The sequence below is a fragment of the Pongo pygmaeus genome, chromosome 13 (assembly GCF_028885625.2).
Source record: "Pongo pygmaeus isolate AG05252 chromosome 13, NHGRI_mPonPyg2-v2.0_pri, whole genome shotgun sequence".
NCBI lineage: Eukaryota > Metazoa > Chordata > Mammalia > Primates > Hominidae > Pongo > Pongo pygmaeus.
Genome location: NC_072386.2, coordinates 16,014,563 through 16,086,651, shown reverse-complemented (window position 1 = coordinate 16,086,651; position 72,089 = coordinate 16,014,563). Strand labels below are relative to the sequence as shown.

General features: G+C 41.8%; 1 protein-coding gene and 1 pseudogene across 2 annotated transcripts; both read right to left on the bottom strand.

Annotated features, from left to right (window-relative positions):
• Positions 1–27,821: 27,821 nt before the first annotated feature.
• Positions 27,822–31,045, bottom strand: LOC129044421 (uncharacterized protein C2orf27A-like; annotated as a pseudogene).
• Positions 31,046–46,921: 15,876 nt separating this feature from the next.
• On the bottom strand, positions 46,922–67,055 carry LOC134737993 (neurobeachin-like). 2 transcript variants are annotated; one of them, XM_063650441.1, is made up of 3 exons: positions 65,881–67,055; positions 49,827–50,024; positions 46,922–49,152 (listed from the first exon to the last, which is right to left on the bottom strand). In XM_063650441.1, exons 1-3 carry the CDS (start codon positions 65,992–65,994, stop codon positions 49,072–49,074), a joined length of 393 nt encoding a protein of 130 aa, XP_063506511.1. In that variant the 5' UTR covers positions 65,995–67,055; the 3' UTR covers positions 46,922–49,071. The 2 variants fall into 2 exon arrangements, 1 of the variants encoding a protein (XP_063506511.1); XR_010123465.1 differs by lacking the exons at positions 46,922–49,152; positions 49,827–50,024 and adding an exon at positions 63,250–63,305 and having other exon boundaries at positions 65,881–65,936.
• Positions 67,056–72,089: the final 5,034 nt, after the last annotated feature.

Here is a 72,089-nt window from a genome sequence, read left to right as displayed (position 1 = left end):
TACTAAAAACACAAAATTAGCCAGGCATGGTGGTGCATGCTTGTAGTCCTAACCACTTGGTAGGCTGAGGCAAGAGAATCACCTGAACCCGGGAGGCGAAGGTTGCTAGGTTGCTGTGAGCCGAGTTCGCACCGTTGCACTCCAGCCTGGGTGAAAAGAGCAAAACTCTGTCTCAAAAAAAAAAAAAAAAAAAAAACCCCACCAAAAACTGCTTTTGAATGGAGTTGTAAATACAATTTTTTATGAAAAAAATTATCAAGTGCATAAGTTCATAATAGAAAAACCAATAATATTCCAGGCACAAGTTAGTACTAAGAACAATTATGTTGAATATTCTCTAATACAACATGCTTTTTCCCTTCATGAACAATTTGTGTTTTACTGAGAAGACTCATTGTTTATGGTAGACATTAGACTACAGATGAATATGTACTTTAAACACTCTTAGTTGCTTTCTTAATTTTATATCTGCTGCTTTATGCTTCTGTTTATTTTCATTCTTTCCAATGTCCACATTCTAGTAAATTTGAATATTTTAATCCAAGTTTATATACTATTTTAATATTGCTTATATAGTTTAGTATTTTTAAGACTCAAAAAGGTTTACAGAAGGAAGAAAAAGAGATCAACATGTTGTTAATCATTTAAAGATCATTTTAAAATCTTTGACCTTTATATTTTAATGAATAAAATGTTAGTAGTTATTAGTTATAAAAAAATTTGTGTCTTTTGGACTTAGCATCCAGCATTTCTTTTTTAATAAAGAAAATAATTATTCTCTTGCAATATACTCTGTTTATCTGGGTTTTGAAAAATGATGTTTCCTAATATGAGAAAGCCATTTACATTTTTAAATCTACAAAGGCAAATGGAATGGTACTAAATTATTTACATAATAATGTTTAGATGGTGGCCCTTATAACATTGTTTCTATACTTCCTACAGAGTTGGGGATATGCAATGCTAGAATATTTCTGGGAGCTAATCCTTTAGCTTGATGAATGCAACAAGACTTTTAAATAAAATTAAACTTTTAAATTATCCAGGTAGTGGGCCTGTCTTTTAATTCAATGGATATGGAGCATAATGAATTATCCCCTGTTCATTGGGTAATAAGTTATCATTCTTAATTTAATACTGAAAATGCCCTTTAATTTTTAATTTTTGATAGTCATATCATTATCCCTAGGTATTTTGGCTTCTATCTTAAATTCTAAAATAATTTTGAAACAGGAGAAAGTATTCTTTATTACCATATGTATTAAATATCATGGTTTTCAAATTTAACTGCAAATGTATCTTTTCATTGCTTCTTGATGATGCCCTTCACCCTATCCATATTGTCACTACCAAGTGGTGATTACTTTTTAGGTTCACATACTTGTTCTTTAGAAAAATCTCTGTGCCTTACAAAGAATATGATTGTTGGCATTCAATAGCCAGTGAAGTATACATTATTAGCCTGTTGCCTAACTCATTTCTTTAAGAAACTACACTAATTACCCACATACTTATGTTTTTATTTCCTCATTATTTCTGGAGAAAACATACTGCTAAAATGATATTTGTAAGAGAGAAAAAAGTCTTTTCTTGAAAAGTGCTGTCATTGTAGTATTAACTTATAGTATCAACTTCTTTATAAACTCCTTATACACTTTTCATTCTGAGAGAAATAAAAAAGCTAAAAGTGAAATGACTTTTTTTACTTTCCATATTATAAGCACCCATCTTGGTAATTTAGAGTATAGTTAGGGTAAGTTGTGTCATACCGAGGTAACAAAATAAAAAGTATTTTGTCTCTTTGGGCCTTTCCTTATTCAGTAATACTGTCAGTTTGGCTTTTTTTGTAGGTCAATTTATTGATCTCAGTATTCTGAAATAATATGTTTACTATCTTTTAATAAGCATTTAAAATATTACATTTATTGTTACTCTTCTGCCATTATTGGGCTGGAAGAATAATTGTTTCACTCCACAAAAGCCAAGTTGCAGAGAAAAACATAAACATTCAACGGCAAAGCAGAGAAACTTGACTATTTTCTGCAATTTTAAAGTGTATATTGAATGAATTAAACCATCTTTTTATTTTCTTTTTTGCTCATTGGCAAATATTAACAACATCAAGTGTGTTATTATAATGTTATCTAGTTAAAAATCTCAAAAAGTTTTCATACTTACCATTTTAAAATATATAAATAGGTGACTTAATGTTAATTTTTATTGTCTGAGACCATGTCTGTTATTTCACTCTTTAAATTCAGTTAGTAATACAGAACCCAGCACTTAGTAGATACTCAAAAATTATTTGCTGAATAAAAAAAGGTTAAATATGTAATACATACAAAATATACTGGAAAAAATGCACCAAACAATTTTGTTATACCAGTTTAATGTAGAATATTGCCTTTAAAAGATAACATAGTTTTCAAGTGTCTACAGTGACTTTGTAATATTTGTGCACATATAAAATAATATTTCCAAAAATGTAATCCAGTGAGGAAATATACTTTCTAAATTCTAGATTTATAATTTAGGGTTTAAATTATAAAATCATTAAATAAGATGCAAGTGAAATATAGTCAAATATCCCCTTGGAAAAAAATTAAGTGGCTTCTAAAATAACGTATTCATATATGTAATTTTACAATCATCCTCAGGTTGCTTTTGCTCTAGCATTAGAACCTTTTAAGTTACCTTTTAAGCATTTTGTGGGGTGGTGGGGAATGCGGAGATCTGTGCAGGGGGAAGCATATTACAGAAGCGAGAAACAAAGACAGTTATTCAATTAATTGAGACATGCATTATATCATTTCTTACTTTTCAAGGAAAAACATGTTTTATGACTTGAGTTTATCTGTCTAGTGACCTTGCAGCTGCACAGCTAGAGAAACTGTCTTCACAATGCCTGGGAAAGGAGGAGAGATGAGGCTCACTAGCCACAGAAAAACAGGCAGTTAATTTTTAAAGGGCTCCAGCTCTTTCTCTTTCTCAGGGGGAATTGGGTTTTCTTACATACAACTGAGTTTCTGTTTACACATTCTTTAATTTCTTTTAATTCCTGTTCCACTTGGACCAGGGCCAGGGTACCACTGCCCTGTACCACCCCCAGGAGGGTGTTCTTTGCATCCTGGCCCTTCTAGCTCCAGCCTTGGTTCAAAAGGCTCCAGATAGAGCTCAGGCCATGGCTTCAGAGGGTGCAAACTGTAAGCCTTGGTGGCTTCCATGTGGTGTTAAGCCTGCAGGTGAGCAAAGTGCAAGAGTAAAGGAGGCTTGGCATTCTCTGCCTAAATTTCAGAGGATGTATGAGAAAGGCTGGATGCCCAGGGAGAAGCCTATGCACGGCTGGAGCCCTCAAAGAGGACCTCTTCTAGGACAGTGCCAAGTGGAAATGTGGGGTTGGAGGCCCTACACGGGGTCCTGACTTGGAAGGGGCTGCCTAGTGGAGCTGTGGGAGGGGGGCTGCTGCCCTCCAGATCCCAGAATGATAGAGCCACCAGCAGCTCATGTCTTCAGTGTAGAAAAGCTGTGGGAGCAGAGCTGCCCAAGGCCTTGGGAGCCCACCCTATGCATCCTGGGAATGCTCTGTGTTCCCAGGATGTGGGACATGGTTTCAAAGGAGATTATTTTGGAACTTCAAGATTTAATGACTGCCCTGCTGGGATTTGAACTTGTGTGGGGCCTGTAGCCCCTTTCTTTTGGCCAATTTCTCTCTTTTGTAATGGGAATGTTTACCCAATGCCTGTACCCAAATTTTATCTTAGAAGTAAATAACTTGTTTTGATTTTACAGGCTCATTGGTGGAAGGGACTTGCCTTGTCTGAGAAGAAACTGCACTTTCGAGTGATGCCGAAACGGGTTGAGACTTTTGGGGGACTATTAAGAAGGGATGATTGTATTTTGCAATGTGAGAAGGACATGAGATTTGAAGGGCCAGGGATGGAATGAAATAGTTGGGATGTTGTACCCTTTAAGTCTCATGTTGAATTGTAATTCCCAGTGTTGGAATTGGGGTCTGGTGGGAGGTGATGGGGTCTTGAGGGCTGATTTCTCGTGTTTATCACCATCCTCTTGGCACTGTCCTTCCAAGAGTGAGTGAGTTCTCATGACATCTGGCTGTTTAAAAGTGTGTGGCACTTCTCCCTGCTTGTTCCTGCTCTGGCCATGTGACATACCTTCTTTTGCTTCACCTTCTGCCATGTGTAAAAGCTCCCTGAAGACCCTTCTTGAAGCCAAGCAACTGCCAATGCAAAGCTTCCTGTACAGCCTGCAGAACCGTGAGCCAAGTCAACCTTTTTTTTCTGTATAAATTACGTAGTGCTTAGGTATTCCTTTATAGTAATGCAAGAATGTCATAATACAAGGCATAATGGTTTGCATTTTAAAAATGAAAATTAGATTTATGTAATTTATCATGAAAAGATGAAATGAGTTAATAATGAGGAATATCTACATGTTGTCTTAGAGGTGCTGACAATCTGTCAAGGAATTACATGCATTGATCAAGCAGTTTACCTTCAAGTTGAATAACAAGATATTCCTATCTAACATAACAAAATTTTGACATTATTTGGGAGACTGGAAATAATGCTAAATAATATCATATTGTCAAAGTCAAATAAATATAGAGACAAACATCTGAAATTAAAATGTTTTATTTGAGATACAAGTATTACAGTTTGACACATACATGCAGAATGGGTGTCTTTAGTATGTCCAAAACATAAAGAGAAAGTTAGAGGTTTTATAAAAAAGGGAGACAGAGAGAAAAACAGTATGTATTTCTCTTTGAGAAAGTTCACTGGCACCAGTAAGGTTTTTGAGAGCTGGCAGGCTCTGATAGGTGAGGGACAGTGGTGGGTAAAACTAGTCTTAGTGTTGCAAGAGGTTGTTTCAGAAACCATTCGATAAAACTGGTTTCAGCTTAAAGCAGGTAATTTCAGCAGCCAGGCATGCAGAGAATTACGTTTTTGGAGTGGTGTTTTTGCCCTGAATGCTTCCTCCCCCTGGCTTCTTGATGGTTTTATTTGGTGTGACAAGAATGACCCAATTCATATGATCAATTTTTACATTTACCCCTTTTCATCAAGATCTTTCTCTTAAAGCATCAACCATGTTTATAGTTGTACAACGACTACAAGTTAGGCTTAATCATCCCTTAGTGCTAGGATGGACCTGTCCCAGTTGCTCCCTCCCACATCTGGGAAAGGTATGGAGGTCTACATCAGGTCTATGTCAAGATTTATGGCTTAAAACATCTATCCAAGGAAAAAATAAAACTGACCAGTAATCCCAGGAGAGAAACATACCTTGGCAAATTCGAAGATATTTCTAACTTTATTTAACAATTTTAAAATTAATTAATGTATCAAAGATTCACCTAACTCATGTCAAATAAAATATGTTTGGGTTAATTAATATATATTTTATATGAACATTCCTTTATTTAAACCATCCTTTTTTCTTAGAATGATGGATTAGGTGCTTTCAGTGCCTCAGCCACTTGGAAGTAGAAAAATAAGCATAAAGATAAACTTTGTGAGCTTCAATTCAAGAAGAAAAATAGGAATTCACAGGAATAGAGAAGAACACTCCAGACCCTGTGGAGGGGAAGGTGGGGAAGCAGCCTCTGTGATAGCATTTGGTTCATAAAAGGGAGTGAAACTCCAGTACAAGAGAAGGGCAGCCAGTTTCCCTCTGCGACTCACCTTTCCACTGGGGATCCGTGCAACCCAGACTAAGGGAGAGCACTCTGTTTCTCCCAAGCCTTGGAGCTAGCACAAAAGTGGCTGAGAGATGGGGAAAGAGGAAAGGCACTCAGAAAAGCTGAAGGCATTTCCCCAGGCCTGGGACTGAGAGAAGGATGCCATTTTTAATCTGGGCTCATACAAAGTCAATCATTGTTTGCTGCCTGGCAATGGTGGCCACTGCAGACACTTTAATCTTGGGATAGGAATTGGAGTGCTTGCTCTGGAGCAGGGGAGCAGACTCCACAGCCAGAATTGAGTGTTGAGTGTGGAAAGTGCCCCAGCAGTAGGTGTTGGAATTAAGCTCTCTCCTCTTGCAGGACTGTAGTGGGAAGCGTGTTGCTAAAGCAGAGGTTTCTCATGGATGGTGAGACTTGCAGCCAAGAACAGCTTTGCAACATGGAACTGGTCTGTGTGTGTCACTGCTTGGTGTCCCAGCCTGCTCCCTTGGTCAGTTTAGAGAGTGCCCCATCAGCTCCAAGAAACAGGAGGGAGGTGAACCCCATTCCCCAGGAGACCTAACCTTTGGTGAGGACCAGCCCTAAGGGAAGGAGGAATACAGATTGCCAAACCCACCCCTTGGGTCAGAGGAAACACGATCATGACATCAGCTGCTGAAAGGGGCACACCAAAGCCTGGGAACAGATTTAGAGAGGTGGTCATCTCTTGCCCTCTGTCCCCTTCCTAGTGCACTGCTGCAGCTCCAGCAGTGGTCATCCTATTGGGGCCCAAGGAACGTGGGCTGAAAGAGGCTGCTTCTTAGGTTTCTCCAGCAGCTCTGCCCCTGCTGAAGACCAGTACACACTGGGACAGGGCACTTTTGACACTTTGTCACTTCTGCACCTGTCAAGGACAAGTACACAGAGGAGAAGACCCTGCAGCCAGCTGTTACTCTTAAGCACTGTCTACTGGACTGTAGCCTGAATTACACTACCAAACAAAAATACATCACCACACCAAGTCACCACAGGAGCCTATCTGCAACCAAGGAACTTGTACAGAGCCTTGGTCCTCTGAAAGTACCCAGAAATGAAGCAAATTGATCCTATACAACATACACCACAGTCATACTCTTAAGAGAAAGAAAGAATGGAAAATTTTTTAAAAACTCCTTCCAAATGATAGCAAATTCAACAAAAGAAGCATCAAGTCTCTCAGATGAGAAGAAACCAGCATGAGAACTCTGGCAATACAAAAAGCCAGAATGTTCCATCACCTCCAAAGGATTACTCCAGCAACCTAGCAATGAGTCCTAACCAAAATGAAACATCTGAAATGGCAGGTATAGTATTAAAGATATAAATGGCAAAAAAATTCACCAAAATCCAACAGAAAGTTGAAATCCAACAACAACCCCATAACAACGATCCTGGATTTGAATGACAACATAGCTATATTGAGAAAGAACCTAACAGAGCTTCCTGAATTGAAAAATTTACTATAGGAATTTCAAAAAACAGTTGGCAGCCTTAGCAACAGACTAGGCCAAGTAGAAGAAATAATTTAAGAGCTCAAAGACCAGACCTTTGAATCAACCCAGTCAGACAAAAATAAAAAAAGAATTTTAAAATAATGAACCAAACTTTTGACAAATACAGGATTATGTAAAGGAACAAAATCTATGACTTATTGGCATTTTTTTTTTTGGAGACAGAATCTCACTCTGTTACCCAGTCTGTAGTGCAGTGGCATGATCTTGGCCCATTGAAACCTTCACCTCCTGGGTTCAAGCAATTCTCATGCCTCAGCCTCCCAGGTATCTGAGATTACAGGCGTGTGCCACCATGCCTGGCTAATTTTTGTATTTTTAGTAGAGATTGGGTTTCACCATGCTGGCCAGGTAAGTCTCAAACTTCTGGCCTAGGGTGATCCTCCCACCTTGGCCTCCCAAAGTGCTGGTATTACTGGCATGAGCCACTGTGCCCGGCTGACTTATTGGCATTTCTAACAGAGAAGAAGAGAAAGTAAGCAACTTGGAAAATGTTTTTGAGGATATTATTCAGGAAAGTGTCCTCAATCTTGCTAGAGAGGTCCACATGCTGATACAAGAAATCCAGAGAACTCCTGTGAGACAGTACACAAGAAGACCATCCCCAAGGCACACAGGCATCAAACTATCCCAGGTCAATGCAATAGGAAAAAATCTTAAAGGGCAGCTAGGGAAAAGGGCCATATTACTATAAATGACAATCTGTTAGATTAACAGCAGACTTTTCAGCAGAAACCTTAAAAGACAGAAGAGATTGGGGGCCTATTTTTAGCCTCCTTAAAGAAAAGAAACGCCATCCAAGAATTTCATATTCTGCCAAACTAAGCTTCATAAATAAAGAAGAAATAAAGCTTTTCCCTTGCAAGCAATCACTAAGGGAATTTGTCAACACCAGACCTGCCCTACAATGCTTAAGGGAGTCATAAACATGGAAATGAAAGAACAATAGTCACTAACACAAAAGCACACATAAGCATATGGCCCATGAGCCTTATAACGCAACTACACAACCAAGACTATGAAGCAACTAGCTAACAACACTGCAACAGGAACGAAACCTCACAGATGATTATTAACTTTGAGTGTAAATGGTCTAACTACTCCACTTAAAATACATAGAGTGGCAAATTGGATTAAAACAAAACAATACCCATCCTTCTGCTATCTTCAAGAGACCCATCTCAGATGTAATAACACCTACAGGTTCAAAGTGAAGGGATGGAGAAAGGTTTATCACACAAGTGGAAAATGAAAAAGAGTGGGGGCTGGTATGTCAGATAAAACAGACTTTAAACCAACAACAGTAAAAACAAAGAAGGGCATTACATAATGTTAAAGGGTTCAACTCAACAAGATTTGAAAATATTAAATGTATATGTACCCAACACTGGAGCACTCAGATGGATAAAACAATTACTTCTAGACCTAAGAAAAGACTTAGGTCTAGATAGCCACACAATAAGAGTGGGGACTTCAACACCCCATTAGCAGCATTAGTCAGATCATTGAGGCAGGAAACTAAGAAAGAAATTCTGGGCTTAAATTGGACACTTGACCAACTTGGCTTAATGGACATCTACAAAATACTTCATAAAACAACCACAGAATATACTTTCTTCTCATCTACACATGGAACATACTCTAAGATTGACCATATGCTTGGTCATAAAGCAAGTCTCAGTAAATTAAAAAAAAAAAATTGAAATCATTCCAAGCATCCTCTCTTACCACAGTGTAATAAAATTAGAAACAATAAACAACTTGCTCCCAAATTGCTTTTGGGTGAACAATGAAATTAAGACAGAAATTTAAAAATTCATTGAAACAAATAGAAACAGAGACACAATATAGCAAAACCTCTTGAGTGCAGCAAAAGCAGAGTTAAGAGGATAGTTTACAGTGCCAAATGCCTACTTCAGGAAGACAGAAAGATTTCAAATTAACAACTTAATGTTTCACCTAAGGGAACTAGAAAAACAAGAACTAACTAGACCCAAAGTTAGCAGAAGAAAAATAACTAAAATCAGAGAAGAATGAAATAAAATTGAACCCCTCAAACCTTACAAAAGATCAATGAAATGAAATGCTTATTCTTCAAAAGGATAAACAAGATTGATAGACCACTAACCACATTCACAAATAAGAAAGAGAGAAATCTAAATAAGCATAATCAGAAATGACAAAAGGTGACAACACAACCAATCCCACAGAAATACAAAAGATCCTCAGAGACTACAATGATCATCCCTATGCACATGAACTAGAAAATCTAAAGGAAGTGGAGTAATTTCTGGAAACACACAACCTCCCAAGATTGAACCAGGAAGAAATTGAAACTCTAAACAGATCAATGACAAGATACAACTTTAAATCAGTAATCAAAAAAAAAAAAACCTACCAACAGCTGAATTCTACCAAATGTACAAAGAAGAGCCAGTACCAATTCTACTGAAGCTATTCCATAAAATCAGGGAGGAAGGATTCCTCCTCAACTCATTCTGTGAAACCAGCATCAGCCTGATGTGAAAATCTGGCAAAGAGACAACAACAAAGAAAACTACAGGCCAATATCACTGATGAACATAGATGCAAAAATCATCAATAAAATATTAGCAAACTGAATCCAGCAGCACACTAGAAAGATAATTCATCATGATCAGGTGGGTTTCATTCCAAGAATGCAAGGATAGTTCAACATATGCAAGTCCATAATTGTGATTCACCACATAAACAGAATTTAAAACAAAAATCATATGATGATCTCAATAGATATAGAAAAGTATTCAATAAAATTCAACATCTCTTTATGATAAAAACCCTTAAAAACCAGGCATGAAAGAAACATATCTCAAAATAATAAGAGCCATCTACAACAAACCCACAGCCTATGTCATACTGAATGAGCAAAAGTTGGAAGCATTCTTCCTAAGAACTGGAACAAGACAAGGATGTCCACTCTCACCACTCCTATTCAACATAGTACTAGAAGTCCTAGCCAGAGAAATTAGGCAGGAGAAAGAAATAAAAAGCATCCAGATAGGAAAACACAAGGTCAAATTATCTCTCTCCACTGATGATATAATTCTATTCCTAGAAAACTGCAAAGATTCTTCCAAAAGATTCCTAGACCTGACTTCAGTAAGTTTCAGAACACAAAATCGACATAGAAAAATCAGTTGCATTTCTATACACAAGCTGATAAATCAATGAAGAATGAAATACCATTTACAATAGCCACAAAAATTTAAATACCTAGGAATACATCTAACCAAGGAGGTGAAAGATCTTTTATCAGAAGAACTACAAAACACTGATGAAAGGAATAATAGAGGACATGAATGGAAAAACATTCCAGGCTCATGGATTGGAAGAATCAGTATCATTAAAATGTCCATACTGCCCAAAGTAATTTACAGATTTAACACAATTCCTATCAGACAAATTACCCATGTCATTTTCATAGAATTAAAAAAAAAATTCTAAAATTCATAGGGAACCAAAACAGAGGCTGAATAGCTAGAGCAATCCTAAGAAAAAAGAACAAAGCCAAAGACATCACATCGCCCAACTTCAAACTATGCTGCAAGGCCACAGTAACCAAAGTATCATGTTACCGGTACAAAATAGACACATAGACCATTGGGACAGAATAGAGAATCCAGAAATAAAGCCTCACACGTACAATCAACTGATCTTTGACAAAGCTGACAAAAATAAACAATGGAGAACGGACTCTCTATTCAATAAATGGTGCTGGGAAAACTGGCTAGCCACACCCAGAAGAATGAAATTGAACCTCTACCCCTCACCATATACAAAAATGAACTCAGGATGGATTAAAGACTTATATGTGAGACCTCCAGCTATAAAAATCCTCAAAGAAAACCTAGGAAATACTCTACTGGACATCAGCCTTGGGAAAAAATTTATGACTAAGTGCTCAAAAGCAGTTTCAACAGAAACAAAATGGACAATTGGGACCTGGTCAAATGGGAGGGTTTCTGCACAGCAAAAGACACTATCACCAGAGTAAGCAGACAACCTACAGAATGGGAGAAATTCTCAGCAAACTATGTATCTGACAAAGGACTAATATCCAGCATCTGTAAGTAACTTAAATCAATAAGCAAAAAGGAACCGCATTAAAAAGTGAACAAAGGACGTGAACAGATATTTCTCAAAGGAAGACATACAAGCAGCCAACAAACATGGAAAAATGTTCCACGTCACTAATCATCACAGAAATTCAAATCAAAACCACACTTAGATACCTTCTCACACCAGACAGAATAGCTATCATTAAAAAGTCAAAAAATAACAGATATTTATGAGATTGTGGGAAAAAAGGAATGCACTGTTGGTAGGAAAGTAAATTAGTCTGAACCCTGTGGAAAGCAGTTTGGAGATTTCTGAAAGAACTAAAAATAGAACTACAATTTGACCCAGCAATCCCATTACTGACTATATGCCCAAAAGAAAATTAATTTTTCTACCAAAAACACACATGCACTTGTATGTTTATCTCAGTGCTATTCACAATAGCAAAGAAATGGAATCAAACTCAGTGCCCATCATTGGTGGATTGGATAAGGAAAATATGGGCCATATACACCAGGGAATACCAGAACACTATGCAGCTATATAAAAGAATAAAAGCATGTCCTTTGCAGCAACATGGATGTAGCTGGAGGCCATTATCCTAAGTGAATTAACACAGAAACAGAAAACCAAATACCACACGTTCTGACTAATAAGTGGGAACTAAACATTGGGTAGACGTGGACATAAAGATGGAAGCAACAGACTCTGGGGACTTCAAAAGTGGGGGGGGGGAGGGAGGAGGGGAGGTAAGGATTGAAAATTACCTACTGTGTACTATGTTCACTATTTGGGTGATGGGATCAAGAGAAGCCCAAACCTCAGCATCACATAACATAGCCATGTAACAAACCTTCACATGTACTCCCAAATCTCAATTTTTTAACCGGATTGAGGAAGGTGTCTCAATTGATAGAGGTTTATTTAGCCAAGTTTGAGGATGTGCCTGAGTAAAACACAAGCCACAGGAGCATCTGTGACTTGTGGTTTCCAAAGAAGGTTTTGGGAACTCAATATTTAAAGGAGGAAGAACAAGCAGGGGGAAAAAGGAGGGCAGGTAGGCAGTGAAGCAAATGCTTGCATTCTTGTGTGGCCCTGATTAGCATCAGGATATCTACATTTTACATAGGAAAGGAGGGAGCAGAGGAAACAGTTAATTATGCGTTCATCTCGCATTCAGTAAATCTTCATTTTACATAAGGTAAAGTAAGCATGTGAATAGAGGGAGTGGAGTAGAGGAAAAGTCAATGATTCATTCATCTCAGGATAGGCAGAGGGATGATTTCTGGTCCTGACCTTGTCCCAGAACTATGAAAATAAGCTGGTAATTGAGATTGTCAGTGTGAAATTGAGCCCATTCACTTTTAGGGATAGTTTATAGGTGGGATGTGCATTCTGAAAGATTTAGGGGCTCACAGCAAATTGTGAGGGAGGACATCTGAGGAGACATGCAGCCTTCTGTCACTGTGGGAACCTGGCTTATGGATGAGGCTATGACACAGTGTTGTGAAGTTATAGCTCTATGTTTGAGAACAAGGAAGGCACTGTTGCATAACTCATTCCCAAGATTAATTTTCCCTTTGACACAGTGAGCTTGGGGTTGGGGTCTCTCTTCTCTTTTCTCTCACAAAATCATATGGGAACATTCCAGAAAATGTGAAGTTCTGCACTCACTGTTAAATAAAAATGACCAGGAGAGCCATGGGTAAGCTCCCTCCTCAGTCATCAGGACCGCAACAGAGAACTTTCCCCTGTGTGGACAGGGTCCTGAACTCTGCAGGATCCCGTGGGGACACAAGTGCCAAGATAGAGGCGCTCATTCAGCCAGGCACAGTGTCTCACCCCTGTAATGTCAGCTACACTGGAGGCTGAGGTCGCCCTGAGGCCAGGATTTCAAGACCAGCCTGGGCAACATAGCAAGATCCCATATCTAAAAATAAAATTAGCCAGGTGTGGTGGCATGCACCTGTAATCCTAGTTACTTGGGAAGGAGGCTGAGGTGGGAGGATTGCTTGAGCCTAGGGGTTGGAGGCTACAATGAGCTAGGATTACACCACTGCACTCCAGTCTGGGCAACAGTAAGACTACATAAGTAACAACAACCAACCACTTCTGTGTTTTGAGTGTAAATTACCATAGCCTTTGTAACAGAAATTAGGCAGCAACTTTTATCATTCAAAATGCATAAGCAATTTGGCCAAGCAATTGTACTTCTAGATTATTTATTTATTTATTTATTTATTTATTTATTCATTATTGGGACAGAGTCTCACTCTGTTCCCCAGACTGGAGTGCAGTGACATGATCTCAGCTCACTGCAACCTCTGCCTCATGGGTTCAGGCAATTGTCCTACCTCAGCCTCCTGAGTAGCTGGTGCCACAAGTGCGCATCACCATACCTAGCTAATTTTTGTATTTTTTATAGAAACAGGGTTTTGCCATGTTGGCCAGGCTGGTCTCAAACTTCTGACCTCAGGTGATCCACCCACCTCAACCTCCCAAAGTGCTGGGATTACAGGCACTAGGTCCCTAATTTAGAGCCATATTCTTTAATGTCTAAAAGCCCTCTTGCATATTTATTACTGCATTGTTTGAACTTAAATATCCACAACAGGATAACAGGAAAATTAAACAGTTAATTGCACTATGGCACATCCATCTGTTAACAAAATGAAATTAATCTCTTTGTACTGTGGTGGAAAGATTTTCTGAACATAGTTCAGGTAAAAAAAAGACCACTGTTGAATAATGCTTCTGGTATAACACAATGTGTTTGAAAATGTACATAATACACTGTAATATCCAATGCATACCTCTATCAAAGTAAATATATTTTATTCTAGGGTAATTATTAAAACATTAAGAAATACTCTTTAATCATATATGTTAAAACTTGTAGAAAATCAATAACATACAAGTAAAGAAGATCAAGAAGCCAAAAAAAGTAATTCCAAGTATAGAAAGCATGGTGAAAACTGATGGAAGAAAACTGCAGAAATTTAAAATGCAAAATTAAAATACAGCCCTATAATTCATGATACATAATTCTTCATTGAACCCCGAATCTGTCAGGACATATGTGTGATCTTGGATAATGCATTCAACCTCCTCGACACTGAATTTTCTTGACTGTAAAATGTTTTAGAGATGTTCCTCACCTGGTTGCATGAAGCACATCCGTGTGTGTTAAGGCACTTCCCATAGCATCTGCGACACAGAACAGCGGCAGCTGTGCTCTTCGTGGTCCCTGCACACAGACCCACAGCAGAATGTTGTGTGTTTTTTTTATATATAAAAGGCTTTGAAAATGTCCCATAGCTTCCTCAGTAACTGACTGTCAAAAGGGGCAGCCTTCAAAAGTAGAATTCTGGCAAATGTCTTCAAAAGACACAAAATTCTGGCAATGGGCACATTTCCCCCTCCCACCTTGCTCTTCTGGATGGATCCATTCTCTCCCACAGCATAGTCATTTTCTTCCACTCCACAGTAAAAATTGTCCTTCTACTGGCAAGAGTGACATAAGTGATATGCGGAAATTTCTTTCCAAGACTGCTTGGAGAAGCTTCCTCTGCCTGCTTCTCTTTGGCCACCTCCAGGGCTGCTCTGTCATCCCCAACAGCATGGACCTCACTGCAGTCACTCTGGAAGCTTCCCTCTAAAGGAAGCTTGTGCAGGAAACATCATGCATCGAGCAGCATGGGGACAGGGGCTGGCCAGCTGGGCAGGGCTCACACTCCTGACACCCAGACTCCAGGATACTCCTCTGTCCCCACCCAGGGCAGATCCCTGCCCTAAAAGTTTTCCCTCTCATGTCCAGCAAATGCTGCACGGAGCCCTGGAATTCTATGTGGAAAGCTAGGAAGAGGGAGGGCTGAAATGAGGATGTAATCATCCTTTCCAAAGAGGTCAGTCCAGTACTACCCTGTGCCTCTGGGCAAGCTCTCCAGGCTGAGGGAACAGGAGCAGGGGTTATGTTGGGTGAAGGTGGAAATGAGGGACCTCCCAGGAAGTGTAGAATATTCCACTACGGACACCTCATACCCTTCCAGGATTAGACCTTGAGGCCTGGAGATCCCCAGGCAATTAGTATTGAAGGTCAAAAGGCCAATGACAGGAATAGGAAGGCCCACTGTGTCATTCACAAAGCACTTCCAAACCCATCACCACAGGTGACCGTCACAACAACCCTGTGAGACCTGCAGGGCAGGGGCTCTCACAAAGGAGGTGTCGGGAATGTCAAGATTTTAACACCTTCTCCCAGTCAGGCTCAGGAAATGCTGTCCCAGCACTGACCTATATTCCCTATGCTTCCTCCCACAAAACAGCTTAGGGTGACTGCCAACTTGTGGGCAGAGACCCTCACTTTCCATTCCCCATGGGGGCTGTGCAGTGGGGAGGACAAGGCCCCCTCCTCTGACTGTCTTCTCCAAGACCCTGTTTTCTGAGGAAGGTCACTCTGGGAACTATTGGCCTCTGCAGATGGGGGCCGGGACCATGTGGAAAGATGACGTGAAGGTCACACCTGGCAGGGACCAGCACTGGAGGGCAAACCTCGCCTTTAAAAACTCACACTTTTTATTTTAAATTTATTTTTATTTTTAATTTCTATGAGTACATAGTAGGTGTATATATTTATGGGGTACATGAGATAGTTTGACACAGGCATGCAATGTGTAATAATCACATCAGGGTAAATGGGGCATTCATCACCTCAAGCAAGGGAAATGCCAGATGCTTATAAAACCATCAGATCATGTGAGAACTCACTTAATATCATGAGAACAGCATGGGGGAAACTGCTGCCATGATTCAGTTACCTCTCACTGGGTCCCTCCCATGACACATGAAGATTATGGAAATTACAGTTCAAGATGAGATTTGGGTGGCAACACAGCCAAACCATATCACCTTATAAAATTAATAATGTGGAAATAGCAGTGGGCCTGAGGCCTGGCCCCTGCCCTTTGATGCCCCCTCTTGGGGAGGGCCTGGCTTCTGTGCCATGCAGAAACTTCCCTGTGCTTCTTGTGGGCTTGGGGTGAGCCAGGTCCTCCTGGGGGAGCTGGGCACTGTGGGACAGGAGGGTCCCTGCCCTGCGGTCTCCATTTGCCTCCTTACCCCATCAACGAAACACCAGAGGGGCCAACACAGCAAACCTCAATGCATGGCCCTTCCTGGATCATAGGTGCGCAGGGCCCCCTGAGCTGCCCTGGGGCAGAACACTGGGCAGTGGCCAGTGCTTCCTCAACAACTCCCCCATGCACAGATGCCTGGTGGACACACTTCCTTTAACCCTGCTCAGCTGGAGCTCAGCCCTCCTCCTAGTACCTCTGCCTCCTCCTCCAGGGCAGGAAAAGAAAACCCAACTCCAAACCCATGGAGAATCTCCATCTTGGGCGAGGCCCTGGCTGAGACTCAACCTCTTGTCAGCCCCTCGAGGAGCTCCATCTTTCCCTGTTTCCCTGCCCCATGGGACCCTGGGCCTCTGGGAAAGAGTTGAGAGTGTCGTCCGCTCAGCAGGTACCGCATGATCTTTGTGAAGGATTTGTGTTATACTTGCTCCTGGTGGGATAGGAGCCTCCGGAGCTGGGCAGTATTTGGGCTGCAGAAAACTGAGAAGCCCCTGACCCATCATGCATCAGAGCCCACCCTCTAGATGTGGAGCCGTCAGCTGGAAGAGCTGGGCAGTGGCAGGGGACCTGTGACCCTGAGGCCTTCCTCCCTTCCATCAGGTGACCCTACCATGTGGCCTCAGCTCTAGGGAGCTGGGCCCTAGCTGGAGGCACTGCACAGCAGCATCCTGGGTAAAGGTGCCAGGAGGGCAGGCCTGCCTTTGAGGCTGTGAGGCAGGGCTGAGGCAGGCAGTGGCCAATGGAGGGAATGGGGTGGGTGCTGAGGGGCTACATGGCCATCTCCTAGACATGGGGTCGGGCTGGGGGACATGGGATGGGCAGACACTGCCATCTAGACTTCATTGGCCCATCTGTGGGCTGGGAGGGCAGCTGGGAATGTGGCCAGCTGGGAAGTAGGAGGACTCTTGGGGAAGTGACAGTCACCTGCATGAACTCAGGGCTAGAGGGCTGTGGCTCTGGGACACACAGGGTGGCCAGGGGGAGGCTGCCGTGCCCTCTGCTGTTGGGGATGAAAGGTGTCTGCCTTGAAGTGAAAGGGTCCCTGTTCAGCTCTGGGCTCCTGTGGGACCCTCAGCAGGGATGTCCTGAAGCCTCCTAAAAAGCTGGAATGCAAGGAAGGTGCCTTGCCTGGATGTCAGGATCACCCAGCCAGGGTGGCCTTCCCATGACCTGACTGTGTGTGGCCCTGGGGGTTGCTGTCCGCCTACCCTGCAGGGAGTGCCTCTCCTCGGCCATCAGCTGATCCAGTGCCTAGGTGTCTTCCTCTGGCAGATACAGGAGGAGGATGGCAGTTAGACAGCTCATGTCCCTGTGGTAGCCCATCTCCTGCAAGAGCCAGAGTCACCATGGAAGCATGTCACCTGAGAGGGCTGAGGCCATCTGGGAGGACTCATGTCACTGGAGAGGACAGAGGTCACCTGGGAGACCTCCCTCAGGCCCTAGGGGATTTAGGGTGCAGATTCTGCATCCCTCCCCTGACCCTGGGCATGAGGACTAAGCAAGTCCCCCAGAACTCAGTTGAAAAGGGACCTGGAGGGACTTCTGCAGTGAGTGTCCAAACTCACATGGTCCAAAGGGGCACGGGGAAGGATCATTCAAGTCCCCTATCCTGGGCCAGGCTGGGAAGGCCAGTGTGCCAGGCCTGGGGCAGCACCTGTGAACTGCACCCACCACAAGGGCAGGCAGTGGGCCACTGATCACCACATAGTGGGTCCTGCGATGGCCCAGGGGCTGCCTGACAGGCACAGGAGGGTGGCTGGGTCCAGACCCCATGTGCGCAGCCCATGGAGTGATCTCAGTGGCTCTCCCTGCCTGGAATGGTCTGGGAAGTGGGGGCCAAGCAGGAACAGCCACCTGGGTGACCTCCTCCCTGTCTACTGTGCTCCTACATGGTTAAGGCAAAGGGGAAATTGGATCCCTGACAGGTTTCCAATAAAAAGCCTTCCTCAGGTTGCAAACTCATTTCATGAAAAGAGCCTGGCCCCATCAGGCACCTCAGCAACTTGTCAAACATGTCTCCTGCAAGGACTATCCTGTGTGCAACACTGCTAAGCTCCTTGTTTGGGGCAACACCAGGAGGGGAGGGTCATTTCTTCTTCTGAGACATGGTGGTTGAGTCCAGGTGACATCAACAGTCTGGGCCCTGACCCCTTTCCATCTCAGCGGGACCCCTTGAAACACCAGCTTCCCTTCCTTGCTTGGGTGTCCACGCCAGCAGTTCTACCTACTACATTATTACAGCCAGATCAGGATAAATGTCCTCTCTCTGGAATAAATTCAATGACCACTGTTCTTTGAGTATTATTTATCTTAAATTATTGTTTTAATTAGAAATATATCTAACTTATATTAGCCAAATTTCCTTTCAATGTAACCAAATTTATTTTAAATGAAAATTAAATATTTACCTTCTGTTATCAAGCATTCTATGAATACAAAATGTTTATTTTTTTCAACTTTAGAAGAAATTGAAAATGTCTACATGCTACTAATCTAAAAATACAGGCTCTAGGTTTATATGGTGTTAACCTTTCTTCCAAAATTTAAGGAATAGATATTTAAATGCCATCCACTTTGTTTTAAAATACATAAAATGTTTTAAGATTTTGACCTCAAAATTTACAGTAGCACAGCTACTCCGTAATGAATAAACCACAAAATAAAAACAAAGAAAGATTCTACAGACCAGTCTAACCAACAATACAATTATAAACTAGTGGTTCAAATAACAAAAACCAATTTCAATGACAAATGCATGGTATGAAAACCCTGCAAAGGTCAAGTCAAATATATTATACTTGAATGAAATTATGAGTTGAGAGTAGGAAATCTATGTTTAACCAAACAAATTAAATAATGTTTATGAGGAAATTATACTGCTAATGTTTTATTATTTGGCAAGCTATTCAGTGGAACACAAAGATATTCTTAATGAAGTCAAAAATATATTTTAAAATGTTACCAAAGTGGATTAAAAAATAATGAGGACATGAATAACTTTAAAAAGTATTCAGGGATAAAGAGAGAAAAATAAATTTACATTTCATGCATACATAAAATATATTTAAAAAGTTGTGTTTTTTGGTTGCTCGGATAAAGGGAGCAGATATTTAAATTCCATGCCTTTCATTTTAAAGTTTAGAAAATGCTTATAGCTTTCCACACTGACATTTATACTAACACAGTTAATCTAATCGAGTGATAACAAAATCAAAACAAGCAGAATTCTCTTGACCAATCTATTTTCTTGATTTTTAAAAGTAAATGTACTCTCAAAGAAACAAAACTATTATTCGTGGTTTCTGTTATTTGAAAATATTTACTGATCATTTACCTTACACCAAGTGATCTCCAGCTCATGGAAAAATATGTAAAGTTGCCCAGGTTCATTCAGCTTAAACTCTTCTGAAGGAGAAAAGAAGCAATGGAGTAGGGACATTAAAGCAGGAGTGTGGTGATATGGCTGAGACTTCTACTTGTACACTGTGGTAGCTGTGTGGAGAATGGATTGAAAAAAGGGCAATGAAAAAAGCTTAAATTAGTATCAAATATGGCAATCCGATAATTTTAAGGGTCCTTGTAATAAGAATGTATAATAGTTCTCATTATTTCCCCAAGAAATCTCTGCACTTGGCCTTGTGAGGGAAGCGCTATAGTTACCAAGTGGTGGGGGTGGGAAGGTGAATTTGAAACAACATTTGGAATTACTACACTTTAAAGGTAAAGCTGGCAGGAATTCCACACACATCGGATCTGAAAATATGTGTGTGTGTGTGTGTGTGTGTGTGTGTGTGTTTGTGAGTGTGTGAAGCAGGGAGAGAGAGCAAGAGTGAGAGTGAGCAAGAGAGAGAGGAGAGAGAGGGAGAGAATCAGACAGATACAGAAAGAGAGTGACAGAGCTACAGAAACAGAATTAAAAGGGGACACCAAGAATATTGAGCTGAGAAACTATAAAATGGGAGTTGCCATTAAACAGAATGGGGAAGAGCAAATTTGGGGAGTTTCAGTGGCTCCATATAGACATATTAATTTTGAGATTCCTAAGTGACATCCACGTGGATAAGTCAGGGAGTGTTGGGTGTAGTGTCCAGTGTTTAGGTGTAATATGAAATATCAGGAAATTAATGACACAAAAATTAATAAGAAAGCAAAGATAAGAAAGATAAGAAGTCAAAGTCCTGAGCCTAATGGTCCTCTAACATTTAAAAAATTGTAAAGATGAAACCTGCAAAAAAGGACTAGGGGTAATTATCAAAAACGTGGTGGGGGAAAGTAGGTTAAGTGTTCTGGAATTCTATAAAAAAAGTTTTACAAAGAGAAGGTGGAGATCAACTGTGTGAAATGCTGCTGATATATAAATTAAGATGAAGGCTGAGGAGTTATGGTTCAATTTATAATTTAACAATATGGATCGCACTTATGTTTTGATACGAGCAGCTTCGTTGGAGTGAGTAGGTGAGAAACCATATTGGAGTGGTTGCTGAAATGAAAGTCTGATCTCTGGATTCTTAAGGAAAAATTTTATTGGACTGCAGAGGCATAAATTTGATTTTTAATTCTGGAGTCAGGATGTGCTCAGTAAACATGTGCCAATCAATGCCTCCTCACATTTTTTTTTTTAGCTAGGTATTCTGTTATCTTTTAATAATATAATAATTACCTGCAAAACCTACACCCATTTTGCAGCAAACCACCATGACACATGTATACCTATATAACAAACCTGCATGTTCTGCACATTTATCCCAGAACTTAAAGTATGTATATATATACACATATATATGTGTATATATATGTGTGTATATATACACATATATATGTGTATATATATGTGTGTATATATACACATATATATGTGTATATATGTATATATATGTGTGTATATATACGTATATATGTATATATACATATATGTATATATACACACATATATATACGTATATATATACATATATATGTGTGTATATATACATATATATATATATATATATATATATAAAGAAAAAGAAAACGCAGCCAAGTGTGGTGGCTCATGACTGTAATCCCAGCACTTTGGGAGGCTGAGACAGGTGGACCATCTGAGGTCAGGATTGAGAACAGCCTGGCCAACATGGTGAAACACTGTCTTTACTAAAAATACAAAAATTAGCCGGGCGTGGTGGGGGACACCTGTACTTCCAGCTACTTGAGAGGCCAAGGCAGGAGAATCACTTGAACCTGGAAGGCAAAGACTGCAGTGAGCTAAGATCATGCCACAGCACTACAGCCTGGGTGACAGGGCGAGACTGTCTCAAAAAGAAAAACAAAAACAAAAAAACACCCATTTAATTGGCAAACGTTATAAAGACTGATACTAGAGGTTGTTGGAGGGGACTTTGTTCCACATAATATTGTGTGAGTTGCCGATGGACAAGTAAGATGGTAAAATGCCTTTGAAAAACTGACCATACCGGCTATACTTAAATATTCAGATACCAAACATCCAGAAATTCCATCTTGTCATTTATTTCCACAAGAAAAAACAAGAGACTTGTATTAAAATATCCATTTCTATTAAAAATAATCACACTAGTTTTCCCGAAATTTTTTTATTAATAGCTCTTGTTTTCAGCAGTACAACTTCTAATATACATGTGTATATACACTTAATATATGTATATATATACACATATACATATATTATATATAATATACATAATATATAATATATAATATACATAATATATATTATATTATATATTTATACATATCATTATATATAATATATTATATATTTATAAATATTATATATCATATATCATATCATATATAACATATATGACATATATCATATATATTATATTATAAATCATATATATGATATATGACATATATATTATATAATATATATCATGTATGATATATAATATATGATATATATTATATATCACTATATATAATATATAATGATTATATACAATGATTATATATTATATATCATATATGATATATATTATATATAAACATAATATATATTATATATGATATAATATATAATATATAAATATATAATATATATTTATTTATTATAATTTATTATATTTTATATATTTGTAAATATATTTATATATTTTATATATCTATAAATATATTTATATATTTATAGATGTTTATAAATATAGATATAGAAATATATTTATATATTTTTATATATTTATAAATATATTTTATATAGATTATATATTTCTTTATTATAATTTATTATAATAAATCATTATATATTATATACATAATATATTATACATATATGTATAATATATATAAAAATATATTATCTATTCATATATAATATATATAAAAATATATATTTATATATCATATATATAAAAAACATATTATATATTTACATATAATACATATTATATACAGTTGTGTATATATACATATATACATAATTTATATGCAAATACATATATGTATATGTATAATATACATATATATCTGTGTTGTATATATACATATGTAATCTATAATATATTATATGCAAATTATGTATAATTTGCATATAATACAAATTATACGTATACATATATGTATTTGCACATATGTATATGTATATATGCATATATGTATATGTATATATGTATATGTATACAAATTATACATATATGGATTTGCATATAAATTATGTACATATTATACATAATTTGCATATAATATGCAAATTATGTATAATATATACATAATTTATATGCAAATACGTATATGTATATGTATAATATATATGTGTTGTATATATACACGTATAATATATCATATATTACATAATATATGATATATAATATATATAATATATGATATGTTATATGTATAATATATGTTATATATGTCATATATAATATATAATATACAATATATTATATAATATATAATATAATTTACAATATATTATATATTATATATTATATATTATATATTATATATGACATATATAGTATATTATATAATATATAATATATAATATATAATATATAATATATAATATATCTAATATAGAATATATTATATTATATAATATATAATATATAATAGCATATAATAATATATAATATATATTATACAGAATATATATCTTATATATAATATATTATACATAATATATAACATATCTCATATATAATATACTATATATTATATATAACATAGTATACAATATATTATATATAATATGTTACATATTATATAATATATTACATATGTATATGTGTATATATTAGACATATATGTATATTATACATATACATATGTGTATATATACACATATGTATATATGTACATATATACGCACATGTATATATGTTATATATACACACGTGTATGTATGTTATATATACACGCACGTGTATGTATGTTATATATACGCACGTGTATGTGTGTTATATATACGCATATGTATGTGTGTTATATATATGCATATGTATGTTTGTTATATATATACGCATATATATGTGTGTTATATATACACATATATATGTATGTTATATATATGCATATGTATGTATGTATATATACATACGTATGTATCCATACTATATGTATGTACGGATATACTATATGTATGTATGGATATACTATATGTATGTATGGATATATCCATACTATATGTATGGATGGATATATACATAATGTATGTATGTATGGATATATACATAATATGTGTATGGATGGATATATGCATAATATATGTGTATATATTAGGCAGAGTTTTGCTCTTGTTTCCCAGGCTGGAGGGCAATGGTGCAATCTCGGCTCACTGCCACCTCCACCTCCTGGGTTCAAGCAATTGTTCTGCCTCTGTCTCCCGAGTAGCTGGGACTACAGGCATGTGCCACCATCCTTGGCTAATTTTGTATTTTTGGTAGAGATGGGGTTTCACCATGTTGGTCAGGCTGGTCTCGAACTCCTAACCTCAGGTTATCCACCTGCCTCGGCCTCCCAAAGTGCTGGGATTACAGGTGTGAGCCACTGTGCCCGGCCTATTTTGTATTTTTTAATGTACCACACTCTAAGAACACACATTTTAAATCAATTTGTACATTCGGTGCCTAGAACAAAACCAGCATTTTGTAGATTCCAAGGAATTATTTGTTGTATAAATAGTGAATAACTTAAATAAGTTATTATTTATAACATCTATATACAAACAATATATTACCTCAGAATACAGTGATAACATTTGTTATGTATAAAATGATTTCAATCTCAGTTAAAAAATATTTTTTGCATGAGTTATTGTCATATACAGATGGTCACATTGTTTTGTTTATATGAAAATGTTTGTAACTACTATGGACACTTTTGTTACTTAAGCCTTTTGGTCTTGCTGCCGTAGCAAATACTGTGCCTCTTAAGAACATGAACGTGTTTTACTTCATTTTTTAGCAGATTTCTTAATGAAATATATACCATACTATTTTGTTTAACACATAAGAAGACACCCTGTCAGAAGCAAAGAGACATCTACTCCACCATTACCACCCATCTCTCTGCTAATGTGGCTGCTGAAGATGTTACCTAGAGCAGAGGACTTTGTGTTCAACCTAAGCACTTTATATCCTTTATCTTCAATTGGGTAGGAGATAAAATAATTCAGCAGCAATAAAAGTCACACTTCTTAAAGTTGCAGTCTCACCAATGCACCACAGTGTAGCAGTCTGTCTTGTGAGGTATCACCTGGAGTTCTTCATCTCACCACCAAGATGATTAAGGAACAGGGACACACGGGTGAGGTTGGAGTGAAAGTTTAATAAGCAAAAGGAGGAGGTTCTCTGCAGCAGACAAGGGGGTCCGAGTGGATTGCCGTTTTTACAGTTGAATCAAAAAGCTTTTATAAGAAACTCCTCTCTGCTATGTATAAAACTGTCTGCACAATTCCCTTTATATGTCCAGCGGTGCATATGTCTCTAGTCAAGCACAAAGTGGGCTTCTCTTGTTTCTATAACTCGGTTTGTTTTAGGTAAGCCCCCCTCCTCCCTGTGCAAGTTCCCACAGAGGCCACCATGTACATGCCTGAAAAAGGGAGGAAAATTTTTCCTGGGAGCTTGCCAATTACACTAAGGACAGAAGGCATCTGTGCTGGACCCTGCATGCTTATCTGTTCGGGGCTTATCTGTAGGTGCAGTAGTTGTGATTTTTCAGGCAGACAGCTTCCCTGAGGACCAGTCTCTTACTTGTTTACTCAACGAATTTTCCTTTCCTTCTCCCTCAACATTATACAGCAAAACAGAGTACACTTCTCTTTCCCAGGAAATCAGTGTTGGTACTCCACTCTGAATACTTGTATTATTAGATTTCTTAGAAAAAAAATATTTGGGATCATAATTTAGATGCCATCAAACAACGAACAAAAATATGCTACTTTGTTTCCCTCTCTTCTCTTGTTACCAGACAATAGCTAGTTTTCTTTTCTCTCCAACTCCTATTTTCTGTGCTTCTACCTGATTTTTAAAAAAACTTCTATACATTTCCAATCTTAGTATAGCAGACATTAAATATGTGGTCAAACTACATACATAAGAAGAGTTGAATTATATAATTATATTCAAGCATTTTAAAATAACTCCCCTTCAGTTTGTTTTGCAGTTATTTTACATAATCATATGTCTTCCTGCTATACGTCCCAACCCAGTGGTTGTCAAGCTCTGCTTTGTTTTCTAATTGCATCAGAATTATCCACAATTCTTTTTTTTTTTTTTTTTTTTTTGAGATGGAGTCTTACTGTTGCCTGGGCTGGAGTGCAGTGGCCTGATCTCAGCTCACTGTCATCTCTGCCTCCCTGATTCAAGTGATTCTCCTGCCTCAGCCTCCCAAGTAGCTGGGACTACAGGTGTGCACCACCATGCCTGGCTATTTTTTGTATTTTTAGTAGAGATGAGGTTTCACCATGTTGGCCAGGCTGGTTTTGAATTCCTGACCTCTAGTGATCCACTGCCTGGGCCTCCCAAAGTAAGAATTATCCAAAATTCTTATGATAAATATGGGTAAATCAGCACAACTCATGATTTAAGAAATAAAAATTTCCAAGAGAAGAACCCCAGGATTATGCATTGAAAATGTCTCCCTCAGGTGGTTCTTATGTGATATGTGGTCTGAGTTTAAAATGCAAGGAAAATTACCTTGCCTGCCCTCCAGTTGGCCCTCATGTCCAGATGTCCCTCTTCCCCTTTCTCATTGTGCTCTCTCCTTCTGTGCCTTTGTTCTATTCTCCCTCCACTTCTCATCCAGATGCCAAGCCCTCTTCCATCAATTGTCCTAAAACTCCAAATGGTCAGTTGCCTCTAAACTTCCCTCTGTCCCATGAACAAGTTATGCAGGCAAATGCAGAATTTAAGCTTGGACCAAGCTGAATCAAGAGCTGCAATTAAAGATTTCCCTAAGCCCAGAGGGGACCAGCGAATATGTATAGAAGATTTTGGATTTCCTCTGAATGCATAAGGCTCTGAGTAACCTGATGCTATACACTAAATGTTATTGTCCCCCTCAAATTCAAGTGTGGAAATCTAATTCCCTATGTGATGATATTTGGAGGTAGGGCCTTGGGCAATGATTAGATCATGAAGGCAGGGACCACATGAGTGGGATTAGTAGACCCTATTGAAGGCACCATGGAGAGCTCCATCATCCCTTCTGTCATGTGAGGACATGGTAGAAACACGGCTGGCTATGAACCACAAAGCAAGCCCACACCAGACATGGAATCTGCTAACCACTTGACCTTGAATTTTGCCATCTCCAGAACTGAGAGAAACAAATTTGTTCATAAGCTTCCTCATCTATGGCATTCTGTTTTGACCCCAGATTAGCTAAAAACACCAAAATATCAACTTCTACACCAAATTCTGGAAATGGATGCTAAAACTTTGATGGCAAAAGGTGACTGATCTGCCTGACAAATGAACCTACATGATCCCTCTTTCCACAAAGCTGGAGGGAGAGTCAACACAAGCAAAAATAGGTCAAAGTCTTCTGAAAGCCATACCTGAAGGGTTTTCAATATCACTTGATCAGATGGTAATTTAATCACACAAAGAACCACAACAAAACACACAACTATCAGAGGTTTTCAATGCCACCTCAAAAACACCATCTATAATATTAGGGAGTGAAAGAAGTCATGGAAGTTTCAAAAAATCAAACTTTATTTCAGTGTTATGGTAGAAATTTGAAATTCTTAGTTAAGCTATGAATAAATCCTTGGGCAGGTGCAGGCATGGAGATTCTAGGGTGCAGCTGCTGAGTTTAAAAGCTTCCTTTGGAGATGCCCCCTGGCCCCCTCAACCCCTGTCTGCCTGTCTAGAAGGGGCCATCCTGGGCAGCACATTAGAGGCAAATGGCCCAGATGCCCAGCTGAGGGCAAACCTCCATGCCTGGAGGAGGAGGTCGCCTCTGGGAGCAGGAGGACCTGCTGGAACGCCTGCTCACAGGCTCCTTTTCTTGCTCTCCAGCACCTCCTGCAGGCAGGCAAACACCCCCAGCAGCAGTAGCAGCAGGCCCTTCAGCAGCAGGGCTGCTGCTCTGCTCAGTGAGAGAAGTTCCTCTCCAGTGAGGCAGAGGAGCCCAGGTTGCACACTCTGGTCTCTGCCTCCATATCTTCCACCGTGCCCAGGACTGGGAGCAGTGTGGGAGTTGCTGGCTGGAGCTGTGCTGGTCACCCCCTCTCTGCCACCTCTAGCTCCAGCCACACTTTCAGCTCCAGGGCTGAGGCCGGTGGCTCTACAGGAGGTGCCATGAAGTCAGGCAGCTTCTCACTGGGCTTGTCCTGGGCAGTCCCAGGGCAGCGGCAGGAGGGCCCTGGAGATTCCTCTAGCTCCAGCACTGTCCTGGAGGGGGCTCTGCCCCTGGTGCTGGCACTGGCTCAACAGCTGGAACTGGAAATAGCTGTATTTCTGCACCTGAGGCAGGAGCTGAAAAAGGGGAGAGGTCACCAATATCACTCACTTTCCACTGGAATTTCCAAACATGAAAACAACCTCACTGAATTTAAAGGAGTTTCAGCCTGAAAACATTGTCCCTGGAAAGACTTCCAGACTGCAGTTGACCTCACCATGTGCCTGTGTCTCAATGAGCTCCAGAGGCTCCAGCTGGACAAGGACAATGTGCAGATGTGGCCCTGGTGGGATCACTGGTGAGGCCTGGCCTGTTAGCTCCATCTGGGGCCTGGTGTCTACCTGGTGACTCCTGTGCTGTGGTACCTGGGGGGCTTCTGCCAAATGGCCAGAGGCATCTGGGGTGAGGGATGAGCCTACAAGGGCATCATCGGAAAAGAAAGGCTCTCACTCTCGCCATTCCTGAAGCAGGAGCCTTGAGATGTGGGGATGCAGCACAAGAACATCTTGCTCTCTTGAGCATCTCCCGCCAAGTGAGCCGGCTATGGGGCTAACTCTAGGATGTGGGTGCCTGGTTATCGGAATTCACTTTTTTTTTTTTTTTTTGAGACATAGTCTCATTCTGTTGGCCAGGCTGGAGTGCAGTGGCATGATCTCGGCTCACTGCAACATCCGCCTACTGGGTTCAATCAATTCTCCTGCCTCAGTCTCCTGAGTAGCTGGGATTACAGGCATGAGACATGCACCACCACACCTGACTAGTTTTTTTGTGATTGTTTTTGTTGTTGTTGTTGTCATTGTTGTTGTTTTTAAGACAGAGTCTCGCTCTCTCGCCCAGGCTGGATGGAGTGCAATGGCGCTATCTTGGCTCACTGCAAGCTCCGTGTCCCGGGTTCATGCCATTCTCCTGCGTCAGCCTCCCGAGTAGCTGGGACTACAGGCGCCCACCACTACGCCCGGCTAATTTTTGTATTTTTAGTAGAGACGGGGTTTCACTGTGTTAGCCAGGTTGGTCTCAATCTCCTGCCTTGTTTGTTTTTTGTATTTTTAGTAGACATGTGGTTTTACCATATTGGTCAGGCTGGTCTCGATCTCCTGATTTCATGATCCTCCTGCCTCAGCCTCCCAAAGTGCTGGGATTACAGGTGTGAGCCACCGTGCCTGGCCTGGTTACCAGAATTCTAAGTTCTCTTAGGGTCTGTTGCCAAGGAAGTGAGGTCACTTCTTTAAGGTTCCATCCCCTCGGCCTCCTCCTTCCAGAAGACCTACTCAGGACCCCAGTGGGCTGCTGACTGCTCACCTTTCCCACAGGTCAACTCCTTACCTGTACACAGTTATGTCCACCCAGGGCCTGCTTGGACACCTGCACGTGATGTTCATCAGGGGCCTAGGAATCCACTTGGGGCCTGGGATCCTACAGGGGCCTAATGTTACCCTGCAGATTGGGTAGCTACCTGGGGACTGCGGTTGACTTGCGGGCTAATGTCCACCTGGGGACTGGTTATTCACCTGAGGCCTGATGCATACCTGGGGCTGAATGTCCCCCTCAGGGTGAATTCCACCTCAGGCCTGTATGTCCACCTGGGGCCTGATGTCTGCCTTAGATCTATGTCCCACTGGGGCCTTGTGTTTACCGGGGACTCGTATCCAGCTGTGGCCTGATGGCCTACTGCATCCTATTGCTCACCTACGGCCTGGTGTCTACCTGGGGCTTGGTGATCCCCTGGGAGCTGGATATCAACCTGGGGCCTGGGTGTCCACTTAAGGCCTGATGAGTGCCTGGGGCCTGATTGTCCACCTGGGAACTGAGTGTCCACCTTGGGTCTGATGTCTACCTGAATTTAGGTATCTACGTAAGTCTTGGTGTCTACCTGTGGCCTGATGTCCACATGAGTCTGGGGTTCAGTTGGGGCCTGCTGTACATCTGGGACCTTGGTGTCTACTGAGGCCTGATGTCTACCTGGTGACTGCCACCCTCTTGAGGCCTGATATCCACCTGGGAATGGTTTATCCATGGGAATGTTTATGTCTGCCTGGGGCTGGATGTTGCCCAGGGGCTAGATGTCCACCTGTGGCCCTGAGTCCACCTAGGGCCTGATGTCCACCTGGGGCATGGTGTTCACCTGAGACCCGGGTGTTTATATAGGGCCTGATGTCCAGCTGGTGCCTAGGTGTCCACTGGGGGCCTTGTGTTAACCTGGGGACTGGTATCCATCTGGGTCCTAATGACCACCTGGGTTGAATTATTCACCTAGAGCTTGGTATTCACTTAGGGCTTGAGTGTCAGCCTTGGACCTGGTGTCCACCTGGGCCTTGGGTATCAAACTAGGAATTTGGTGTCCAGTTGAGACATCATTTGCACCTGGGGTCTGAGTGTTCTCATGAGGCCAGATGACCACTGGGGGCCTGAATGTCAACCTGGTGTCTGAAATTCACTGGAGGCCTAGGTATCCACCTGGGGTCTGACGTCCATCTGGGACTAGGTGTCAACATGTGGCCTGATGTAAACCTCTAGTTCAGTGTCCACCTTGGGCCTGATGTCCACTGGGGGACTGATGTTTACCTTCGATCTGATGTTTACCTGGAAACGGTGTATTCACCCATGGCCTGATGGTTACCTGGGGTTGAATGTCCAACTGTGGCCAGATGTGCACCCAGAACCTGGGCATCCACCTGGGGCCTGATGCTCAGCTGGGGCCTGGAGTTCACCGGAGGCATGATGTCTACCTGAAGCTTAATGTTCATCTGAGTGCTGGATGTTCACCTGGGGCCTGATATCCACCTGGAGCCCAAGGACCCTTCTCAGGCCTGATGTCCACAAGTTGGCCTGGTATTCATCTGGGGCCTTCATGTTAACCTGTGGCCTAATGTACTCCTGGGTTCTAGTGTCCTCTTGGGACCTGATGTCTACCAGGATCCTGGTATCCACCTGGGGCCTGGTATCCACCTAGGGCTTGATATTCACCTGGGGCCTAGGAATCCACTTCATAACTGGTGCCCATTGGGGTCCTGATGTTAACCTTGGGCCTGGGTAACCACCTGAGGCCTGATGTCCACTTAGGGCATAAGTGTTTATCTGGGGTCTAGTGTTCACATGGGGCCTGATGTCAACCTTGAGACTAGGTATTCACCAGGGGACTAGTGTCCAGCTGGGGCCAGATATTCACTTGGGGCCTGGTGTCAACTTGAAGCATGGTTGTCAACCTAGGACCTGATGTCCAGTCCAGTGTCCACCTTGGGCCTGTTTTCTACCTGGGGCCTGTCTGTCCACATAGACTCTGGTATCAATCTGGGGCCTGGGTATTTACCAGGGTCCTGGATATTCATTGGTACATTATGTCTACTGGAGTCTTTGTGTCAATCTGAGCTCTGATGTCCACCTAGAGATTTGGTATCTACCTAAGGCCTGGTGTTTACATGAGGCCTGTAACAGGAGGTTACAGATGAACTCAGATGTCTACCCGAGGCCTGATGTCCACCTGAGTTCTGAGTGTTTACATAGGGCCTGCTGTCAACTTGGAACCTAAGTATTTACCTAGGGCCTGGGTGTCCACCTGGGGCCTGACTTCCAACTAGATCTTGTGTCAACATGGGGCCTGATGTCCACTTTGGGCCTAGGTAACTTCCTGATGACTAATGTCCACATGGCTCCTAAGGACCATCTGAGGCCTGGTATTAATTTAGAGACTGGTATCCACCTGGAGTCCAGGTATCCACTTGGGACCTGATGTTCACCTGGAGTATAGGAATTCATGTGGAGCCTGGTGTCCACCTTGAGTGTGTGTATCCAATTGAGTGGTGGTGTCCATCTGCAGTCCAGTGTATACCTGGGGCCTGATGTACACATGGGGCCTGGGCATCCATCTAGGACCTGATGTTCAGATAAGGGCTGGAGTTCTCCTGGCCTGGTGTCCACATGGAGCCTAGGTGTACACTTGAAGCCTGATGTCCCAGGTGGATACCTGGGCCCCAGTGGTCATCAGATCCTAGGAAACTCTCAGGCCCCAGGTGCACATAAAGCTCCAAGTGGCCACCTAGGCCACAGGTTGATACACAGGGTCCAGGTGGACACTGGGTGCAAGATGAACACCAGGCCCCTGGTGAACACCAAGCCCCAGATGTCTACCTAGTCCTCAAGTGGACACCAGGCACTAGATTGACACATAGGTACCAGGTGGATATCAGGCTGCAGGTGAACACCAGGCCCCAGGTGGTTGAGTTACTTGTAGCATAGATGGCCGTCAGGTCCCAGGTCTGTATCCACTCCCCACCTGAAAATCAGGATCCAGGTGGATACCCATGTCCTAGGTGAACACCAGGTTCCAAATGAACATCAGGCTCCAAGGGAACACACAGGCACCAGTTCAATACGAGCCTCAGGTAGACATCAGGACCCAGGTGGACCCCAGGCCCAATGTGCATGCCTAGTCTCTTGGAATACATCATTTTCAAGGTGGACACCCAGATTCTTCGTAGACATCTGGTGCCAGGTGGATATCTGGCTGCAGGTGGACATCAGGCCCCAGGTGGAGACCCAGTACACAGGCGTAAATCAGGCTCCAGTATTTCATCAGGCCCGAGTTAAACACTTGACTAAAGGTGTGCATCAAGACCCGGGTTGACACCCAGGCTTCAGGTGCACACTAGGCCCAAAGTGTACACCCATGCCCAGGTGGGCATCAGGCCCAAGGTGTACACCAGACCCCAAGTGGACATCAGGTTCCAGGTTGACACCAGTCTCTAGGTAGATCCTTAGGCCCCAATTGGTCATCAGGCCCAGGGTGGATACCTTGACCCCAGGGGGTCACCAGGTCCCAGGCAGGCCTCAGATGGACACTAAGCCCTAGGTTAACACAAGGTCTGAGATGGTTTCAGCCCCCATGTGGACTTTAGTCATAAGGAGCTTACCTAGGCCCTATGTGGACATAAGGCCCCAGGTTGACACAATGAACCATGTAGAAGTCAGGCTCTAAGTAGATACCCAGGCCCTAGGTAAATACTTTGGTCCCAAGCCAACATCAGGCCCTATGTGGTCACCCAGACTCCAGGCAGATGTCAGGCCCCAGGTGAACACTGAACTCAGGGTTGTCATCAGGCCCTAGGTTGACACATAGGCCTCAGGTAGACAATACGTCTAGGTGAACTTCAGGCTCCAGATGAACATCAGGCTCCAGGAAGAAGTCTGTGCCCCAGTTAAACACCTGGTCTTAGGTAGACATCAGGCCTCAAATGGATGCCCAGGCCCCAGGTGTATATAAGGCCTCAGGCAAACACCAGGCCCCAGGTAGACATTAGACACAAGATGGACATTCAGGCCACAAGTGAACATCTGTCCCCAGGTGGACATCCATCCCAAGATGGACATCAGGCCAGAGATGTACACCCAGGCCCCAGGAGAACCCCGGGCCCCAGGAGGACACTCAAGCACCAGAAGGACACCCAGTCCCTAGGTAACTACAAGGCCCCAAGTGGACATGATGTTCCAGATGGATATGAGGCCCCAAGTGGATACTAGGCCCAGGTGGACCCCAGGTCTCAGGGGCACACCAGGCCCCAGGGGAACACCAGGCCCTAGGTAAGCATGCAGTCCCAGGTGGACATCAGGTGCCAGGAGGACACCAGGACCCAGTTGGTCATCAATCCACAGCTGAACACCAGTTCCCCATGAACACCAGTCCTCAGGTGTGCACCCAGTCCTCTCATGTGCATCAGGTGCCAGGCTGACATAGACACCAGCTGAACTCTGGGCCTCAGGTGAACATCAGATCCCAGGTTGTCACCCAGGCCCCGGGTGAACACCAGGTTTTAGGTGGACACGAGGTCCTAGGTTGATGTCTATGCTCCTGGTGAACCTCAGGCCCTAGTGGACACCCAGGCCCTTTATAGACATCTGGCTCCATGTGCACTCCCAGGGCCCAGGTAGACATGAGGCCCCAGAGGAACACCAGTCCTTAGTCACCTAAGACTGAATTCCCCTAGGGCTGGAGACTGAGTATTCACCTTGGGCCTAGGAATCTACCTGGGGCCAGATGTTGATCTGAGACCTGATGTCTACTCAGGTTCAGCTGTCCACCTAGGGCGGGGTGTTTTTCTGCGACCCAGAGTCTACCTGAAATCTTGGTGTCAACCTGGGGCCTACTTGGCCCCAGACTCCACTTGGAGTCTGATGTGCACCTGAAGCCTGAGTTTTCACCTAGGATCTGATGAGCACCTGGGGCCCAGGTTTCCATCTGAAACATCAGGCTCTAATTATACATCTGGGCCCCAGGTATACACTAGACACCAAAAGAACTCCAGCCCCTATCTTAACATGAGGTCCTAGGTGGATGCCCAGGCCTCATGTCTACACTAGGCCTCAGGTAGACACGACTCCAGGTGGGCATCAGGCCTGATATTGGCTCTATATCTCCACCCAAATCTCATGTTGAATTGTAATCCACATGGGTTGAAGAAGGGGCCTCGTGAGAGGTGATTGAATCATGGGGGCAGATTCATTTGCTGTTCTCGCGATAGAGTTCTTATGAGATCTGGTTATTTGAAAGTGTGTAGCACATCCCCCTCCTCTCTCCCTCCTCCTCCCCCATGGTAAAAAGGGCTTGCTTCCTCTTGGCTTTACATCATGATTGTAAGTGTCCCAAGCCCGCCCAGTCATGCTCCCTATTAAGCCTGAAGAACTGTGGGTCAGTTAAACCTCTTTTCCTCATAAGTTGCCCAGTATCAGGTAGTTTTTTATAATAGTGTGAAAATGGACTAATACAAGGCCTTAGGATAACAACCATGCTTCAGGCCATAGGTAGACATCTGGCTGCAGCTGGACACTATTCCCCAGGTGGATACCTAGGCTCAAGGTTGACATTAGTCCCCAGGTAAACAACAAGCCCCAGGTGAATACCTATGCCCTAAGTAGACATCAGGCCTCAGGCTGACACTCAGTCTAAGCTCATCATTAGGCTCCAGGTGGACACCCAGACTCCAGGTGGATACTAGATCCCTGGGGTACACCAGACTCCTGGTAGGCATAAGGCCCCAGGAGGACACTAGAATCCAGGTGTACATAAAGCCACTGGTTGACACCAAGCTCTCAGATGAACACCAGGCCAACTAGTGGACATTAGGCACATGAGAACACTTGGGCACCAGGAAGGTATCAGGCCCCAGGTAAACATCAAACTTCAGGTGGACATCATTCTCCATGTAAACTCTAGCCCCAGCTAAACATCAGGCTCTAGGTGGAAGCCCAGACCCCAGGTGCACTTCTGGCCACAGTTGAAAATCTGTCCCCAGGTGAATATCAGACCATGGATGGATAGCAAGTCCCCAGGTGGACATCAGGTCAAAACTGAATATAAGTCTCTAGGAAGACATCTGGCTCCAGGTGGATACTGAACTAGAGGTTTACATCAGGCCCCAGGTTGACAGCAAGGCCCAGGTAGACAGCAGGCCCCAAGTGAAGACCAGGCCCAGGTGTATACTGAACTAGAGGTTTACATCAGGCCCCAGATTGACATTTAGTCCCCAGGTGGTCATGACACCTCAATTGGACACCAAGTCCTCAGGTTGATACCCAAGTCCCAGGTGGACACCAGGTCAAAGATGAAGACAAGACCTAAGGTTGACACTCAAGCCCTAAGTGGACACCAGGCCCTAGGTGAATAATATGACCCAGGGGATCATTAGGACCCAGCTGCATACCAGTCCCCAGGTTTACACGAGGCCCCCAGTAGGTTCCTAAGCTCTAGTTGGACATGTGGTCTCCAGTAGACATCCAGGACTAAGGTGGACATCAAGCATCAGATGGATGTCTGGCCGCGGATGAACATCAAGCCTCATATGGATACCTAGTCCCCAAGTAGACATCAGGCCCCAGTTTGACATCAGTTTCTGGATGGATCCCTAAGCCCCAGGTGGATATCCAGTCTCCAGCTGAACATCAGCCCCTCGTGGACACCCAGGCCCCAGGTGGATATCAGGTCTCAGGTGAACACAAGTCCCCAGGCAGACATCAGGCACCAGGTGCACACTCAGACCCCAAGAGGACATCTGTCCCCAGGTTGACATCACTGTCAAGGTGTACATTAGGCAACAGATGTACACCCAGGTCCAAGGCAGACACGAGTCCCCAGTAAAACTCAAGGCCCCAGGAGGATACTCAAGCCCTAGGTGGATGCCCAGACCTCAGGTAATTACAAGGCCCCAGGTGGATATCAGATTCCAGATGAACATTAGGCCCCAAGTGGATACCTAGGCACCAGGTAGACACCAGACCTCAGGTGCATCCCCCAGTCTCAGGTGCACACTAGGCCCCCAGTGAGCACTGGCTCCAGGTGAGCACCCAGTCCAAGGTAGACACCATGACCCAGGTGGTCATTAAGCCACAGCTGAACACCAATCTTGAGTGAACACCAGATCCCAGGTGGGTACCTAGTCTCCAGGTGGATATTGGGCCCCAAGTGGACACCCAGCCCCCAGATGAACATCAAGCTTCAGGTGGACATCATGCCTCAGGTGAACTCCGGGTCCCAGCCCAGCTGAACATCAGGTCGCAGGTGGATGTCTAGGTTCCAGGTGCACAACAGGTCACAGGTGGACATTCATCCCCAGGTGAACATCAGGCCATGGGTGGTAAACAGTCCACAGGTGGACATCAGGTCAAAGGTGAACATCAGTACTCTCAGGTGGACATCAGGCTCCAGGTTGACATCAAGCCCAAGGTGGACATCAGGCTCCAGGTTGACATCAAGCCCAAGGTGGACACTGAACTAGAGGTTTACATCAGGCCCCAGGTTAACACCCAGGCTCAGGTGGACATTAGGCCCCAGGTGGACACCTAGGCCCCTAGTAAACCTCAGATTCTAGGTTGACATTCAGGTCCCCAGTAGTCATTTGGCCCCATGTGGATACTCAGGCGCCAGGTTCACATGATGTCTTAACTGGACACCAAGGGGCCAGTTTGATACCCAAGTCCTATGTGGATGCCAGGTCCAGGGTTACACTCAAGCCCCAAGTGGACACCAGGCCTTAGGTGAATAATACAACCCAGGCGGTCATTAGGCCCCAGAATGACACCAGTCCCCAAGTTAACAGGAAGCCCCCAGTGGGTACCTAGGCCCCAGCTGGACATCAGGCCTAATGTGGACACCCAGGATCAAGATGGACATCAGGACTCAGGTAGACATCTGGTGACAGGTGGACATCAAGCCTGGTGTGTACCTTGTCGCCAGGTGGTCATCAGGCCCCAGTTCAACACCAGTCCCTGGGTGGATTCCTTGGCTCCAGGTGGACATCTGGTCTTCAGCTGAACATCAGACCCCAGGTGAACACCAGGTCTTAGGTGGACATTAGGCCCCTGGGGGACATAAAGTACCAGTGGACATCCATGCTGCAGGTGGCACCCAGGGCCCAGATGGGCATCAGGCCCCATTTGGACATTGAGGCCCCAGGTGGATATCAGGCCTCAGGTGAACCCTAGGTCCAACATAGACATCAGGCCTTAGGTTGACACTCAAGCACCAGATGGACTGCTGCACCTAAGCAGAAAACAGACCCCTATCTGGATATCTAAGATACAGGTATACAACAGATCCAGGCTGACATCCAGACCCCAGGTGGACAATATGCCCCAGGTGGACACCATAGCCCAGGTGAACAGCAGGCAACAGTTTGACACCAAGTACCTAAGTGAAACAAAGCCTTAGGTGATTACCAGGCCATAGGTAGTCATTAGTCTCCAGCTGGACAATAGTCCCTAGGTGGATACCTAGGCCCCAGGTGGACACTAGACCCCAGATTAACACAAAAACAAGTAAAAAATCAAGCCCCAAGTGGAAAACCAGGCCCTAGATAAATACACAAATCTCAAGCTGACACCAGGCCCTGTTTGGATACCCAAGCCCTAGGTGGACTTCAGGCCCCAGGTGAACACTGAACTCTAGAAGGTCTTCAGGCCCCGTGTTGACTACCTGGCCCCAGGGGGACACCAGGCATAGATGAACTTCAGGCACCAGCTATACATCAGGTTCCAGGTAAATGTCCAGGCCCCACGTGGATATCAAACCTCAGATGAACACCAGGCCCCAGGTAGACATCACAAACCAGGTGGACACTCAGGCCCCTACTGAATATCCATCCCCAGGTGGACATCCATCCCAAGGTAGATATCAGGCCACAGATGTACACTTAAGCCTAAGGCAGACCCCAGGCCCCAGGAAAACTCCAGGCTCCATGAGGGCACTCAGACCCCAGGTGGATGAATTGGTCCTAGGTAAATACAAGGCCCCAGGTAGACATCAGGCTCCAGTGAACACGGGAGCCCAGGTGGGTACCTAGTCCCCAGGTGTGCATCAGGCAGAAGGCTGACCCAGTCCCCAGCTGAACTCTGGGCCCCAGCTGAACATCATAACCCAGATGGTCACCCAGGGTCCAGGTGAACACATGGTCTTAGGTGGACATCAGGCCCCACATGAACATCCAAGCCCCAGATAGATATCAGGCCTTAGGTGTACACCAACCTCAGATGGCCATCTGGCTCCAGATGGCCATAGGTGGATAATTAAGCCTCTCCTGGATATCAGGCCCCAGGTAGACACCAGGCTCCAGGCGAACATCTAGCCCCAGGGGGACATCCAGCCCCTGGTGGACATCAGGGCTCACATGCATAAACAGTTTACAGATGGACACCTGCCACAGGTACCTCACCTCTACTCCCTGAAACCTCACTTCCCCTCATGGGCCATCTGTCCGACTTGGGGTACCCCTAGCCACCCTAGGTGCACACTGGACTCAAACCCAGGGTCCCTGGGGCTCAGCGCAAGGGTTCATGGGAATACACTTTCGTCCGTGGGGGACCCAGTCCCCGCTTCTCGGAGGCGCAGTTTGTTTTTTTTTTCTCTGCCCCAGGTGCCTCACCTTCCCCTCATGGGCGTTCTGTCCACCTTGGGGTACCCCTAGCGGCCCGAGGCACACCCTGGGCTCGAACCAGGGATGCCAGGGTCTCCAGCGCGCAGCACAAGGGCTGATGGGGAGACACTTTCTTCCGTGGGGGACCCAGGCCCCGCTTCTCCGAGGCGCGTTTTTTTTTTTTTTCCTCTGCCCCAGGTGGGTCACCTTCCCCTCATGGGCCTTCTGCCCCCTTTGGGGTACCCCTAGCGGCCCCAGGCACACGTTGAGCTCGAATAAGGGTCGCCAGGGTCCCCGGGGCACAGCGCAAGGGTTGATGGGAAGACACTTTCACCTGTGGGGGACCCAGGCCCCGCTTCTCCGCAGCGCGGGTTTTTTGTTTTTTTTTCTCTGCCCCAGGTGACTCACCTTCCCCTCATGGGCCTTCTGCCTGCTTTGGGTTACCCCTAGCAGGCCAGAGGCGCACCCTGGATTCGAGCCAGGGACGACAGGGTCCCCGGGGCCCAGCGCAGGGGCTGATGAGAAGGCACTTTCGTCCGTGGGGGACCCAGGCCCTGCTTCTCTGTGGCGCGTTTTTTTTTTTCTTTTCTGCCACAGGTGCCTTACCTCTCCTCCCTCAAACCTCACCTTCCCCTCATAGGCTTTCTGCCCGCCATGGGGTACCCCAAGAGGCCCAAAGCGTACCCTGGTCTTGAACCAGGGATGCCGGGGTCCCCTGGGCCCAGCTCAGGGGCTGATGGGAAGGCATTTTCGTCCGTGGGGGACCCAGGCCCCCCTTCTCCGCGGCACAGTTTTTTTCTCTGCCTCAGGTGCCTCACCTTCCACTCATGGGCCTTCTGCCCGCTTTTGGGTACCCTAGCGGGCCTAAGGCGCACCCTGGGCTCGAACCAGGGTCGCCAGGGTCCACGGGGCCCAGCGCAGGGGCTAATGGGAAGGCACTTTCATCCGTGGGGGACCCAGGCCCCGCTACTCCGTGGTCTTTTTTTTTCTTTTTTCTCTGCCCCAGGTGCCTCACCTTCCCCTCAGGGGCCTTCTGCCTGCGTTGGGGTACCCTAGCAGTCCCGAGGTGCACCCTGTGCTCAAACCAGGGACGCCAGTGTCCCCAGGGCCCAGCGCAGGGGCGCATCGGAAGGCACTTTCGTCCGTGGGGGACCCAGGCCCCGCTTCTAGGCGGCACAGTTTTTTATTTTTTTCTCTGCCTCAGGTGTCTCACCTTCCCCTCACGTGCCTTCTGTCCGCCTTGGGGTACCCCTAGCAGGCCGAGGCGCACCCTGGGCTCTAACCAGGGACACCAGGGTCCACAGGGCCCAGCTCAGGGGCTGATGGGAAGACACTTTCCTCTGTGGGGGTCCCAAGCTCTGCTCCTCCGCAGGGTTTTTTTTGTTTTTTGTTTTCTCTTCCCCAGGTGCCTCACCTTCCCTTCATGGGCTTTCTGCCCGCCTTTGGCTACCCCTAGCAGGCCCGAGGCTCACCCTGGTTTCGAGCCAGGGATGCTAGGGTCCCCCGGGCCCAGCGCAGCGCTGATGCGAAGGGACTTTTGTCCGTGGGGGACCCAGGGCCCGCTTCTCCGAGGTGAACTTCTTTTTCTTTTTTCTGCCGCAGGTGCCTCACCTCTCCTCCCTCAAACCTTACCTTCTCCTCATGGGCCCTCTGCCCGCCTAGAGGTACCGCTAGCGGCCCGAGGCGCACCCTGTGGCCGAACCAGGGACGCCAGGGTCCCTGGGTCCCAGCACAGGCGCTGATGGGAAGACACTTTCGTCCGTGGAGGACCCAGGCCCCGCTTCTCAGCAGCGCGGTTTTTTTTTCTCTGCCCGGGTGCCTCACCTTCCTCTAATGGGCCTTTTGCCCGCTTTGGGGTACCCCTAGCGGGCCCGATTCGCACCCTGGGCTCGAACCAGGGTCGCCAGTGTCCACGAGATCTAGCGCAAGGCCTGATGGGAAGGCACTTTCGTCAGTGGGGGACCCAGGCCCCGCTTCACTGCGGCGCGGTTTTTTTTTGTTTTTTGTTTTTTTTTTTCTGCCACAGGTGCCTCACCTTTCCCTCATGGGCTTTCTGTCCGCCTTGCGGTACCCCCAGCAGCCCGAGGCACACCCTGGGCTCGAACCAGGGATGCCAGGGTCCCTGGGGCCCAGCGCAGGGTCTGATGAGAAGGCACTTTCTTCCGTGGGGAACCCAGGCCTCCCTTCTCTGTGGCGAGTTTTTTTTTTTCTTCTCCGCCCCAGGTGCCTCACCTTCCCCTCATGGGCTTTTGCCCACTTTGGGGTACCGCTAGCGGCTCGAGGCGCACACTGGGTTCAAACCAGGGTCGCCAGGGTCCACAGGGCCAAGCGCAGGGGCTAATGGTAAGGCACTTTCCTCCGTGGGGGACCCAGGTCCCCCTTCTCCGTGGCGCGTTTTTTTTTTTTTTTTTTCTGCCACAGATGCCTCACCTCTCCTCCCTCAAACCTCACCTTCGCCTCATGGGCCTTCTGCCCGCCTTGGGGTACCCCTAGCGGCCCGAGGCGAACCCTGGAGTCGAACCAGAGACTCCAGGGTCCCCGGGGCCCAGTGCAAGGGCTGATAGGAAGACACTTTCGTCCGTGGGGGACCCAGGCACCGCTTTTCCGCGGCGCAGTTTTTTTTTCTTTCGGCTGCCCCAGGTACCTCACCTTCCCCTCATGGGCCATCTGCCTGCTTTGGGGTACCCCTAGTGGACCGAGGCGCACCCTGGGCTCGAACCAGGGTAGTCAGGGTCCCCGGGGCCCAGCGCAAGGGCTGATGGGAAGACACTTTCATCCGTGGCGGACCTAGGCCCCGCTTCTCTGCCGCGCGGTTTTTGTTTGTTTTGTTTTGTCTTTTTTCTGCCACAAGTGCCTCACCTCTCCTCCCTCAAACCTCAACTTCCCCTCATACGCTTTCTGCCCGCGTTGGGGTACCCCTAGCGGCCCGAGGCGCACCCTGGGTTTGAGCCAAGGTCGCCAGGGTCCACGGGGCTCAGCGCAGGGCCTGATGGGAAGGGACTTTCGTCCGTGGGGGACCCATGCCCTGCTTCTCCCTGGCGCGGTTTTTTTTTTTTTTTTTCTGCCACAGGTGCCTCACCTCTCCTCCCTCAAACCTCACCTTCCCCTCATGGGCCTTCTGTCTGCCTTCGGGTACACCTAGCGGCCCGAGGTGCACTGTGGGCTCGAACCAGGGACGCCAGGGTCCCTGGGGCCCAGCGCAAGGGCTGATGGGAAGACACTTTCGTCAGTTGGGGGGACCCAGTCCCCGCTTCTCCGCGCGAGGTATTTTTTTTTTCTCTGCCCCGGGTGCCTCACCTTCCCCTCATGTGCCTTCTGCACGCTTTGGGTTACCCCTAGCGGCCCGAGGCGCACCCTGGGCTCGAACGATGGAAGCCAGATTCAACGGGGCCAAGCGCAGTGGCTGATGGGAAGGCAATTTCGTCCTTGGGGGACCCAGGTACCGGTTCTCCGCTGCGCGTTTTTTTTTTTTTTTTTTTTTTTTTTTTTTTTTCTGCCACAGGTGCCTCACCTCTCCTCCCTCAAAGCTCAGCTGAAACTTTTGGGCCTTCTTTCCTCCTTGGGGTACTCCTAGCAGCCTGAAGCGCACCGTGGGCTCGAACCGGGGACGTCAGCGTCCTCGGGGCCCAGCGCAAGGGCTGACGGAGACACTTTCGTCAGTGGGGGACCCAGGCCCCGCTTCTCCGCGGCGCGGTTTTTTTTTCTTTCTCTGCCGCAGGTGACTCACCTTCCCCTCATGGGCTTCCTGCTCTCCTTGGGGTACCCCTAGTGGGCCCGAGGCGCACCCTGGGTTCCAGCCAGGGACACCAGGTTCCCCAGGGCCCAGCGCAGGGGCTGATGGGAAGGCAACTTCGTCCGTGGAGGACCCAGGCCCCGTTTCTCTGCAGCGCGGTTTTTTTTTTTTCTTTGCCCCAGGTGTCTCACCTTCCCCTCATGGGCCTTCTGCTGGCTTCTGGGTACCCCTAGCGGGCCCGAAGCACACCTGGGGCTCCAGCCAGGGTTGCCAGGGTCCACGGGGCCCAGGGCAGGGGCTGATGGGAAGACACTCATCCGTGGGGGACCCAGGCCCTGCTTCTTTGCGGCGCGTTTTTTTTTTTTTTTTTTGTCTGCCCCAGGTGCCTCACCTTCCCCTCATCCCCTTCTGCCCGCATTGGGGTACCCCTAGCGGGCCCGAGGCGTACCCTGGGCTCGAACCAGGGTAGCCAGGGTCCCTACGGCCCAGCAGAGGGGCTGATGGGAAGGCACTTAGGTCCCTGGGGGACCCAGGCCCCGCCTCTCTGCAGCGCGTTTTTTTTTCTCTACCCCAGGTGCCTCACCTTCCCCTCATGGGCCTTCTGTCCGTGTTGGGGTACCCCTAGCGTCCCGAGGCACAACCTGTGCTCGAACCAGGGACGCCAGGATCCCCGGGACCCAGCGCAAGGGCTGATGGAAAGGCACTTGCGTCACTGGGGATCCAGGCCCGGCTTCTCCACGGCAGGGTTTTTTTTTTTTTTTTTTCTCTGACCCAAGTGCCTCACCTTCCCCTAATGAGCATTCTGCCCATTTTGGGATACCCCTATTGGTCAGGAGGCGCACCCTGGGCTCTAACCAGGGTCTACAGGGTCCACGGGGCCCAGCGCAGGGGCTGATGGGAAGGCACTTTCGTCCGTTGGGGACCCAGGCCCCGCTTTTCCGCGCCGTGGCTTTTTTTTCTTCTGCCACAGTTGCTTCACCTCTCCTCCCTCAAACCTCACCTTCCCCTCATGGGCCTTCTGTCCGACTTGGGGTACTCCTAGTGGCCAGACGTACAACCTGGGCTCCAAACTGGGATACCAGCTTCCCCGCGGCCCAGCGCAAGGGCTGATGGGAAGACACTTTCTTCCTTGGGGACCCAGGCTCTGCTTCTCTGCGGCTTTTGTTTTGTTTTGTTTTGCTTTTCCCCAGGTGCCTCACCTTCCTCTCATGGGATTTCTGCCCGCCTTGAGGTACCCCTAGCGGGCCAGAGGCGCACCCTGGTTTCGACCCAGGGACGCTAGGGTCTCCGGGGCTCAGTGTAGGGCTGATGGGTAGGGACGTTTGTCCGTGGGGTCCCAGGCTCCACTTCTGGGCGGCGCATTTTTTTTTTTCTCTGCCCCAGGTGCCTCACCTTTCCCTCATGGGCCTTCTGTCTGCCTTGAGGTACCCCTAGCAGGCCGAGGCGCACCCTGGGCTCGAGCCAGGGATACTAGGGTCCCCGGGGCGCAGCGCAAGCGCTGATGGGAAGAGTTTCTTCTGTGGGGGACCCAGGCCCCGCTTATCTGCTGCGCGGTTTTTGTTTTTTTTTTTTCTCTGCCCCAGGTGCGTCACCTTCCCCTCATGGGCCTTCTGCCCGCTTTTGGGTACCCCTAGCGGCCTGAAGCGCACCCTGGTCTCGAACCAGGAACGCCAGGGTCCCCTGGGCCCAGCGCAAGGGCTAACGGGAAGACACTTTCGTCCGTTGGGGACCCAGGCTCCGCTTCTCCGTGGTGCGGTTTTTTTTTTTTTTTTTTCTGCCACAGGTGCCTCACCTCTCCTTCCTCAAACCTCAACTGCCCCTCATGGGATTTCTGGTTTCCTTAGGGTACCCCTAGCGTGCCGGAGTCGCTTCTGGCCCTTGAACCAGGGTCGCCAGGGTCCAGGGGGCCCAGCGCAGGGGCTGATGAGAAGGCACTTTCGTCCATGGGGGACCCAGGCCCCGCTTCTCCTCGGCACGGTTTTTTTTTTTTTTTTTTTTTTCTGTCGCAGGTGCCTCACCTCTCCTCCCTCAAACCTCACCTTCCCCTCATGGGCCTTCTGCCCGCTTTGGGGTACACCTAGCGGGCCGGAGGCGCACGCGGGCCGGAGGCGCACCCAGGCCTAGAACCAGGGTCGCCTAGGTCCACGGGGCCCAGCGCAGGAGCTGATGGGAAGGCATTTTTTTTCCGTGGGAGACCCAGGCTCCGCTTCTCCGTGGTGCGGTTTTTTTTTTTTCTGCCACAAGTGCCTCACCTCTCTTCCCTCACCTCTCCTCCCTCACAGCTCACCTTCCTCTCATGGGCTTTCCACCGGCGTTGGGATACCCCTAACGGCCCGAGGCTCTCCCTGGGCTCAAACCAGGGACCCCAGGTTCCCCGGGGCCCAGCGCAGGGGCTGATGGGAAGGCACCTTCGTCCGTGGAGGACCCAGGCCCCGCTTTTCTGCAGCGCGTTTTTTTTTTTTCCTCTGCCCCAGGTGTCTTACCTTCCCCTGGTGGGCCTTCTGCCGGCTTCTGGGTACCCCTAGCGGGCCCGAGGCGCACCTGGGGCTCGAATCAGGGTCGCCAGGGTCCATGGGGCCCAGTGCAGGGGCTGATGGGAAGGCACTTTCGTCCGTGGGGGACCCAGGCCCCACTTCTCTGTGGCGCGTTTTTTTTCTTTTTCTGTGACAAGTGCGTCACCACTCCTCCCTCAAAACTCACCTTCCCCTCATGGGCTTTCTGCCCGCCTTTGGGTACTCCTAGCAGACCCGAGGCACACCCGGGGCTCGAACCAGTGTCACCAGGGTCCACAGGGTCCAGTGCAGGGGCTGATGGGAAGGCACTTTAGTCCGTGGGGGACCCAGGCCCCGCTTCTCCGCGGCGCGTTTTTTTTTTCTTTTTCTGTGACACGTGCCTCACCTCTCCTCCCTCAAAACTCACCGTCCCCTCATGGGCTTTGTGCCCCCAAAGCCACCCTTGGGGTGCACTTAGCCGAGGCGCACCCTGAACTCGAACCAGGAACACCAGGGTCCCCGGGTCCCAGTGCAGGGACTAATGGGAAGACACTTTCGTCCGTGGGGGACCCAGGCCGCGCTTCTCGGTGGCGAAGTATTTTTTTTTCTCTGCCCCAGGTGCCTCACCTTCCCCTTAGGGGCTTTCTGTCCACCTTGGGGTACCCCTAGTGGCCCGAGGCGTACCCTGGGGTCAAACCAGGGACGCCAGGGTCCCCAGGGCCCAGCGAAGGGGCTGATGGGATGACACTTTCATCCGTGGGGGACCCAGGCATCGCTTCTCCGCGGCGCGTTTTTTTTTTTTTTTCTCTGCCTCAGGTGCCTCACCTTCCCCTCATGGACCTTTTGTTCGCTTTGTGGTACCCCAAGCGGTCCCGAGGCGCACCCTGGGCTCGAACAGGGTCGCCAGGTTCCACCGGGCCCAGCGTTGGGCCTGATGGGAAGGCACTTTCATCCGTGGGGGACCCAGGCCCCGCTTCTCTGAGGCGCGGTCCTGTATTTTTTTTTTTTTTTCTGCCCCTGGTGTCTCACCTCTCCTCCCACAAACTTCAACTTCCCCTCATGGGCCTTCTGTCCGAGTTGGGGTACCCCTAGTGGCCCGAGGCGCACCCTGGGCGCGAACCAGGGATGCCAGGGTCCCTGGGGCCCAGCGCAAGGGCTGATGGGAAGACATTTTCATCCCTGGATGACCCAGACACCTGGTCTCAAACCAGGGATGCCAGGGTCCACAGGGCCAAGCGCAGGGCATGATGCGAAGCAATTTCGTCCGTGGGGGACCCAGGCCCCGCTTCTCCACGGCGCGCTTTTTTTTTTTTTTCTCTGCCCCAGGTGCCTCACCTTCCCTTCATGGGCTTTCTGCCCTCCTTGGGGTAGCCCTATCAGGCCGGAGGCACAGCCTGTGCTTGAACCAGTGTTGCCAGGGTCCACAGGGCCCAGCGCAGGGGCTGATGGGAAGGCATTTTCGTGCGTGGGGGACCCAGGGCCCCCTTCTCCGTGGCGCTTTTTTTTTTTTTTTTTCTGCCACAGGTGCCTCACCTATCCTCCCTCAAAACTCACCTTCCCTTCATGGGCCTTTTGTCCGCCTTGAGGTACCCCTAGCGGCCTGATGCGCACCCTGGGGTGGAACCAGGGACGCCAGGGTCCACTGGGCCCAGCGAAGGGGCTCATAGGAAGGCACTTTCGTCTGTGAGGGACCCAGGCCCCACTTCTCTGCACGCGCGTTTTTTTTTTTTTCTCTGCCCCAGGTGCCTCACAAACTACTTGGGAGGCTGAGTCAGGAGAATTGCTTGAGTCTGGGAAACCGAGGTTGCAGTAAGTCAAGAGATCACAGAACTGCACTCCACCCTGGACAACAGAGTAAGAGTCCATCTTAAATAAATAAAGAAAGAAACTAAAGACATAATAGGCATCACTGAAAAAGTTGGAATTAGTTAATACAGGGAAACATTAGGATGAATGATATAAAAGAACTAAAAATGAAAATAAGTATGCTGACTCCTCACTTTCTTTTATCTCCATGAGGAAATAAATACAATTTAAATACCAAGATATAATATACATATTAAATGAGTTTTGAGGAAGGTCAGTAAAAAGTAACCATGCATCTTGTATTAATGAACCAGATAACCTATTACATATGGTTTTAACAGTAAGATTTGATAATATATGTATTTCATATTATTTCATAAGAAATATTTATACATGGATTTTTCTAATAAGATTCGATTATATGTATTTCATATTTCATAAGAAATATTTAAATTATACATGGATTTTTCTAGTGGCTACTTCATCTCCCACTTCTTTTCATAGTACTGACTAGATTTTAGATTACTGATCATAATGTGTCTTAGTTCACTGAGATGATAAATGGCAAAACATTTTGAATTTAAATAAAGGACAGAAATTTTAAGTTTGATTTTTCCACTAAGCTGAGCTACCTTCCAATTAGATTATTTAAGATCTCACAAACAAAATAGTATCACAGCAGGACATAACCTCAGGATTCCTTTTCACTTCAAAGTTTTTTACTTTCAAAACTCCAACCTTTACACTGTATTGATATAAAAGGCGGCAAGACCCATAGACGGGAGGTAATGTTATAAATGTACGAATCTCTTATCTATATTTAGATTTATACTTTACATAAAGATGTTCCCAAAACAGAAATAATATTATTAGAAATGCTAAAATTGAATTTCATTAATAGCTAATTTAGATAATAATTATGAGAAAAAGCATGTATTACACTTCATTGTACCTTAAATTTTTCCCATACCTTCATTCACTAGATTCACCATCAATTCAAAATTAGATAACCCATGAAGGAGCTCATGTATATGTATATATACTGATGAAGCACTACTATGTTACTTCTGGAATAAAAATTAATGCTTATCTATATAACTTGCCCATTAAAATCCCCAAGCATGGCAATGTGTATAGTCAAAATAGCTACTAGAATTTATTTTTAAATTCTTGTATATATAATTCTAAGATATAACAGTAAATTAGAGTGTGGCGCACAAGTTTTTTTTTAAATAAAAGAGAAACTATAAAAATGCACATGAAATTACACTCATTAGAAGAGATTTAATTTTTACATAAACTTGGATTTGCCACTAGAGTCCTCAAACATAAACTATATATAAATAAGGGTTGATGTCAATTAATATTATGCTAGACTTACGCCACGACAAAAGCATCATAAAATACCACTCTTTAAGATATAAATTATGTAATTGCTAATAAATATTATTCTTCTGAATAATTTTACCCTAGTAATTTTCTTCAACCTGACAGGGTTTCATGGACAATTCGAACCATGAGTATATGCAAATGTAAGGTCAGGATTCATATTTTCCCTCAACTACATATTATAATCACTATGCTATCTTTGTTAAGAATTTTCTATTTATTGTCACAAAAGGCATTCCTTTATGATATAACAACCTAAGTGTCAGGGTTTTTATTTACTGTATAAATATCTATCTGCATTAGTTCTAAAAATTTATTAGCACTTTAAGGGCAGAACCCAAATACTGTAATACATTTACACAGCATGAGTACATCATGCATAGTCTAAGTGTGTATAAAATACCAGCAATTGCACATGAAAAGAAAACTTACCAGACAGTTGTTTCCACTTGACTGTCATTGAGCTGCCGATTATCCAATTGGGGAAACAGTGGAAAAAGCACTTGAATCTGTCCAATTGAATGAATTGCACTATGAATTGAATGTGTTACTATCCCTTTCACATCCTATGTCTAAAACCAAAAATGTTTATTAAACTTCTATAGAATGATTTTCATCACTATTTCCTTGGTCCAAATACCTTTATAAGGGAATTAAATAACATAGTTGGACATTTTTTAAGCTTTCAATTATAATTTTTATACACATATAAGACAGAAAAGTGAATACCTTTGCTAATCACTTTTAAATTTCAAATCTTAGGTTGAGATATTTTTACACTAAAAATATAAAGTTAAAATCAAATGTTATTTTAAAATCAGAAATACTATTGATGGATTTAAAGACAAGTAATTTTAATGTTACAGAATATTAGTAATAGAATCTTAAAGCAAAGTATGTTTTTATATCTAACAACTAACTTATTCAGTTAATTGATTTAATTTGAAAGGCTGTATAATATATAAGATAATAGATATGACAGATTTCCTACTAAGGAGACAAGGCCAGGGTAGAGCATATTGCTACAGAAAAGATAGACATTCTTTAAAGTTTCACTTAAAAGATCTGCAAAAGCCAAAAAGAAACAAAAAGTCACAGATGTGTAGATGAGCAATGTTTGATATATAAAATAAAGATACTGTTAAATTCTGACAACATGAAAACAAAGCCACGATTCACCCACCTGAAGCATTAGAGCATGTTGGGAATGCACAAAAATCGATGCATCCCCTTTTGGTGATGATTCCAGGCAGAGTTGAGCATCAGTGGCCTTAGCATTATATGTAAAGGCAATGCTACTTGGAAGTTTCCCATCATATAAAACCTGTTTATGATGTTCTGCCAATTGAATATCACTCTCAGATTTAAACTTGAAGGTACTCTGAAAAAATAAAACTAAGGTAAACACTCTTTTTAAAAGCAACAATTAAAACGCAAAAGTTTTAAAGCAGAGAAACATTTGCAATAAGAAAGTACTTGTGTACCTTTCATGTGTCAGGGACTATTCAGTGGTGTTACTTACTTTGTTATTGTCATTTCAATTCAATGAGAGTTAAGTTTTATTATGCCAATAAAGATACTCAGATCTTCATTTTCTAATTTAAAGTTTTTGATTACTGGCAAAATCATTTCATTAGAAAAAATATCAAACCTGATATTATATATAATAGGATTTTACTTGACTACATCATAGCATAAGTTTAATTTTTCTTGTTAACACTTTAAAAAGTATTTATGTAAATAAACAGTGCCTGACACATGAATTCTTATAAAAATGACTATCGTTTGAGGCTACAAAAAGTTAATATACAAAAATATTCATATCTTTACTAAAAAGCAAATCAACCTATGAAATACCAATGCTACTCAACAATAATATCACAATATACATACTAAACTCAGAAGAGAAGTTTGTTAAAACATGTTATTACTTTTTATGAAAGACAACTAAACATAATGCCATCTATAACAAGAAAGGTATTGTTAGACGTGGTTAAAATTGCTCTGCAGATATGAGTCTAATAATGATAAATGATATTTAACTTTTGCAATAATCACATATCAGTATTACTATTACTTTCAACTTACAACTATGAAAGCTTAATGTTAAGAAATTAAGATGTAGAAGGGAAGGGGCCAGCATGTAATTCTAAGTCTTCTGATTTATAGACCATATTCAATGTATCATTAGTGAAATCATCTTAAAATCCTGACTCTGCCACTAATTATCTTTTTCAAGCTTAGGAAGTCATTTAGCTGATGTGGCTCCAATTTTCTCACTCAATGTTATAATAAGATTAAATCAAATGTCCCAAACTCAAGTTTTCACAGGAGGCACACAGATACACATGTAAGTGAATTGGGCCAGGTGGGGACTTCCTCAAACTAGAGAATGTTTGTCCTTTCTAAAAGTGGCCCCTACTCCTCAGCTCAAGTCAATTGTTCAATGTTGCTAATTCTTCCATATTTTTCAAGAGAAACATGAAATCCGAATTTTTATCTAAAAGCTCTGTATTTTAAAATTTAATTCAAACATTTTAACACTGTGAAGACCAATCATGTCAGTTTTTACTTCTGGACTAGTGTGTAGAGACTAATACGAAACTGGATGCAAACTATTAATTATTAGGCATGTGTCAAGACAAGAGCAACAAGAATAATTAAAAATTTGTGTATGCTGTAGCCTGAAGTATTTCATTGATAATACTTTTTTTTTTGAATGAGGAGGGTAGAGTTATCACTAGAATGCTTAAGAACTCAGCATATCTGCATTCAAAAAAAACAATGACTGAATTAAAACACATACAATATGTAGTTAAACACTGAAATCAGCTTTCCGTGACTGCATTTTACCACTGCTGAAACATTTGTACATTCCATTGTCTAGAACAAAACTCTTGCTTTCATTTTGTTCATACTGCTTACACTGGAATTAACAAGTTTTAATATATTATCTTAAAAGATTTAAACTCATTTTGTGGAAATGTAAGATGTCTAATAAAACCTATTCTTATTTGGAAATACATTGGTCTTAGTTTTTCTGAGTCCATGATACATACCATACCCTATTTTGGTTTGTAGGAGGAAAACAAGTTTATGTAGTTAAATCTAACACTTTTAGGTTAAAAAAGTGTATAATGTAATTTAAATATAAACATAGAATCCATTAAATAAAGATAATTTTCTTATCTTCCCTTATTTGTAGTATTAGGTTATTTCTATGTCTCTAAATTTATATATAAAGGTGGACATGTGCAATGGCTCACAACTGTAATCTTAGCACTTTGAGAGGCCAAGGTGGGAGGATCACTTCAGGCCAGCAGTTTGAGATCAACCTGAGCAACACAGAGAGAGACCCCATCTCTACCAAAAAATTAAAAATTAGCCGAGTGTGGTGTCACATGCCTGTAGTCCCAGCTCTTTAGGAGGCTGAGGTGGAAGGATCACTGGGCCCAGGATTTTGAGGCCACAGTGAGCCATGATCATACCACTGCACTCCACCCTGGGTGACAGAGTGAGACCCTGAATCTAAAAAAATTTAAAAAGAAAACATTTTACATAAAAGTATAAGCCTTTATATAAATATCAGTATTTATTGTATTATTTCTTTCAGAAGGATTTTCAGAGGAAGAATTCTTATATAAAACTGTATGAATAGGACATGGATGAAAATGAGGAGTGATTGCAAATAGGTAGGTAGGATCCTTCTGGGGTGATAAAAATGTTTTAAAATTAATTTGTAGTGATGTCTGCACAACTTTGTAAGTTTATAAAAAATAATTGACTTGTACACTTAACATTAATGAGTTGTATGGCATGTAAATTACACTTCAATAAAACTGTTATTATAAAAGAAGAAAAGAAGGTATGAATATATTTTGTACTAATTATACTCAAATGAGTAGAGTATGATGCATGCTTTTCAATATGGATCACTTCAGCATAACAAAGAAGGTGGGTAGAGCAAAGGTATACTGAGCTAAGGAAATGACTCCAAGTGGTAACTGAATCCACAGAAACAAATGAAGAGATTCAAAATGATAAATGAGAAGATCAATATAACAAAATCTACAAACATACACTGTATCTCCTTTCTTCTCTCAGCTTCTTTAAAAGACACAATTATGTGAAGTAATAATTATGTCATGTTGGGTTTGTAACATATACAGGTATTACATATATAACAATAATGTCACAAAAAAACAGAAAACGAATAGAGCTATATAGAAGTAACATTTATATAACTCACTAGGATAAAATTAGTATAAATCTGAGGCTGATTCCAGTGAGTTAAGATGTATATGGTAAGGCCTAGTGCAATCACTAAGGAAATGTTTTTGTAAGTGAAAAAAATTATTTAAAAATTGAAAATGCTATATAAGAAAATAAGCACATAATCCAAAGAAAGCAGTAAAGAATAAATAAAGAAAAAGAACATGAGACACATAGCTAACAAAAAGTAAAATGACAGACAGAAACCTAACTATCAATAATCACATCAAAGATGAATGAAATAACCAATCAAAACAACAGGCAGAGATTGTCAGACTGGATAATAAAGTAAGATTCAATAGTATACTGTTTATAGAATAGTCAAAGATAAAAACATATTTAAAGTAAATAAAATGGGAAAAATATCAATAAATCACAAGAAAGCTGGAATGGCTGTGCTAATATCAGACAAAATAGACTTTAAAACAAAATATATTACTAGATATTAAAAAGACATTGGATAATGATAAAAGGGCCAATCATGAGGAGGATATAGCAATTGTAAACATATGTGCACGTAACAGCAGAGTGTCAAAATACATGAAGAAACATCTGAAGAAATGAAGGGAGAAATAGACAAGTTAACAATAATAGTTGGGCACTTCAATACTCAACTTTCCATTCATAAGATCAAGAAAGAAACTGAAGATTTGAACAAAAACCAAACAGAACTAACAGATGACTCTAGAACACACCATCCCAAAACAGCAGAATACACATTCTTCTAAAGTACACATAGCTGGGCTCAGTGGCTTATGCCTGTAATCCTAACATTTTGGGAGGCTGAGGTAGGAGGATCACTTGAGGCCAGGAGTTCAAAACTAGCCTGAGCTGGCAAGACCCTGTCTGTATAAAAAACTGAAAAATTAGTCAGGCACAGTGGCTTGTGCCTATAGACCCAGCTACTCAGGAGGCTGAGGCAGGAGGATCGCTTGAGCCCAGAAGTCTAAGACTCCAGTGTGCTAGGACTGCACCACTGCACTCCAGCTTAGGTGACAGAAGGAGAGACCCTGTTTCCAAAAAAAATGTACACACAAAACATTCTCCTGGATAGACCAAACTCAGGTCATGAAACAATCCTCAATAAATTCATGAAGACATACGAAGTATATTATCTGTCCAAACTGGAATGTTAGAAATCAATAAGCTGGAAACCATCATTCTCAGCAAACTATCACAAGGACAAAAAACCAAACACTGCGTGTTCTCGCTCATAGGTGGGAACTGAACAATGAGAACACGTGGACACAGGAAGGGGAACATCACACACCGGGGCCTGTTGTGGGGTGGCAGAAGCGGGGAGGGATAGCATTAGGAGATATACCTAATGTAAATGACGAGTTAATAGGTGTAGCACACCAACATGGCACATGTGTACATATGTAACTAACCTGCATGTTGTGCACATGTACCCTAAAACTTAAAGTATAATAATAAAAAAAATTAAAAAAAGAAATCAATAATATAAGGGAATTTGAGGAATTCACAAATATGTGGAAATAAACACATTCGTAAATAACCGATGTGTCAAAGAAGAAATAATCAAAAGGGAAATTACAAAATATTTTGAGATGAATAAAGACACAAATACCAAAATATAAGCAGTTAAGGCACTTAGAAACTTGTATCTGTAAATGTTTGTATTTAAAAAGAGGTCTTCAAATCAACAACTAAACCTCCCACCTTATGACCCTGGAAGCAAAAAACCAAACTAAACATAAAACAAGCAGAAAGAAAAAAATACAAAGAATTATAGAAGAACTTAATGAAATAGAGAATAAGAAAACAACTGTGAAAACAAAATAAAATCAAAAGCCAGTTCTTTGAAAAGATCAACACTACTAACAAGCCTGTACCTAGATTAACATATTAATATTATTATCTCAACAGACACACAAAACATATTTGACAGAATCTAACACTTTTTATAAGAAGTATTGAACAAACTAGCAGTAGAATGGAACTTTTAACTACCAAAAAAAGCATCTATAAAAAACCTACAGCCAACATAGTGCAATTTGTTGCAGGATGTCAGAGCATAAGAAGGGTAGCAAGTGTAGGTAGGAGAGCTGCCCAGTTCATGATGTCAGAATTCTAAAAAAGTGATAAGGCGTCTACCTGAAACAACAAGGAAGAGGCAAGTGGGTTGTGCCTTGACATAAAGTTTCTGAGTATGTGCAAGGTAAGGAAAGTTATGTACACTAAGGGCTTCTCTGTGTAGAGAGTCAGAGCCTGAAAAGGATGAGAAGGCATCTGCCTGAGAGGAGACGGCAAACCATGGGAGGCAGCTGGATCTAGAGTGGGGGTTGACAATCATTCATTTGGTGTGTGGCTTGGCATGTTGGAGCCTGGGCAGGCAGAGGAGGGCATCATCACGGGGGGTGCCTGGCTCAGGTTGTTGTAGCCTGAGGAAGATGAGAAAATATGCACAAAGGGAAGCAACCAGGCAAGGGAAGGCACACCACCAGCAGGGCAGGGAGCACATTGCCTAAAGAAGCCAGGATGGGGTGTCAAGAGTTCTAGAGAGAGAGTAGCATCTGAATAAGAGGGCTGCCCAGCAGGAGGTAAAAAACCCTGGGGCTCCAGAAGGATATAGGGAAGGCATCAGCTCAACAGCCGAGCTCAGTGTATTGTGCTAGAACTGAGGAAGGGTTAAGAGGGCATCCATGATGGAAGGTAATCAGAAAAGAAGCCAACACCTGCCTCAGGTGAAGAGGGCATCCATATGGAAAATGAAGGAAAGACTGAGAAGCTGTTTGATGCATTATAATGTAAATGCAGTAAACTGGATCTTTATACTATAAAAGATATTATACAACAATTAGCAAAATTTTAATGGGGTCTGACAGTTAAATGGTAGTAACAAATCAATGCTAATCTCTTGATTTTATGTTACAGAATAATTATGTGAAAGAATGTTCTTGTTTGTAGGAACATAACATTCAGGAATGATGGAGCATCATGTCAGTAGTTACTCTCATGGTTCAGGAAGAAAACTGACTGGCATAGTGCTTGTAGCTTTTCTGTAATTTTTATTTTACTTTTAAATTTTAAAATGAGAGAGAAAGAAGGATATAAAGATTTCAGAGAAAGTGAAATAAAATAAGTGATTTAAGAGAAATATTAAAGATAAGCAAAGTAAATAAACACACATAGTCAAGTCTCTGGAGAAGAAAACCAAAGCAAGGAAATAGAAAAAATTCTAAAAGTATAGTATAAGAACAATTTCTTAAAATATGAAAAGATGCAAACTACATATGAAAGTGCACACCACATACCTGAGAAATTAACTCAGAATGACCAACACCAAGACATATCTACCAAAATTACTAGATTTAAGGAAAAAGACAAAAAATCCTTTGAACATCTAACAAGACTAAGTGCCTTGTAATGGGGAAGATATTACATTGTCAACAGACTTTCAATACTAACACCTCATGCCAGAGAAAAATTAGTAGCAATTTAAGACATCCAAAGAAAGAAAAGTCAAGGATTTTATATCCAGGCAAAATGACTTTCAAGTAAAAAGTATAAAACCCCTTACAAACTAGTATCAAAATGCATTTCTCAAGAAATACTGTTTCCATGAACTCTTCCTGAGGAATCTACTACAGAAAGAGCTAAAACACAGCCAAAACACCTCAATATAAGGAAATAATATAAGCCTTAAACATACAGGTACTTATAGGACTATGATTAAATAAGAGTTAAGAGAGAATGGTATGTAATAACTGTGTGTGCTAACAATGTAGATAAGACCTTGTATTAGCTTGCTGGGTCTGCTATGACAAAGTGCCAGAGTCTGGATGGCTTAAATAAAAGAAGTTTATTTTCTCATAGTTCTGGAGGCTGTAAGTCTGACATATGGGTGTAAGCAGGGTTTTCTTCTGAAGACTCTCTCCTTGGTTTGAAGACAGCCTAACTACCTTTTCTTCCCTGTGTCTTCACATGGTCTTTCTTTTGCATGTGTCTGAGTCCTAATTTCCTCCTCTTTATATGGATAGCAGTTATATTGGATTAGGACCCAATAACCAAAATGACCTCACTTAATTACTTCTTTAAGACCCTGTCTCCAAGAACAGTCACATTTCAGGCTACTGAGGGTGAGAATTTTAATCAATTTTAGGGGAACATAATTCACCTTGTAACATGCCTCAACTATTCTAAAAATGGCAAGAGATAGAATGAAGAGAACACATGCAAAAACAAATTAACTGTACTTTCAGTAATTATAACAATTGGGCATTATTGGTATTATTATTCTGAGACTGTTCTTTATGTATAATTATGAGATTTTCTAATCTATTATCCTGTGTAATTGACAATCAGTATCCTCAATGAAGAAATGAGATTTAACTTCAAGCAGGTCAAGTTAAAACACCACACTCTCCTGCTTTTTCTCCTTATTCCCTTGCTCTCCTCTTTCTCCTTTGCTGGTTCCTCTGCATCTCCTCAACCTACAAACACTGGCTTTCCCAAGGACTCATTTCTCAGGTATCTTTTTCTCTGAACTCACTTCATTGGTACCTAAATCCAGTCCTTTACCTTTAAATCCTGTCCATATCCTGCCAATGCCAAATTTCTGTCTCCAACCTAGATGTCACCTCTAACTTCATTTTTCCATTTAGATGCTTCTCGGGCATCTCAAACAACTATGCCCATAACCTATGTCCATAATCTAATATTTGATCTTCTCTGCCAAACTTATTTCTTCATAGTCCTCACATCTCAGTAAATGACAACTCCATCAGCTCAGTTCTTCGGGCTAAAATTCATGGGGTTACTTGCTCCTCTCAATCCTCACTTGCTCCTCTCAATCCTCACTTGCTCCCTTACCCCATGCTCACAGTGACAGAAAATCCTACTGGCACTACCTCCAAAGTACATCCAAAAGCTACCTTTTAGAGTCTTAGATATTTTAGATATGCTTTATCAAAAATCTAATCAAGTCTCAATACTTTCCAGAGCTCTTTCACTAAATAACTGCAACAGCCCCCTAACTAGTCTCCCTATGTCCACATTTTCTCCCTATTTACCATAGTAACCAGAGTGATCCTTTTCAAATTGGTATCAGGCCAAGACACTCGAACTTTTCAATGGCTGTTCCTCTCATTCAAGAGCAAAAACAAAATCGTAACAATCCTTGAAAGCATATAGTTGTTCTCTGAATTAATCTTCTTTGACTCTCCGCCTTGCTCCTTCTGTGACAGTCACAGGAAAACATAGTCACAGTGTTCTTCAATCTGTGAAGTGAGCTTCGGCTAATGGCCTTCATTCTTGCTCTGGCATTTACCCCTAAAGCTCTTCCCCGGATATCCACTTGGCTAGCATCAACTTCCATCTTTTTTACCTGCTTTGTGTGTCTCATAGCTCTTATCACCATATAGACACTATATATTTTTATTTTGTTTTGTTATGTCTTCTCCCATGATACTGCACACCCTGCTCCTCCAAAATACAGGCATGGGGTTTTTGTTGGTTTTGTGTAATTTTTATATCCCTAGCATCTAGAACAGTGCTCAACTGTTTAATAAAAGAATGAATGGATGAATTAGTGAAGGCTAATTATTTGTTAGTTAGCATTGATTTATTTTGTTTTTCCTTTCAATTGGGCTTTTGTTATCTTTAATTTGAAAGAGAGGTCTACAGCATATGCTGTGGGTAAATGAAATACTGGATACATACTTACCTATCATTCAAGAAAAGACATGCAATTTTGACTTTGTTAATTTTGTTTTAGCCATTGAATTGTAGTCAACATCATTCTATCAAGACACGTTGCAAAATACAGTAATTTTTCAATGACATAGTTGCATTTATAGCCTCTCCCCCAATCTTTCTGTTAGTTATCATATGTATTACATGTATATACTCCTAATCATTCAGGTTTTCTTCTTCAGTCAGTAATGAGAGTCAAATAACAATGAATTTTTAAAATTTTCTTTCAAAAGACTTAAAGAATATTTTCACTGGATAAAAAATTCTAGGTTGACAGATTTTTTTCTTCCTTTCAGAACTTTAAAGATTTTGTTCCACCTCTATGGCTTCCCTGCTTTCTGATGAGATGTGTACAGAAATTCAAATTATTGTCCCCTTATCAATGTCTAGTTTTCCTCTGTCTGCTTTCAAGATTTTCTCTTTATCTTTGGTTTTCCACACTTTGACTGTAATGTGCCTACTTTTGTTCTCTTTGCATTTTTGTTTGGAGTTTTCAGACTTTCTTCAATCTATAAATGTAAGTCTTTCACCAAATCTGAGAAGTTTTCTATCATTTATTCAAATATCTTTTCTGGCTCTACACTGTGCCTATTAGACCTTTCAAAATTGTCCCATACATCTCGAGGGTTCTATTTTTTCACCCCAATCTTTTGCAACTCTCTTCAAAGTTTCTATCAACCTATATTCAAATTCATTTACTTCTCTATAATATTAATTCTGCTAATAAGCCCATACAGCTTATTTTTAATTCTGATATATTTTTCCGTGCTAGAATTGCCATCTGATTTTGTTTTCTTTCATGGCTGATACTCCGTATCTCTTAATTCATTGTAAGTAAATTTTTCTCTACCTCACTAGTTACAATAGACCTCATGTGATATTTCCAACATGTGGGTTATCTTAGAGTTGGTATATGATGATTTTCTTCTCCCTTGAGAACAAGTCACATTTTCCTGACCATTTTTAGAATTAATCCTTTTGGATTATATGCTAAATAGTGTGATTATTACTCCGTACAATATTATAGAGAAACTTCCTGGCCAGAAAGTTTCCTATAAAAGCAAAAAATGGGGATATAAGTCCATGCAGACTGTTTCATATTTTACTACCCTTCAAAGCTCGCCTGCTTTTATTCAATCTTCACAACCCTCAGATAGATGTTATCTATATTATGTGCAGAGTTTACAAATGGTTATTTGTGAGAAGATCAGTTTGTTAGGAGCTCACCCCTCCACACAAGTACTGGAAATCCTCTGAAGTGATTTTTAATTTTGGAGGTTGTGTTATGCTTTTTCTCTTATCAGTTAGAACTTTTTAATGATATAGCAAATTATAAAAACCATTATACTATCATATTCATAAATAAAGGAGAGAACTCAAAGCTAAATTTTCAAATATCTGGCCATGAAGACTAACTGCCTGCCACACGGGATTAACAGAACAATGAGAAAATGTCTAGTAATAATTATAAAATATAAAAACTTTGTTGAAATCTGATTGGCAAGCTTATGTCAAAGGGCCACCTCATACACAATCTTGAAGACATTGAATAACCCCAAATAGAGATCCACAGTAAACTTATCTGGTAGTAAGTTTTACTATACTAGACAAATCTACAGTGAGATTTTCTGTATTTTAAATATTTTCTGTATTTCTGTATTTTCCAAAGTGAATAATTTATGTAGTTAATAACTGATACCCTAACTTATTTACTGTTTCCAGAAAATATCCAAGTACAGAATATTTACTGATAAGCTGCCATGCTCAAAACCAAATATCGACAGAAAAAGATTTACATAGCACTGCAGTGACCAAAAACTCAAAATCATTTGTGACAGGCTCCATTGAATATATAGTTTGATGGCATTATTTGAAGGTAGAATTAACTTATTTTATTAATTTTGAAGCCCATATGTTGACATGCTATCTACACTAAGCTCAGAAATCATAAATATTGTCTGACCATTACAATGAAAGAAAGTTCCATGTAACTGAAGGCAATAAATATAAATACTATGTTATTATGCAACACTAAGTAATTTAAACTCCATTTGTGATTTATCCAAATGTCCATTAGTTATTATATTCTCTACACCTTAAAAATTCCACCGTAGCCCTCTACCCCTTTGCTCACAGTGACTTTAGCAAGATAATTGTGACTATAATGTGTGAACTACTCAGCTTTTCCTCTGTCAAAACACAATCAGATTGTGTTTTGCATTCCTCATTTGCATTCTTCCTTCTGAATTTCTAAAAAAAAAAAAGCTTTTTAATATAAAAAATTTTTGCTGATGCCTGTCATGATGCAATTGTACTTATAGTATTTACAAATTCAGAAAATGCATGTACCTGTGGATTTATCATCAACCCCCACTAACAACAAGGGGTGCAGTAAGCTGACAACTTTCAAAACTTAGTAAAATGCTATCTGATGTAATGCCCAAATTTACAGGTATATCTCTTAAAAGTTCTGACTTTAGGTACTCTACTGTTTGTTAGGATACTAAGGATACACTATGTCACATGAGCTGTGCACACATGATGACCGGGTTACTGCTCATTAATCACTGTTTTTAAAAAGAATGACAAGAAAGACGTGTGAAAAGAATACTACAAACTACAGAGTTTGCAAAGCTGTTCAGGACAGTTTGCTTCTCTGTGACTAGAAGAATTACAAAATTGCTTATATTCAGCCCTTTTCCTTGATGTTTCCAGGAAGCTCCCATCAATTCTGAAATTTCACATTAGCAATTGTATTGGATTTGTACTTTCTTGATATTCTACCTTTTTATATTTCATTTGTTTGCTTGTCACTCTATTTGATATCATTCTATTACAGCTTAAAAAGACACTGCAAGTATTTTATGAAAAAACTCAAAGAAGTAGGAAAGAAAAGCAGGCAGCATATTAATAAAAAATGTGAATTACAAAAATATTTCTATACAAGAACAACAATGGCAGAACCATGATGCAAACCCAACAAAAAGACCCATGAAAGAAAAAGTAGCTGCAGAAGCACAAATTCATTTCTAGAGATAGTAAGACAAAAACAAAATGATATGGAAAATATATGATAGCAAGTATTGTTACCTTGACATAAAAATAATAGCATTATTATCCTTCAATATTATTATGGTTATTAAAGTCACTGAGAAAAAAATCTTTTAATATGAGTAAATTCAAACTTTCCTCTCTCTATATATATATGTATATATATGCATATGTATATGTATATATGTGTGTATATACTTATGTATATATGTGTGTATATATACATACGTATATATGTGTGTATATACATATGTATATATGTGTGTATATATTATATATACATATATGTGTATATATGTATATATACGTATATGCGCATATATGTATACATATACGTGTATGTGCATATATGTATACATATACGTGTATGTGCATATATGTATACATATACGTGTATGTGCATATATGTATACATATACGTGTATGTGCATATATGTATACATATACGTGTATGTTATATATGTATACATATATGTATATATGTGTATATATAAGTATATATGTATATATGTATATATGTGTATATATGTATATACGTATATATACACATATATAGTGTGTGTATATATGTGTATATATATATGACAAAAATAAAAAGAGAAATACCAATGCAAAAATACAAAGGCCAAAGAGGGAATTTTTTAAATGTTTTTCCTTTCCATAGCACAATCTTCACATTAATTATTTAAATTGAGTTCAATAAAAAAAACCACACTTCCATACAAGACTTCCATACTCCTTCAGAATTATAAACACTTTGACTATAATGTGAAATTCTCTTTCAGCTCCAAGTAGTTTGAGACTTCACAATTCCCAATGTGATTTAAACACAACCCTTATATATATTCCCCTAGCCACATTTAAAACTAACTCATATATGTGCATGCTGTGTCTTGCCTAGAGTATTTTTTCTTAAAGTTTAAAAAACAAAAAGAATATGATAAATTACATTACATAATTAGTTTTGCTAAATTAGTTTACTCACTACTGTACCTACTTCCTCGCTGCAATTAAAGCAAAACTATAAACTAAAATTAAATAATTTCAGGCCCATTAAATATATTATCTTAGATTCCTTCTAAATCCTTAACTTTTCTTTCCAAGTTACCAGTAATATTAACAAGTTCTTTACTATTTTCATTATGTAATATATATATTTCAAATTTTTGTATTTTAAATACTACATTAAGCAAAATAGTTTTATAAGATTTATTATTTCAGAATTGTTAACAAAAGGCATGCTATCAATATTAGGAAATATTCTGAAGAATAAAAAAGTTTATAAAGAGAAAACAGTTGAGAAAAAAGCATCTTTGAACTGAAAAGAAACATGTAATAAAAACCAACTACATTCCAAAAAATAGAAATGACTCTTTAAACTGTATTAAAGAAAGATTTTCACTAAAAATTATATTACATCACATTTTACATCCAAAACGCTTCATAGAATTTACAAAATTACAGTTCTTAGTACCTTCTATCTAGGTCCTAACTGATGAGTTGCAAATATCTGTGCTGGGTCGAGTGCTTCACGGAACACATACACGGCACCAAGTTCAGCACGGAATACCCTATTTGCATCAGCAGTTTCTGATGATCCAAGAAAGCACTTGTCATAGCTCTATTTTTAGAAGTCATTAAAAAATGCATTATTTTTAATGATGAAAAGGTTTAAATCCTTAAATCAGCCTTTATGAATATTTTAAAATATAACAATTATAATAGAAGAAAGCATCAATTAAGACTTTATTATTTAAATAATAAATGCCAGTCAAGTTTTTTTGGGAAAAATGACCAATTATATGTTTTACACTTAGGTTTAAGCAAACAAACAACAGCCACCTACTCAATCTTCCGACTTACCACTTTTCAAATACTATAGTTAAAGGCAAAAGAGCTTATAATTATTTATTTACAAACGTTAAAATAATTTAAAACTGTAACGATGTATAATGATCCATATAGAGATTGATCTGAATCAAGGGAATGACTATTCCAAAATGTAATCATGAACACATAGGGTCTAATTTTTTTAATAAACTTTATTTTTGAAATTATGAATCTATTCCTCTATTCCTCCGTATTTAGTAAAAGACACAAGGAAAATAAATCCCCTCTCATGTATGAGTAGGAACTACACAGAATCAAATACACAGTAAGACTAAAATCTGCTGCTTAAAACAGATGGTACAGTGCTCTCCACGTTGAGGAATTCAGCACTGAAGAAGCCAAAAGCTTAACAAGATCTTTCCAGCCTCTACATCTTACACCCCACCCACCCAAACCAGGGAAAGCAGTCATGGCTCAGTTCCCTTCCCCTATCCCCAAAGGCTATTTCACACCTTAGAATGAATAAGCAAGAATTATATATGTAAGAAGTACTTTTGGTCCTTCAATAAAGTAACAAAAAAAATTGTGAATGCGTACAAAGGCAAAAAGTACTGTAGTAATTAAATACCGAATATTTAATTAGAGGTATAGGAACTTAAACTTTAACTGCATAAAGTATGTATATATGTGTCATTATCTAGAATTCTCCACTTCTTAGGGCACTATTACAAATAACCAAAAAACTAAGTCCTTTCTTTCCAAGATACTCTCTTATCATTGAATGAGTCAAGAAGACCACTGGGATTTCTTCCACTCTACAATAAAAAGACTCTGGAGAGAAGATAAAAAGCAGAAGTTCATCTGTGTATTCTAATTCTGAGAACAACACTCTATTAAATATTTATTGGTTGTGGCACAACCATGAGTTTCTACGGCAGGGAAAAGCAAATTTTTCTATAAAAGGACAGACAGAAAATATTTTAAACTTTGCTTGCCACACCTGGTTTCTGTCCCATTCTTCTTTGATTTTGTTTGTGTCTCAAGAAAAAAACAAACAAACAAAAAACCTTTAAAAATTAAAAGCCAAGATTCTTAGGCCCCAGCTTACACAAAACCAGAAACAGGAGGAGGGTCAGATTTGGCTTATAGGGTGTAGTCTGCCAAGACCTGATCTAGGGGACAAACTATGGACCATACACACAGTGCTAGTTAAACGAATACAAGACAGGGTAAGCAAATCCCTGCCCTTTGGGAAATTAAAGCCTAGAGAGATGCAAACAAAACTGAGAAATGAATTGTGTTTAAGAGCTAAGTTCTTATAAAACCAGGTATGCTTGAAGGGTTGTATATTATTGAGCTTGGAGGTACTTTCAGCATTAAAACAAACCTTTTACTTTGGCTCGGAGAAGCTGGAATGTAGACAATGGAAAGCCGCAAGTAGAGAAACCGTAAGTACCCTTGAGGTTTTAATTCGAGTTGTTCTCTACATAGAATCCAACTGTGTCACTTCTTCCACTGCTAACATACTGGTAGAAACTCATATAATCTGTTTGTTTTATTGCAATAAGCCATTTAAGTCATCTTCCTGCTTCTGTAATTTCCCTTCAAAATATTCTCAATACTGCAGGCAGACTGATGTGTTTAAAATATAAGCACACATCCCTTGTCTGCTGAAAACCTTCCAAGAATTTTTAAGCTGAGTAAGATGCGAAAGCCCAGGCCTTATGTTTGCTTATGAAGGCCAAAATGATTTCTGCCTGACCTCATCTCTTAATATTATTCTGCCTCTACCTCCCTCTGCTCCAGACAAACTGCCTTTTCCTTGAACTTTCCTATTCTGCCTCAAAGCCTTTGCACTCACAGTTCCCCCTGAATAGAAGAAGTTCCCCACATACCTTGCTTGCTCAACTGTTCCTACTAAAATCATCTCTGGACCATCTGGCTCCTCCCTTCCCTACAACTACACTTTCTGTATCCTCAATTTATTTTCTCCCTAGCATTTATCACGATATAATTAATAATAGTGACTATATGTTATACTTCCGTTTAGGGTCTTCTTTCTATATATAAATAAGGGTTAAACCACATTTTTTAGTGCTTGATGCTGGAATAAATGGAAAAATAGAATACAGGATTCATATTTTTTATCTAAAAAACTTCAAACTTTGGCCAAATGTTCCTGTTTTTGTATCACTAATCATGTCTTTTAACAATTTTCTTATACTAAATTTAACAATGAAAGATTCGTTTAATAAAAAAATAAACTTTCAAAGTTTTAAGTTTCTACCAAACTATTTTATTATTCAATTCATATTGTAATGATAGATCATACTCTCAAATTAAAACACAGACAGAAAAATACTTACATCATTTGTGTTAACATGCCAAGCCATATCACCATAAGATACCAGTTGTCCATTAATGTAACACTGAATTTCATTGTTCCTCCATCGATTGTAAATGTGGACAATGCTGATCATGTACCACTTAAATAAAAAAATTAAATATATCAATATATAATGTTTGGTTATTACGGTCTAAAATGCAATTATAACATTCATAAAACCCTACAAGGCTATGCTGACGGGACCATTAATGATCATCTAATACCACTTCCTCAAGCTCCCCCTCCCATCCCTCATTTCACAGATGGTAGAAGTGGCACATAAAGAATATTCATGGAGAAGACAAGAACTACAGCCCCTTGACCTCCAGAGTGATATTCTTTCCACTATACCAAGATTCAAAATTGTGGAAATACAATTTATTTGTGTTCATTCATTTAAAATTTACATTGTGCCAGGCACTGCAGATACCCAAGGCTGACCAGTTCTCCTAGAATTTATGAGCTATAAAAGAAATATGTATGACACAATTAAACAAATGTAGAATTATAAATCATGATGATTACAGTGAGGAGAAAACGAACAGTATAAACTGAAAAAGAATAAACTAGGATTCTACTTTGGATTGCATGGTCAGGAAAGATCTGTCAAAGAAACAACATTTTAGCATTTATAATATGATTTAGATAGTTTCAATTTCACAATTAAGATTTAATAAATCAGTGGTAATTATATATTTAATAACTTAATAATGTGTGTTTATTAAGAATCAATGAATGAGTTCATATTAAGTGCCCATTTTATACTTACTGCTGTCAAATAGCATTTTAGGTATCTATTTTAATATGGATGGTTTGATTTCTGAAACAACCCTTAGTCTCTTGAGAGTTAATATCCTAAAATAGAGAATATAGAAATACTTTTTTCTAAAGTATAGAAAAATACAAATGATTTATAAACATTTGAACAAGTATGCTTTCTGAAGTTAAGGGGAGAAAATTAGCTGGTTTCTCCCCTTAATGTGGACATTAAACCACAAGCAAGCTCCTTTCCCCCAGTCAGGTGGTCATGACCAGTGGGACAGAATTAGGCAGGTGCTGCAGGGAGGAGAAAAGTGACCCCTATGTCCCGATGGCGAGGACACAGATTTAAAAATTCAGCAGACCAGGCGCAGTAGTTCACGCCTATAATCCCAGCACTTTGGGAAGCCAGGGCAGGAGGACTGCCTTGAGCTCAGGAGTTCGAGAAGAGCCTGGGCAACATGGCAAAACCCCATCTCTACCAAAAATATTTTTAAAAAAAATAGCTGGGCGTGGTGACAGATGCCCAGCTACTGCGGAAGCTATGGCTGGAGAATCCTTTGAGCCCAGAAAATGGAGGTTGCAGTAAGGCAAGATCTGCACTGCACTCTAGCATGGGCAAAAGGCCCAGACCGTATCTCCAAAAAAATAAAAACAATTAAAAAGTCAGCAAACCCTGGAGGTTGTTGGATCCTTCCCTTCCACCTGAAGCTTGGATGCAAGGCAGCCAAACTGGGGCCTGGTCCCAACACCCCACCTGCACTGGGGTTCCCCTTCCTCCCACAGCCAGAGCCTTCCTCTCTCTCCAACTACATGGGGAGTCTCCTTCAGAAAAAGTCCTAAAGCCTCCTACACTTTCCAACCTCAAAAGCCCTTGAGAAATGAGTACTACTATAAAATTAATGGTAAGATAGCAAGAAAGAAAAAAGAAAAGGAGTGAGAACCTACCAGGAATACACAGAACATGCCAGAAAATGAAAGCTTCTGTACTCACCATGAAGGAAAAATGCCCCAAAGAAGCCAGGCCACAGAGAGGCCACACTGAAGCTCTGTCCGCAGAGTCAGCCAGGACAGGAGGTGTTTCTTCCCCAGGATGCAGCCTCAAGTTATCCCGAAGCTGCCACAGCACCCTGTAGCTCCTGAGAACACACGAGCTCTTCTGATTTAACATAGGCAAGTCAATAAATGTGATACACCACACAAACAAAATTAAAAGCAAAGTCACATTGTTGTCTCAATAGACACAGAAAAGGCATTTGACAAAATCCAGCATCCCTTCATGATTAAAACCCTCAACAAAATATGCATAGAAGGGACATGCCTTAATGTAATAAAAGCCATCTATGACAAACCCACAGCCAACATAATACTAAACGGGAAAGTTGAAAGCATTTCCTCTGAGAACTGAAACAAGACAAGGATGCCCACTCTCACCACTTCTATTCAACATAGCACTGACAGTCATAACCAGAGCAGTCAAACAAGAGAAATAAATAAAGGGCATCCAGATCAGTAAACAGGAAGTCAAACCGTCACTGTTTGCTGATGAAATGATTGTATACCTAGAAAATCCTAAAGACTCCTCCAAAAAGCTCCTAAAACTGATAATTTCAGCAAATATTCAGGATACAAAATTAACATACCCAAATCAGTAGCTCTGCTATACCCCAACAACGTGCAAGCTGAGAATCAGATCAAGAATTCAACCCCTTTTACAATAGCTGCAAATAAAAAAAAAAGTAAAATACTTAGGAATATACCTAACCAGGAGGTAAAAGAGCTCTACAAGGAAAACTACAAAACACTGCTGAAAGAAATCATAGATGACACAAACAAATGGAAACACATCGCATGCTCATGTATGGGTTAAATCAATATTGGAAAAATGATCATAATGCCAATAGCAATTTACAAATTCAGAGCAAATCCCATCAGTATATCACCATCATTCTTCACAAAACTAGAAAAGATAATTCAAAAATCCATATGGAACCAAAAAAGAGCCCACATAGCCAAAGCAAGACTAAGCAGAAAGAACAAATCTGCAGGCATTACATTACCTGACTTCAATCTACACTACAAGTCAGCAAAACAGCATAGTACTGGTATAAAAGTAGGCACATAGACCAATGGAACAGAATAGAAAACCCAGAAATAAACCCAAATACTTACAGCCAACTTGCCTTTGACAAAGCAAACAAAAACATAAAGTGGGGAAAGGACACCCTATTCAACATATGGTGCTAGGATAATTGGCAAGCCACATGTAGAAAAATAAAACTTGATCCTCATCTCTTACCTGAAGCAAAATCAACTTAAACCTGAGACCTGAAACCATAAAAATTATAGAAGACAATGTTGGAAAAACCCTTCTAGACACTGGCTTAGGCAAGGACTTCATGACCAAGAACCCTAAAGCAAGTGCAACAACAAAATGAAGATCAACAGGTGATACTTAATTAAACCAAAAAGTTTCTGCACAGCAAAAGAAACAATTAGCAGAGTAAACAGACAACCCACAGAATGGGAGCATATCTTCACAATCTATACATCAGACAGAGGACTAATATCCAGAATCTACAAGGAACTCAGACAAATTAGCAGGAAAAAAAATAACCCAATCCATTCAAATAATGGTCTAAGGACTTGAATAGACAATTCTCAACAGTAGATATAAAAAATGGCCAACAAACATATGAAAAAATGCTCAGCATCACTAATGATCAGAGATATGTTAATCGAAACCACAATGCTGGGCCGGGCGCAGTGGCTCACAACTCACGCCTAAAACCCCAACACTTTGGGAGGCCGAGATGGGTGGATCCCGAGGTCAAGAGATCGAGACCATCTTGGCCAACATGGTGAAAACCCATCTCTACTAAAAATACAAAAATTATTCGAGTGTGGTGGTGGGCACCTCTAGTCCCAGCTACTCGAGAGGCTGAGGCAGGAGAATCACTTGAACTCAGGGGGTGGAGGTTGCACTCCAGCCTGGCAACAGACTGTCAAAAAAAAAAAAAAAAGCCATGCCACCTTATTCCTGCAAAAATGGTCATAATCAAAACATCAAAAAATAATAAATATTGGTGGGCATGTGGTGAAAAGGGAACACTTTTACACTGCTGGTGGGAATGTAAACTAGTACAGCCACTATGGTAAACTGTGTGAAGATTTCTTAAAAAACAAAAGTAGAACTACCATTTAATCCAGCAATTCCATTACTGGGTATCTACCCAGAGGAAAAGAAGTCATTATATAAAAAAGGTACTTGCACAAGCATGTTTATAGCAGCACAATTCACAATTGCAAAAATATGTAACCAGCCCAAATGCCCATCAATAAGTAGATTAAGAAATTGTGATATAAATAAATATATATATATATGTAGGAATACTATTCAGCCATAAAAGGAAAAAAATAATGGGATTCACAGCAACCTGGATGGAATCAGAGACTAGTATTCTAAATGAAGTAATGTCAGAATGGAAAACTAAACATTGCATGCTCTCGCTCGTAAGTGGGAACTAAGCTATGAGGATGCAAAGGCACTAGAATACTACAATGGACTTTGGGGACTTGGGAAAAAGGGTGTGGGTCATGAGGAATAAAAGACTACAAATTGGATAGTGTATACTGCACAGGTGTTGGGTGCACCAAAATCTCACTAATCACCTCTAAAGAACTTAATCTTATAATCAAACACCACCTGTTCCCCAAAAACCTATGGAAATAAAATAAGATAAAATGAAGAAATTTTGTGTATGCATACCACATATTTTTTAACTTTTTTCACAGGTTCATTGAAATATAATTTATATATTAATTCGCTCATGGAAAGTATAAAATTCAATTTTTTTAGTGCATTAACTGGGTGGATAAGCAATCACCACAATATAATTTTAGAACATTTTTATGCTCCTTAAAAGAAGCATTGCACCCATTAGCAATCTTTCCCCATTTTTCCCACTCTTTCTTTAAACCCCTCCCAGCCCTAGGCAACCATCCTTCTACTTCCTAACTAAGGATTTGCCTATTCTGGAAGGATTTGCCTATCCTGGACATTTCATGTAAGCAGAATTATAATAATATACAGTTACGTGTGACTCACTACTTTCACTTATCATGTTTTCAATGTTCATCCTTTTTGTAGCATCTATTAATAGCTTTTTCTTTTTCATGGCCAAGTAATACTATATTTTATGGACAGGCCACATTTCATTAATCTACTCACCAACTGATGGACATTTCTGTTGTTTCCTACTTTTTGTTGCTATAAATACTTGTATGCTACTTTTTGGGTAGGCATTTGTTTTAATTTCTTTTTGGTGTATACACAGGAGTGAATTTACTGAATCACGTGGTAATTCTATATTTAACCTTTTGAAGAACTGTTTCATTCTTCTGCATGTGGCTTGCCAATTATTCCAGCACCATATAATGAATAGGGTGTCCTTTCCCCACTTTATGTCTTGTTTGCTTTATCAAAGATCAGATAGTCTGATGCCTCCAGGTTTGTTCTTTTTGCTCAAGATTGTTTTGTTTTTTTAGCATCTTCTGTGGTTCCATACAGATTTTAGGACTAATTTTTCTGTTTCTGTGGGCATTGGATTTGATAGTGGTTCCATTTAATCTGTAGATTGTTCTGGATAGCATTGAAATTTTGACAATATTATTTTTTGAATTCATAAATATATTTTTCTATTTATGTCACTTTCAACTTCTTTCATCAGTGTGCTATAATTTTCAGTATACACATCTTTCACACCCTTCATTAAAATTACTTAGTATTTTATTTACTTATATATTTGTTTTGATGCTATTATAAATGGAATTACTTTATTAATTTATTTTTCACATAGCTTGTCATGGGTATATAGAAACAAGAATACTATTTGTATGTTAATTTTGTAACTCTCAACTTTATGTGTTTATCAGCTTTAACAGGTTTTTTTTGGTGGAGTCTAAGATTTTATGTTAAGATTACATTTTCAGAAAACAGAGACAATCTCACCTCTTCCTTTCCTATTTGGATGCCTTTCATTTCTTTGCCTTGTATAATTACTCTGGCTAGCAGATTACATATAATGTTTTCAGCATTTGTAATTTGACATCAAATCCATCTGTTGTAAATACACTGATGTTCACTTTTCAACTTGAAAACCTGGACATTTATCACTACTCTCCCTTTCTCTTGGTCTAGCCCTTATCAAAAAAAAAAAAACTATCAATGTAAACCAGTATAATTATTTTTCTATAAAACGATTTCAAAGGCATTTTAAAAATTTAACAATTTTTAAACTGTCTATGTCAATGATTTTAAACTGTGGTCTCTCAAAACAAATCCAATACCTTCAGTAGGAAAAATTATGTTAATCCCTATATTATCATTGGGTCTAGCCAAGAGTTGACCAAACATGATATTAATAGATA

Coding starts and splice junctions, on each gene's coding strand:
- LOC134737993 (XM_063650441.1), bottom strand. CDS start 65,994: ATGATCAGCATTGTCCACATTTACAATCGATGGAGGAACAATGAAATT. Junction 50,025..65,880: donor GGCATGTTAACACAAATGAT/GTAAGTATTTTT, acceptor TTATTTTTTCAG/AGTACCTTCAAGTTTAAATC. Junction 49,153..49,826: donor AACATGCTCTAATGCTTCAG/GTGGGTGAATCG, acceptor TCAATTGGACAG/ATTCAAGTGCTTTTTCCACT.